Here is a 72,089-nt window from a genome sequence, read left to right on the forward strand (position 1 = left end):
ACTGTAAATCCCTGGGAATTAAGTGTTTTGTAATAAAACTTGCTAAAACAGCATTACAAAATGAACTTACTAACAAATAAATGGAAAGAGAGTGTGTAACATTTGTTTTCTTTATTATAATTTTTTTTAGCAATTTCTAAAAGCTGGAGGAATCTTTCCTCTCCCTCTCGTCGCTCTTTCTTTTCTTTCCTCTCTTTCATCAGGCACTCTATAAGAACACAGGTGTGGTCATCAGCCCCTGCAAAATCAACACAGAATTTAACATTAGTGATGAACCATGGTCAATCTATATTATTAAATTAATAGTAATGTTGGACAAGTTGAGGTAAGTTACACTTGATAACAGTAGCTTGCTTTGTAGCCAACACATATTACATATCAACACTGGTAAAGAAGAAATAAAATCGTTGTAAAATTAAAAAATAAAAGTTGTGTAACCCTCTCATTTAACTGAGAAACAACGTCGTTGTTTAAATAAAACAGTGTTAACTGACAGACATTAGCTCGTTCTGTTCGGCAATAATAATAATGATAAAATTGTCATTTTGCAGCCAATTCACAAACTTGTACCCTCGATTTACATTATTTAAACTTTTAACAAGTCAATCGTTTACTTGTATGATGTTAAACGAATACAATTTAACCACAAATAAACAAAAAGTGTGTTGTAAAGTACTTACACTTGAAAACAGCCGCGTCTCCGTTTTCCGCCATTTTCAAATATAACGACGACAACTCCTCTCCCGTGGCATCATGGGATAGTAAAGTGTCCATCGTATGCGCACTTCAGAATCTCGCCGGATGTAGTAGGTCATCCGGGTACTTCTCGCCTACTGTTTTTCGAATTCTATGATTTCGGACATACTACTCTGCTCGCGTACTGTTTTTCGCATACTATATAGTAGGGAAGTATTCGATTTCGGACGCAGCCCGGTTTATTTTTAGTCTAAACAACATTCAGTTACTATAGTAAATGGTAAAGGAATATGTTTTTCTAGTGTAAACAGCATTTACTATCTAAAAATTGTAAATAGCAGTGCTTGGTGCGAATATTATTATTATTATTATTATTATTTTGATGACACTTTATTTTAAGGTGACATTGTTACGTTACTTGTACTTACTATAGTAATAACAGTAAATTATGCATAATTACAAGCAACTAACCCTAAACCAAACCCTAACTCTATAGTAAGTACATGTAGTTAATTAAGATTACTCGGTACTTTTTTGAGTAAGTACAATAACTACACCTTAAAATAAAGTGTAACCTTTTTTCTGTATCTTTAAATGATCAAGAATTAAAATATTAGAGACCAACATGGGGCTAGTTGTCACATAATGAAATTCAATGTGTGTATTCTCCATTTTTGTATGTTGGCCTCAAACCTTTAGTTCAAAACCTTCTTAAATAATTTGTATTCTTTTTCATTAATTTTGTCCACCATATATTGTTATATTTTGGCTATACCTGCTGGATAAACATGAGAACATGCTAAAACTGATCTGGCGTAGATTGATGGTAAGCGCCATGAACGTATAATGAAGGTGAACTGTTTTCGAGATGTCAGGTCAGGTCAGAGACGGTGATTTTATACAATTAATTCATTCATTCATTAATTATAATGTATGTTGTTAAAAAAAGAACTTTGGTATATGTGATCTGTTAGGTTGTTGTTGTATAATTGTTCTGCTGTTTTAGGCTGTTAAATGGCTGGTTCCCATTGTAACAACATATCCTGCTGTTGGGGAAAGTTGTCACAAAAGGGTCAATGTGTGTTTACTCAACTGTATTTCTATTTCTAGTAAAAAGGTGGAAATGTTCAAAGTTGTTTTTTTCTGCAGTGCAAAAACCCTCAAATTAGTTTAAACTGTAATGTTTTACTGTGACATTGTGTGTGCGGCGACCCTTTCAGTGGCAATAAAGCTGCTTTGGTCTTATTGTCGTCTTTTCATTAACTGGCTTTTGGTGATCAGGATAAATAGGATCAGTTTAATTTTCATAAGCTCTTAATATCTGTTAAACGCTAGCTGAATAATGTAGTTGAAATTAGATCCAGATAATTATCCTTGGATATTAGTCCATTAAGAATCAGATGAAAATGTATTACTGAAAAGGCAGATAAAAAGGCAAATGTTATACAGCTGATAAGATGTGCAAAATGATAAAAAGGAGAGATCAGAGAGAGCAAGATGAATAGAATTGTAAATATCTGTCTACCTATATAGATATATATTTCAGGAGGAAGTCGCAGCGCACAGCATCCACTAAAACTATAATGGGCATTTAAAAACACGAATGAGGGAAATTTATCGCTGGAGGCATTGTGTTCGGCCGGCCGTCGAAGGCAGGTGGTGTGCATCGATGGGTCGATCTCTACCAGTAGACCAGCTGGAAAGGATGCGTTCCTAATGCCTTGATTATTGTATTATTCTCACCTTCATCCACAAATACTTGAGAGCGACCCATCCGAATGTAATCTCTCCCAGGGGAAGCGGTGGCCATGGCTGCTGTTTGATTTTCTGTCATAACTGTGAGGCCTAATGAAAACTAATGTTGGGAGAAGGGAAATGATTTGTTAAAAGTAGCAGGAGCTAAAAATTGAAGAGGGTGGATGGGATATTACAGAGACAACCTGGCTCTCCATTGGCCCCCGGCACTCCTCCTTTTCTGGCTCCTTGGCCATTTATATTTGAATGTTTTGACAACCTTGTAAATTGCAGTATTGATCTATGCCATAGCAAAGAATAGAAATACAAAGTCGTGAGGGACATCCATGAGTGTGAATGCGTATTGATTATTGTAATGAATGATATTACATCAGATGACCTCTGAGATGTGTGGAAGGTTTTAATTTGAGATGCCTATTCATAATGCTGTCAAAAGCCCCAAATGAATACAAGCAAGTGTCATTAAGATTCAAGTGTGCTTCAGTAACTGGGAAAAGAGGGTGTTGAAAATGGACCAGCTGAAAATGGAGTTTATGGGCGTTTGCCTTGATTATGTGTAACGGAGGTCAGCTAGTAAGAGCTGTGCAAGTAAACCTCACTCCCCTGATCTCAAGACTCTCTCTAGTGACTGATGCTAAAGGCTGTGGTCCCTGTGCTCAATAAAAACAATAATGATTATATCAACTTGCGCTCCCCATGGCAGAGACCTGGGTTCGAGGCCCGCGCAGAGCGGGGAGAGTAGGATCTGAGGGGTTACAGATGTACAAGGTTTTTTTTTGCTTCTTTTACCCCCCTTTGTTTTGCCAGAAGTAAGGAATATGTAAAGAATATTGTATAATAAGCCTGTAGTCACAAAATAACCTTGAGAGTTAGTCCAGGGGTCCGTTCTTCGTACGTCGCTAACTCACTTAGCTGGATTTGATTGTTGGCGATTTGGCATGATCTTGGATTGTTTGGTTCTTCAACGCTCATCCTGGACTTGCTGTCATAGCAACATGTGCGCAAACTTAAACCTGCTCGGGAGCAGGCTTATTTCATGTTAACAGGATTAGATCCCGGCTTCATAAACGGAGCTGATAGTGATACGGGAAGTCCAGCGCAGCGCGATAGTGCACTTTCTTTCTGAGATATATATTTTTTCTCGTGATTCGTGAGATTGTCGTTTTTTCGTTTTTTTATGTTTAAAAAACAGTTTTAGGGTTTTTTTTTTTTTTTGTGGCATTCCCAAGCCACTTAAGACCCAATGTTGTAAAGCAGTTTTTTTTTTTTTTTTTTTTTTTTAGGCTATCATAATTTTTTATGAAGATCATACAATCATGACCATGCCGATTACAGATATGTCACTCAGGCTTCACTAACGTGATTTGTACCATAGACTATAGGCTACCATAGACTGCCATCAAGGCCTCAATGAAGGGGATTATGTGAACAGAAAGGGGATTCACAATGTAAATGTGCAGCCCAGTTACTATTGAGATTCTTAATATTCCAGATTAGTAATATTATATCAAATAAAATAAAGGCAGTTGACTAAAATCTTCCATATCACAAATGTGAAAGCAAAATGGCCAGGATCTGTGCATGACTTAAGCATTTTCAGAGATTCACATTTATGCACATTATTTGAAAGTGGTAAGAAAAGTTCCACAATTAAATATCAAGCTCACTGTATTACATACACTTATGCTGATCCTAACAGAACTGCATTTTTTCATAGGTGATTATGACATGTTCCTGCAGACAGGTGTTTTATGACCCCATTCCCTGACCCAAACCAGTTACAGTGCAGCTCTAGCCAGGACAAGGGCACACAATGAAATGAACTTTGGCTAACTAAAGGGAAGATGTCAGTGTCTGAAAAGTCTGAGGGTTGCACACCTGACAGGGCCTGTGACATTGTTGCATGTGCCATATTACACAACACTGCCAAAAAAAAAAAAAAAAACACTTTTCATTAAATGTTTAATAAAAGACAGATATGCTTAGTTCCTTGAGTTTTATTTCAGTTGTTCTTTGTAAAGAAAAGCCAGTGGTCAGGTGTCTGCAACAAGAGATATTAGACACATGCCTCATGCAACAAATAAAAAGGAAAAGTTGGCTATACACTGCCCACCTGTAGGCCTATGTCTCCTCTGTGTGTGCAGACTCTTCTGTAGGCCTTTCTGTAGATGTGGAATCCTGCTACTTATATTGCAGCCATAAAGCATACAAGTATAAATGAAGTAAAGTTATTTATGCACTCGCAGGTAGGCTAGTTCCTCCATATGACAGTTATCTGAGAGGGTTTATTCACTGTCCAGTGCAATGGAAACAAATGGACATTACAAAGTCTTATACTTTCTTTCCTTTGGAAAGTTAGAAAATGTCCACTTACTGCACATATTTCAGCCACCACTTTCTTGGGAACAGATACAAGTGTTGGTGTATTATGTAAAAGTGCACAAAAGAGGAAAACACAATGTCATTACAATGAACTATACACTGGGGAAAAATGTGATCAATAACTCATGGCATAAATAGTTTATCAGTTTTCACTTTCACAAGTCAAAGCAATTCATCATTACTCAAGATTTAACAGTTGAAATGACTATATACAGCCTTAATTTAATGCAGCAAAAATTATTTTACAGTGTAGGCTACTAAGATCTTTTCTATTTTTTTCTCAGCCTTTTTCTTGTTTGCTTTTATAAACAGAACACCGTTTATTTAACAGTGCCTTTTATAAAAGAGACTATAATAACTAAAAATTACCATTAGCCTATGTAGAATATTTTTGTACTTCACTTTTATTTGTTCCCATGTTCTAGTGTGGTGACTGACATTACAATGCACAAAGTAATTATGCAATTATTAAAATACAAAAGTATAGGCCACTTCTAACGGATTTAAATTGTCTGCTACTTTTTGCCAGCCCTCTCTCCTGGCTTTTGCAGACTTTGAGGTGTTCCCTTGCGTTTTGATTAAACATTAAAATTCCGAACAAACTTCGACTATTAGTTCTTGCTCTGCTGAGGAGAAAAACTGAGCCCGCTCTTTGGCCACGCTGATCAGCCAATAGCAGCGTTGCTGATCAATGTTTCTACTATCGATACATATCCCCTTTTAAACCAGCGCATGAACGCGCAATTATCTCAGATAACTCAATCCAGAGATACTAATCATATCCGGCAAGTGTGTTCGAAGAACCGAGTTAGCCAGATCATGATTCGCACGATGATATCATCTTGGATGTGTCATTTGATCTCGGATGTAATAAGCAACGTACGAAGAACGGGCCCCAGGTCAATGTGATCTCATTGTCACATTCACCGCCTTCTTCCTCGTCTGTGTCTGCACTACACTTCCCAGAATCCTCCATCATCACCTTCACCTGCACATCGTCATCATCATCCTCATCACCTGTGTTCACCCATCATCATCTCCTTCACCTGTTGTCTTGTCATTATCTCTGTGTATTTAAGTTCCCCTTGTTTCTCTGTTTACGGCTGGTTATTGTTTGTGCACTAGCACACTGTTTCGAGTTTGTTTGGATTTTGCCTATAGAAATAAATATTGAGTGTTTTGTATTTTCGCCTACCTTCATCTTCTTCAGCCACCCGTTGACGTTACACATGAGTATTCGTATGTATTTTTACATAAAGTGTGGTTCTACCACACATACATTTACTTAAGTTTTCAACAACACTGAAACTTACAATATTGATGTATTGACGGCACTAAAATGTAAATTTACTTATGAACAACTTTACAGAAATGTGTCTGAATACTTATTTATGAATGTTAAAATTATGGCATTATTATTTTGATCCTGTTGTAATCAATTATCATATCAATGACATTGTTTTCAGTCACATTTATTAAACAGAGTTTACTCTTTTTAATATGAAACGTTAACATTTCGCTCTGTTCTGTGTGACTTTCACCTCAAATTTGTTTTGAAGGTTTACAAGACTACATTTTAAAACCTTAAAATGAATCGCATTTCTGTAATTGTTTAACCATTGTTAATCATGTAATTTATTTTGTTTGCAATGCGACATAAAAGGCATTTTCTCAGCATAGTCCTACACTGTGACTGACAATATAACCATAAAATACAGCAATAACGCAAAATAAATTCATTAATTTTATTTGTGCACTTTTCAGAATCCATATGATTGAGGAACATGCCCAAATTCAAGCCTTGATTCAGCAATCTTAGTATCCATTTTCAGCAGCTACTGCAAATATCAAATCCTGCAGTCATTATAAATGTAAAAACTGCTGCCTCAAGAAGCTTTGACATGTTTTACGGTAGTGATATCAAATGCTCATTGATTTGGCTCTCGTCTGCTTTGTCACCGATTGCGACATGTCTTGTCTTGGGTGATGTGTGCCTTCACAGAGTGGATCTGGATAAGATTTTCAGATTTTAACAACTTAAATTTTTCACTGTACCTTATCAAACTAATATGTACAGCCAGAGAGGACAGCAACTGCATCACATCGTCATTTGAAGTACTTTTGGTACTGTTTTTGACATTTTTGCAATACATAAATTATTGTGATTACACATGGCTGCTATGTTTTTTTCTTATTCTGTACATATTTTTAAAAGAAATGGTTATGGCTAGATTTAGAGGTAGGAGTGGGATCAGTGACTCAAAATATCTGGTTAATGCTATATTTTCCTACACATTTTTGTCCATCACATTTTATATGTTCTTTTTATTTTCTCTATAAATGGTTATGTTTGGGTTTGCTGGAAGACTGTCTGGCGCAATTAAATAGCTTTTAAATATATTCACATAAAATTTAAATAAATTCACACAGAAAAAGGTTTTAATAATATTTACAATATTACTGTTGTTATTGTGTTTTTAATCAAAATAAATGCAGCCTTGGTGAGAATAAGAGACTTCTTGCAAAAATCACAGAAAATCGGATAAACCTCAAACTTGTGTGCAGTGGTATATCAAATACACAAATATGTAAACATGAAATATTGAATTGTCAAATATAGGTTTTAGCAGCCATTATACAAAAACATTTCACCACTCATTCATGATTATCCAATAAGAATCCAGGATTCATAATTTTGTATATCATATTGTATTAAATCAGATCTTTTTATTGCTCTGTTGATTTTTATCTGTGCCTTTGTAATGAAAAAGCGGTTAGATATACTGCAGTTGAATGAGAATTTCTACTGTTTACAGTGTGATACAGAAAGATAGATAATATGCTAGAATGTCTTATTGGTAAATTACCTGTGATCCACATCCAGTCTCAGGCATTTCATTTGGATCTGAAAGCGTGAAGCATTCAAACAGAAATAGCTCTAAGCGTCTTTATTTTTCCATCTCAGCAACTCTACGCATATAAATTAATTGTTAAGAAAGACCAGGTCAATGCACAAGCTGCTGAGTGTTTGTCTAAGAACAAATGACAAATTTGGAGAACAATGAGAAGAAAACAAATAGTCATTATTATTATAATAAGAGAGAATTGAGAATAGTGAAAGAGTCAAAGAATGTACAAAAAGTGTCAAGCAACTGCTGCTTATACATTTATCATTTTCAACACTTTGCATTTCTGCATGTTTATTTGTGTATTTAATTAATGGATTTTTTGTTTACCATGTGAAGAGAGTAAATGAGAGTAAGTGGATAGATTGGTACGTGGGCGTTCAACACATTCATAACTAATGGTTTTAGTCACTGATGCATGACCTTTAAAAGAAACTTAACAGTTTATCGCATGGACAGTTTTCCTACTGAAAACATATATCTAGCAAACATACAAGCAAATGCAAGCTGTACGAATGCACAGAAAGAATCTCACTAATTACTATTATTTTTTACAATTTTTTAAAGCCTAATTAGATTTATTTTATCGACCAGAGATACTGTATAGCGATCATTATAACACTTTCAAACATCCTTCCGTCCCAATTATTATTATTATTATCATTTTTTTATTTTCATTTTTTTTAAAGTTGCTGTTTGGATTTAAATAGGCAAATGCTTAGGAGTCTACTTGGATCATTATTGGGATGTGATGGAGTAGACACCTCTGAATGGAAAATCATCACAACATTTCCTTCAAGAGGTGCATACATTTTTGGTCAAGATCTTGTATTGACAATGCAAGAGTCCAGCACTCTGTAAAGTCTCCTCCAGCACATCCCAAAGACTTTCAATTAATTTAAGGTCGGGACTCAGAGGAGCCGATTCATGTGTAAAAATGATTCTTCATGCTCCTCACAACCATTCTTTCACAGTTTGAGCCTGATGAATCTTGACATTGTCATCCTGGAATATGGCCACGATTCCTACATGGTTGTTTAAGAAATTAAAAGCTACACACTCCATCAATTAGGATTAGAAGAACTGTTTTTTTGTTTTGTTTTTTTTGGCCGGGCAATGTATCTAATTGTCCTTACATTTTATGAGGTAATGATTTTTCAAAATGCTCCTATTACATTAAATTAATATTTGTGTAGTGTTCAATGTTGTTATCGATAGAGATACGAGGATTGGGTATTATTTCATCAGCAACTGCATCACTAAACTCATCATCCGCACAAACGTTTTTTGACCAAAGTTCAAAGCCGCACCCACCCGCCATCCGCTGATTGTTTTGCGGTCTATGGATGATGCAATGCTCTGCTGATGCGAGCCGCAAGAAAGCCCTTGTCTGTTCTAGAAAGGATGCAGCAAAGATATTTAATGCTAATGTATGAGGCATAGGCCTCCGCTGAGTTTTATTCTTTTACGATGAGATGCGCTCTAGTTCACAATGCAATGCAAGTTAACGCGGCACGCCGGCGCCTCCATGTCACGGTTATTATATTGTCTGCTATATTTGCTATATTTATTAAATACATGCAATTGGTTGATGAAACATTTATTAAAATTAAGATATTTGTACAAAACGAAATTCGCTTTAAAGAAAGGCTTTCTACAAAGCAAAACTTAATGAAGTGGTAAAAATCATGTCTGACGATTTACAAAACAAAACTTCAAAAAACATCTTATGATCCTATCTTTTATTACAATTGTTTTTGAGCTAAAATGTAATACACATCATATAGGCTATATACACACTGTATATGTTTATTTTATCAAACATGTTTGGGGCCAGTCAAGGGGTAATTAAACTGCACGATCAATTATGTTTATTATTGCAAATGTTTATTGCTAATGTTTATTATTGCAAATGTTTTTCATTTGTTTAATAAATCTCATAATCATGGCACATCACTATATCATAGTCATAGCTTTTATTTCTATCTCAAATGATTGGCGGTAGGTCAGGGGGTACTTGGCAAAGAATCAAATACAGTTGGAAACAATGTAGACCATTAATAACACAGACTGTTAACAATTGTTTTTAATTAGTATTTAAACATTCTCTGATAAAAAAAATAAAAAAAAGTTTGTAAAAAATATTTTAATAACACGGTTTTGGCGGTTATAGAGTTCTAATGACGGTGTTCAACTATAACCGTCGGTCTCACGGTTATATACTAACCGTCACACCCCTAGCCATTACCAGAGCAGGTCGCTTTAGTTTCAAATCAAGTAAGACCACCATGAAGTGCCAGGAACACTGTGACATTTTCTATCATTATTTTTGAGTGAATGGAGAGTGAGTTGTTAGGGTGTTTCACTTGATTACTGGGAGGATGCTAGGTGGTGTGGATAAATCACATATTTAAATGAAGAATGAAAACACTGGATCCTCAATCTCACATATTGAGAATTTGCCTTCATGCTGAACAGTTGCATTTATAACATGTTAGCAGGGATTTTTACAATTAGCATTAAGTACTATGTTTAGGTTTATGTGAAGCATACAAAAGGTCATAAGTTCACAGATATTTTGAGGTCAAGTTACTCAAGTCATTGATGTCACTCAAAAAATGGAACCCAATGAAACCCCACTCCTGTACAGTCACTGGCATAGAGATTTCATTTTAGTTCATTACAAAAGCGTAATGTGTACAGTATTAATGTCTGGAAGAAGAATACAAACTCTGGCCCATCTTTGATTTTTCTTGTAATGCACATGAAGATGGTAAGAGAAAAGTAGATTTTATATATGTGTGTATATATATATATATATATATAGAAATTATTATTGTTATATGATTTTACATGTACAGAGTTTGCATATATGGAAACTCATGCCTGCCTTAGAATTTTTTCTTCATATCTCACAATTGTGCATTTATTTGCAACAACTGCAACATTATATCCAACAATATGACTTGTTTCATATTTTAAAATAGCGATGCACCAAAGGTATTCTTTTTTCCCTGAAACACCGAAACCTAAATTAAAGGTTTCATTTAGCCAAAAACTGCAGAGACTGAAATACTTAAGCAGTGAAGACCAGTTTAGAAGTCAATTACTCTCTTTTACTGCATCCAACAGGGCATTCCTAAATTTGGATGTAAGTTATGGTAGAAATGAGACTGCGCTATCAGTCCTCTCAATGAGGCAAAGGGGGCGATGAGGGGATTAGCATTAGCATAATTAGCATTGTGTAGCGAGAGTTCACTGGCTGTACCCTGTGAGAGTTAATTCAGCGCTAGTTGTGTTGTGCCCCATGCGATCTATCCATTATATGCTAAAAAATGAAATTACAGAGCTCAGTGCCAGTTTTTACAGTATTACATTGGATTGCGCTTCAGTGTGTGCACTGATTGGGCCAAACAGGGGCTTGATGGAAATTCATTCGAGCTAAGAGAAATGGTATCTTCTTCTGAGCTCTTTAGAGACACTAGCCGTCCCATTACTGCTCTTAATTTACTCATGTGTAGTCCTGCTTGCGATTTACAATATGTGAGTCGTTATGTATTCCAGGAACAGTGGAATGTTTGTTTATTGGCCTAAATGTGTTAATATGCGTGTTAGAGAGTGTCAAAGTGAACCTCAGAGGACCTGTGTAGTCTTATCAGACCAAGGCCAGAAGAGTCGGGGTGTTTGTTAACGTGTTAGTTCAAGGACTATTCCCACACATACATGTGCACATCTATTTGCTTTTATACTGCATACTCTGAAACATACACTAAATTTAGTGTGTTCACCACCGGAGGTCCTTGTTTCTCCTAGTAATTTGCTGTGTCTCATTTTGAAGGCTACATGATACATTTAGTCATGGTTTGCTTAACATTCACAGTGTCATTTTTAAAACCAAGCCTAAAGATAAAAAAATAAAAAAATCCATTTATGATGTATTTTGTGTGTCCGTATTTACCGAACATGCAGCAATGCTGTGAGCTAAATGCACTCATTGTAAGTACATACACATAATGTTTTTTTTTCCCAGCTGAGAACTCATGAAGAGCTTATGAAATGTGTATGGGAGTCAAAACAGTGCCAGGAATTCCTCCATCACACACATATGAAGATCTGCTGCAAGGAGACGGTGCCTGAACTGAACTGTAATGGGCAACGAGAAGAACCAGCTTGAGCATTCTGTCCTTTTATGGTCACATGTTGTAACTTCACGTCCTGTTTTTGGTTCATAGATGTCTTTGGTCTGTGTTGCGTTCATATTTCAGTCGAACTTCGCCAGAGTTCGTTTGGAGCGAAACGAGACCCACCTTTTCGGGGGTCTGAGTCCGATTATTTGGTGCGCACTAGTGTTCGGAGGGCACAGTTTACACTTATTTAAATGAACCTCAACCTAACAGTGCAATCACAAGAGAGCTCGTTTTAATCAAATTAAAAGTGTGAACAAACCCATTGAAAGAAAAGGTTCTATTTAGAACTTTCAAGGGTTCTGTCAGGCACATAGTTCATATATAGAACCCTTTAGGGGTTTGCATCATGCGATTATTTTATGGATAATCAGGAGTTTAAATAATTTTGTTTTAAGCAGCTTGTAAACAAACGTTATCATGTAATCTATCATCTAAGAAATTTCTCTTTATAAAGACCCTTTTTGACATAAATTGTTCTTTAAAATTGAGCCATACAGTATATAGAACCCTAAATTGAGTCTATATAGAACCCCATTGAACCTTTTTTCTAGAGTACAGCATTTATCCTGAGATGTGACCTCAAAGGAAGCAAACAGGGAGAAATATGAAACCATTTAATGTAAAACCATGCCAGCCCCAAATTAGATTATTGATATTTTTAAAGTGACTAAACAAACTAAATCATGTTTCTTACCATTGTGAAATTCCATTGAGTTAACACATGTCTCTTGCCATCCTTGTCCATTTGAACCTGTACCTCATTTGATATCTACAGTACCTGGATTGGTATTGAATCTTATTTCACATCTTATGAACTCCTCCATAATCTGAGACTTGATTGCTGCACGCTTTACCTTGTAGACGGGGGAAACCCTATGGCCCAGTAGGAGTAATTGTGGGTTCCAGCTTGTGGTGTGTTGGACCCATCAATGAATTCTGCCAGTAACACACTGACACCTCAAGATTTAGCCTAGGGGCAGGACCGGATGTCTGCACCACTGAGTTCCAGACTGTTGAGAAACCTCACATGGAACCTATTGTAGTCTGGCAGGAAGGCACCCTAATAATAGCACATCCCTGTGTCACACTTTTACAGCCATGTTTTCTCTAATCTATTTTATTAGCCTGTCTTCAGCGACAACAGCTGAAGTTTAATGTCACACGCTAGCATACATACATCCATCTCGCTCTACCTCCTCGCTCTCTTCTTCTCGCTTGCTCTCTTTCTCTGCAAATCCCCAGTGCCCTTTCTTTGACAATCCGATGGCTCTCATACTCACTCTTGAAGGATGATATCCCTAATGTTCATGACAAATTAATCCACTGGGAGAAAGCCTGTGACAGTGAGCCAGCAGTTGGTCATTGCTTTTACTAAATCTGTCATTTCCGATTTGGAGATCCATTTTGTACTGGGTTGCATATATATATACGGGAAAATGGGTAGATAGATCTATCTATCTATCTATCTATCTATCTATCTATCTATCTATCTATCTATCTATCTATCTATCTATCTATCTATATATCTATCTATCTTAGATAGATAGATAGATAGATAGATAGATAGATAGATAGATAGATAGATAGATAGATAGATATATTAGCAGCTGTATAAGTTGGGGAGTGGGAGAATACTGTAGATGCTAACTCAAATATTGCCATTAAATTGCATATGCTCCCAAAGCAGCTAATTGAGTTTGAAATGTTGCAATGCTGTTACAGTAAAAAAAAAAAAAAAAAAACTGTTACAGGGCTGTGAAGGATATTGAACAGAGCATATGGTAATTTAAAACTTCTGCTAATCAATCGAGTTCATTAAAGGGCTTTGCTCACTCGAGTGTCTACTTCACTATTGAAAATAAACCTGCAATAAATGAGGAATGCAACAGAAGTATCAATGACTTCATGTAATATTTAACTAGACCTTTAAAAATTGAATGTATTATTCATTTATTTAAAGGAATAGTTGACCAAACAATTTAAATTCTGTTTTTTTTTTTTTTTTTTGTTTTTTTAACTTTTTTAGTCCCATTTTCCCCCCAAACTTGTATGTATTTTTAAGAGCTGCTTTAAATTTAAATAGTATACACATAATCAGTATACACATAATCATACTTAGTATTGTGATAATGCATTTTATTAAAACCTTAATAATATAGGCTTATCTCAAGAATCTGCTCTGTCTGATTGAATCAGTTCATTTAAAAATGGTCATAACTGCTATTTTCATAAGGTACTTCATTCTCCCCTGTGTGCTAGAAATGCAGTTTATCCCATAAGATGACTCTCCCAAACTAATTTATATAAATTGCATTATTCATAGCCGCAACAAGCACTGAGACACACCTGAAGCATCTCCTTTATTCAAGTTTACCTTGAAGACTTTTGAACAGATTATTTACACATCAACACACAAGCACATGTGCACGCATACACGTAGACATACATACAGAGCTTTTCATTTTGGCTGCATAACAAACCAATTAACTCTTTGACAACAGCAGCTGTTTGAAGAAAATAGACAAATGTTTGCATTTCATCAATAACTTTCTGCTTGATGATGACTCGTGTTTATAAAGATCTACATTTAAATGAAAGATTTGAGAAAAAAAAGTACAATTTATTCTACTACATGGTAAATTTGATATGAAACAATAAAATAAATATTAAAGAATAAAAACAATCAATACATATATACCAATACATATTTACAGTAAGTCCTACATCTAGTGATTTGTTTAACATTTCAGCCCATTCTGTCCAAATGTCATATTTAAACTTGACAGACATTATTTAAGTATTTTATTATTCCCTTGATTGTTTTGTTTGCTGAAAACAATATATGTCCTACAAATGAACAGTTAGCTGTACTTGTAAAATAGCAAATAGCGGAGACATTTTTTTCCACACAACATACTCCAAAACCTAGTTATCATGCATGCTCTGAAGTCTTGATTTGAAGGTTTTTGCAAAAGGTATGCATTTTTTTTAAAAAAAAGTGCGCTATGCATTTTTGTGCTTATTAGAGTATTGTTTTGATAACTTGGTGTTCTAAATCCGTCATTTATTAGCTTCCTTTTCACTTAAGATGTTGCCTTTGTGCTATTAGCAACATGCTAATGCCAGACTCTAATTAATCTGGTTGTTAGTCAATTCTCTTGTGCTTTTCACATATGGAGTGCTATTTTTCAAAAAAATCGGTCATTTGCGAGGTTGTGCATGATTTTATCCTTGATTTTTTGCTCCAACAAAAGCCCCAATACGCAACAATTGCTATGTTTGAATGATCAAAGATGCAATCTGAGAAAAAGCCAATGTGTAGCCAATATTGAGATATTTCAGCCCGTTCTCATACCCAAGACGTCACTTTTTGTCACTTTCAACCATGCTTCAATATCTGACGCTCAAAGCACCCTTTAGCGTCCATATGAGACGCATAACCCTACCACAGACCTAAACCTACCCAACCGAAGCGTCTCATATTGACGCTAAGGGTGCTTTGTGCGTCGGATATTGACGCTTTCGAAAGCGTCAGTTACATGACGCCTAAACCTACCCATAACCGAAGTGTCACATATGGACGTTAAAGGGTGCTTTGAGCATCAGATATTGAAGCATGGTTGAAAGTGAGAAAAAGTGACGTCTTGGGTATGAGAATGTGTTGGATATTTAGCAGGTTAAATATCTGGACCAGTTCACGACCCAAGTCCTGAAAAGTGAAATGTGTTTGGCGATGACAGACAGTTGTCTTGTGTGAAAAGAACAACAATTCAATGACTTTAAAAGTTGTGTAGTGCATGGGCTTCATTAGTTGGTATTAGACAACACGGCAATGCAATAGGATTTGGAACAGAGATCTAGACTATGACGAATCTCCTAAAATCAAGCCTCAATCTGACTGAAGTCATGAAGTCAGCCAACAAACTTCTCAACTTTCCGGCGCTAGTGCTTCTTCTGGTCTGTTTTATTTATTTTTTTTCCTGTGGGAACTGCACAGGACAAACACAATAACAATCAGGGGATAGAAATAAATGAGAGAAATCAATAAAAATGCACTTTGGCTGACAGTTTTCAATGGCAGTACGAGGACTCACCGAAGACCGGCAGCATTTTGTGATCGGGTTGAGTTTTGATTGACAAGTAATGGCCCCGTAGACATTTGCCGCTCACCGCCAGGGGAGGTAATGGACAGGCATCTCACAGGTGTGGGGCAAGAGGGAATAATTAGGCCCAGACGCCTGCGGTGAGCCCCGGCAGAGTGAGTTCGTTAGCAGGGAAAGAACAGGGGAAGTGAGGGAGGGGAAGATAGAGAGCGCTGAGGGCCGGAGAGACTGTGGTAGAGACATTTACGAGGGAAGCTGTGGGGAAGAGGAATCACAAGGGGAGACGGGGCTCCCAGATGATCCAAAATGGCTGCTCATAGCAGCTAGTTGACTGGACTTATGTGGCAATAGAAGTAACTGCAACGAGCAGGAAAAGGAACAGCTCTGCAAGGGATGGCTCTCTCCTCGGGCTGTCAGTCCTTGAAAAATCAGACACCATGTAGGCATATTGCTTGTTTGAGAATTTTGATCTCATTGAAAAAGAATGGAAGAATTATAGGGCCTGTTTACACCTGGTCATTTCATACGTTTTTGCTGATCGGATAGCTATCTAATTTGTTAAAACGGTTCCATTTACACTTCACATCAACGTTCACATTAATGAAAGCAACAGATACACTGCATTGTATTTATCATCAGCTAATTTCAAGATCAAAGAGCGCAATAGGAGAAAGAGCGGCATCAGCACTGGCAAGGTCATTTAGTCTCAAAACTTTTAATGAAGATTGTGTGTTGAGTGTCTGCAACTTATTCTCAGTTTAATTTTCTTCAGTTTGCATGTTGGCTTGGTGAAGAGATGCTCAGCTACTCATCTGTGTTGATGAATATTGCATTAGTGCTGTCATATCTGGCTTTAACATGTTATATAGCCTATAACACACTCTCACACGTTTATTTTTTAACAGTTTGGGAGGAGTAAAATGTACATTTGTGGTTTCAACAACCAGATGCATTTACACTTTCGCCTGGAATGCATCTCAGACCACCTCTTGAAGTGGTTTGAGTGATCAGATTTAAATCCATCTCGAAAGCGATTCGGAGGGCACTTCTGGCTTTTTCACGATCTGAGCTATCCGATCAGAGAAAATGTATGAAGTGACCAATTGCAAACAGGCCCATAAGGCCTACAATATTGTCTCTAGGAATTGAAGTTCAGTATTTGTTTCTGTTTTTATAGAGGCTTCATTTGTTTTCTTCATCTGTGATTCTCAACCTGTTTGACTTCAAGGCCCCCCATTGTCCACACCGATATTTGAAGGCCCTCCAATTGTTTGTGGATTTGTACAATTTTAAATGAATTATTTAAAAAAAAAACATTTTACAACCTGGCAAAAAAAAAAAAAACACACACAAAAAAACATATTCCTTATAAAAATGCCCATGGAGTTTTAAGGAGTTTAATAATAACTCATTAAAGTCTGCATTGCTGACAGTACTCTCATAGTGTTTACATAGAACAATGAATTAGTAATTGCAATTGTTGTGACAGCCGTGTTGCGGCTATCCAACCTGCAGGTATCCAAATATTTTTCGAATGAAGGAAACTACCTGTAGGTGCAAGAATAACTGACATTGCTTTATCATTGAACAGAACACAAAGCTCAAGTCATCTATCTTTAATGTTGATGTGCTCTGAGATTCATACTCTATATAACCGTGTCTCGTTCTCTCCTCCACAGTGTGGTGTAGCCCAGCTGTGAATCCTGTAGATGAGCGTATTTAGGGAATTAGCGTTAGGTAGAGCAGACCTCCATGAGCGTCCTGAAACAGAGGTCCAGGATCAAAGCCGGAGCGTCAAACAGCTGAAAGCCGGGATCCGCCAGGCTTAGAAGCTCATTAGGACTGTTATTATCCGTGCCTGGGAATTAACTACCTGGGAATTTTCATTGAGCCAGATCTTACAAATCCCAAGAATGATTTAGCTCTTAGTCTTTGCTTTCCACACTACAGAAACATGGAACTTTTTTTTTTTTAAATCCTCTTAGCTCTTCCTTTATGCTATACCTGCGCTTCCATTAGCATATTTTCAGTTTTGTCTGTTCACTTAGAGGCTAAAGGATTTGCCTCTTCATCCTGGTGAATGCGAATATTATTTACTGTAGAGAATTGCTTTCCTTTGAATTACTGCAGTTGTTTATATCAACTAGTCAACCAGTCATACCCAACATACCCTTGCCCTTTTCAGTCATTATGGCCGACTTGACCCTTGAACACATGCGGTTTCTGAATAACAGTCCTCTGTAAACTCACAGTGCACAGCTGTTTGAGACCGGTCACTGATGAGCTGATTCGATTCTATTTTTGAGTTCCTCAAGCTCAGGGGTTTACCAATAAAGCATGCTCCATATCTTTCCTGGAAATTTCCTTCCCAAGGTCTGGGGTCAAATACAGTGTGGTGGATTTTATCTCTCCATTAAACAATACTGCATATTTTGCATAAAATGATAGTCAACTTTCATGCCATATGGTTTTCCATGAGTAGATGCATTAACACAAATTCAGAATGATTACTACCTAAGAATAATTACGTTTGGATTTTTTGAAAAACTTAACAGACAAATTCCAATATCCCCAATTATGTTTTCTCAAATTGATTTTTAAATAAAGTTTACACGTATATTGCAATTTTATAATAACAATAATAATAATTCGTAAAATTTTTATAGCTCTTTTCTGGGTACTCAAAAGGCATCAAATGGAAGGGGGAATCTCCTCAACCACCACTAATTTGCAGCATCCACCTGGATGAATCGACGGCAGCCATTGCGCCAGAGCGCGCACCACACACCAATTTACTGGTGGAGAGGAGACAGTGATGAAGCCAATCAGTATATGGGGATGATTAGGAGGCCATGATGGGCAGAGGCCAAGCTGCAAATTTGGTCAGAATGCCAGGGTTACACCCCTACTATTTTTCGAAGGACCTCCAGGGATTTTTTTTTTTCTTTCTTTATGACCACAGAGAGTCAGCACCTCGGTTTAACGTCTCATCCGAAGGATGGTGCTCTGTGACAGTATAGTGTCCCCATCACTATACTGGGGCGTTAGGATGAGCACCCCCTGCTGGACTCACTAACACCTCTTCCAGCAGCAATCTGGTTTTCTCCCTGGATGGAGGTCTCCCATCCAGGTACTAACCAGGCTCAGCCCTGCTTAGCTTCAGTCTTGGGCTACAGGGTGATATGGCTGCTGGTTGTATTTTGAGTATTAGTTTAAACATTTACTATCTCTTTGACAAAAAATATAATTTATTGTGACACACACACACGCACACACACACACACACACACACACACACACACACACACACACACACACACACACACACACACACACACACACACACACACACACACACACACACACACACACACACACACACACACACACACACACACACACACACACACACACACACACACACACACACACACACACACACACACACACACACACACACACACACACACACAGGGCTCTGTGGAATGCTTGATTCTGATTGGTCATCTAGCGGTATGTTATTCCTCGATAACAAACGCTGAAAACAGATCACACATGCTCATCAGGGTTACTGAAGTCAGCAGCACTATACGCTTGCTAGAAACATTTTTTCCTCGTGGAAGTTTTGCGTTTGGTAAGCTAATAAAATATTAAAACTCAGTCAAATCAATATTTTGTGTACAGTTATTTAATACTGTCATCCAGAATCACGGACTCACTCTCTTTTGTTTCGTTCAAACGCAGTTGTTGCCATTTTGTGACGATTTTTGGGATTAGAAGATAACAAACAGGTACGATTTTAAAACAGTTTAATCTCAGATCAATATCTCTTAATCTCATGATTATCATACTGATCACCCTGTCGGGGTTTATTCTGTGATAACAACCGGCTGGACATACATTATCCCTTACATATATAAAACCATTTAATTAGAGATTGTCTCTCAAAGTCCATTCACATTGGTGCTAATTAAAGACCTTTAAAATCTTAAGCTTATGCACTAAATCACAACACTGGCTAGAAGTGACATCATCAACAGTTCCAAGAACAAAGTAGTCATAAACAGTTCTCTCTTTTTCTCAATGTTTATAAGACTTATCTTATAGAGTCAAACATAACATGTCCACCCTGTTGTCAGTTTATACGACAACAGCATTTTGGTGACCTTTTCAAGTTTTGAAAATGCATAGAGTGCAAGAGTGTATATATTTTGAAAATATATTGTTATCGTCTCTGTGTAAACTTCAAAAACGTGAACTTGAATACGTATGTTCAGTCTATAGGCGCATAGTGTTTCTTTACAAAGTGATATTGCCAACTATTGGCCTGGCAGCATAACACAGGGGTTTTTAATATTTTTCGCGGATCTGTGTGAAAGCGGATTGTTTTGACAACATTGTCCACTCTATGCAAAAAATGCAAAGGAAAAACTTTTCAGTTTTTAGTACATCATTGTCATGTAAATGTACTCTTATCCCTCTTATTTTCAGTCCCTTGTCTGGTTAGCGTTTACTTGAGTCCTGTGTTTGTCCGATTATAATAAAGACTGGGCTTCATTAGCTTAAAACCTCCCTGTGTCACAGTTTGTTTTCATTAGTCACATGTTTTCCTTTGTTCAGTTTTCCCACCACTCCTTTGTTACCATGGTCACCATCATTATGAGTTATTTGGTTCAGCTGTGTTTCATTAATCATCCTCATTTGCGTTTGCTATGCAAGTTGGTCCCTCACATCCATTCTCTGTCCGATCACTGTTGTAAATAGTGTGTGTTGCTGCCTGTTCTGCTGTCCTGTATTTTGATCATCATTAAAACCTTCGTGTTGAAAAGATACCTTCATCTTGTTCTGTCTTCCTGCAACCAACCGTGACACCGTTACACAGTGCATTGTAAAAAATGTCACCTACAGGGTGGACAAATTTCCTGGACCATATGTGAAATTTTTGGTCAAGATGAATAGATTATAATAGCCTGAGATTGACCAGTGTGTTTTTCTGATGTACTTTTTCTTCCTCGAATAAGACTAAATAATTGTTGATTTTTTTTTTTTTTTACATTTTTTTGTTGTTGTTTTTATAAAGGCATCATTTGTTTTCTAATCTGTGATTCTCAACCTTTTTGACTTCAAGGCCCCCCCATTGTCCACAACAATATTTGAAGGCCCTCCAATTGTTTGTGGATTTTTACAATTATTTTGATGAATTATAAAAAAAAAAAAATGTTATTGCTATTTTTTAATCAAATTCTAATTAAAATTTTACAACCTGGCCAAACAACAACAACAACAACAACAAAAAAAAATACTGTTTTTGTGGAGTTTTAAGGAGTTTAATAATAACTCCTTAAAATCTACATTGCTGACAGTACTCTCATAGTGTTGACATAGAACAATGAATTAGTAATTGCAATTGTTGTGATAGCTGTGTTGCCACTATCCAACTTGCAGTTATCCAAATATTTTTCAAATGAAGAAAACTAGGCGCAAGAAAAAATGAAATGAGCTTTGTGTTCTGTTCAATTATAAACCAGAAACATAGATCCTTGAAACAGAGGTCCATGATCAAAGCCGGAGCGTCAAACAGCTGAACTACTTAAATTGCTAATCTATTTCAGAATGTGTGAATCACTCGTACGAATTCGTACGAATTGGTTGTGAGATAGCATTGGAATATTTGCTATTCAATGTGATTTAAGTAGTTGAGTGTGTGTCTGAAGTCTGAAGTGGTCACATGCAGGCTAAGAACTGCTAACATTTCTGCCTGATCTGACTCTTATATATGATTTTTGTTGGTGTAATGTAATGTAGTTATTTATTCGGTAACTAAATAATGTTTTTGACTTGAATCAAACCAGTTAATTACTTTTTACGCCTGACACAACTTTTTACAGTGTAATATCTTATGGATAATTTCAGATTTGCATTGTATTTTCTCATGTTTATTTTAATTTAATAGCATACTAATACAAGATTTGTTGTATAATGTAAGCTCCTTATGACACCCTCATTAAAACAAGCTTAAAATGGATCACTGAAATGATAAACTGTTCATTCAGAAATGTCATATTACAATTCAGGGCCTAATAAATAAACATAAATGTATTATAGTATAAATATATTCACATACATAATACAATCCAAGCTGTGACTTTCAGCCACTGTGGCATTACATTTATTTGGAATTTGAATTCTCATTTTCAAAGTTTCATCTTCAAAGAGCAGAGTGCAATAGAATGTCATTTCTAATATTTATAAAACCTAGCACGGTATAGTTGAAATATAAGAAAACAGAACACATTATAACTAAAAGTATTAGGAAAAAGCAATACCCACATCTGACTTTAAATAGAACACAGAATTGATGTAAAAAGAAGGGTGATGACAGAAAAGCATAAAGCAGTAATCGTCCAAAATATTTAAGCTATCAAAGAGCCATTATCATTATGATTAGGATGGGCATTATGCTCCTAAATTTGTCTGTTGCAAAAATAAATGCATTTGTTGGAATGACGCAATAAAATCCTATTTAATATCTCACTCTCACATTAAACTAAACAACATCAGAATCATGAGTTTTTATTAATGCTTTTCTCATCCATTGAAATCCCATTTCATAAAATGCGCTCAGATTGGATTTGCACATTTTTGGGCTATCACTTTTTAATCATCCTCATTTGGATTGTTCATAATTGCCTTAAATGGCTTCCAGAACAACATAACCGAACTATGATAAATATCTGTTATTTTCAGACAGAGCAGGGCCTCCTTACTTGGAAAGATTAATTGGGCTAAAACAGACAAAATAATGGCTTTATACTTCCTCTGCTGCAAGGGGAAATTTAAAAGGAATAGTTTATCCAAAATAAATATTCAGTTTATTATATTATATTATATTATATTATATTATATTATATTATATTATATTATATTATATTATATTATATTATATTATATTATATTCCCCCAGTATCAGCACTAGAACAGTTTCACCGGTTGTATCACTCCGCTTGCAGTGACTGTCATGGTGGTCAAGCAAATCCACCATTTTTTGTTTTTGTTTGTTTTTCAAATACTACTGCTGTTGTGTCACAGTGTGTAGTTTTAAGAGTTTTTTAGCCAAGAATGTTTAGACCTCAAATATGTAACTCATATACAGTAAAAACATAGTGCCTATTTTACAATTTGTTTAGACACTTTCGCAGATGTGAGCTCCAGAACGTCAGCGGCCATTCACCATGAGAACAGCTTCATCTCTGCCAGTCCTTTGGGAATTTGCTACTTACATAGATAGGGGTGAAACATGAGACATAATTCATCTTTGGTCTTATTAATCTATTACTTGGTCCAGATCAACCCATTTGATTCCGAGCTTAAATCATGTAGTGTAGGGCCTACTAGAGCGCTGCTTTTGTACGTTTGTTTGCTTGTGTTTATTTCCTATTGTCTTTCATAATGGCTATTGTTGTTCATTTAAATATTATTGTTAAATAAATATTATTGTATATGAATCATATGCCATATTTGCTATTGAGAAAGGGTCCATTAGTGATTGTGATTTCGATTTCATGTGACAGTTACTTTATTACGCCAAATGACAGCGGCAAAGAATGTCTTTATGAGTGACTGGTTGTAAACAAGGAAGTTGTTTTAGCACTGTCATGGGAAATCTTTGAGGAGGAAAAAGTTATTGCTTTCCACAGCAAACATTCAAACTGATTTTGTGATTAGGAATATAACATTTAACTGAAGAATATCAGCTAGATGCAGGTAATGGACTCGCGTAGTCGATCTCACTCTCATAATAGGGTGACCACCCGTCCCGCGTAGCGCGTGCGCGCACAGCGTTTGGAGCCCAATTCATGCGTCCCGCAAATTGAGACCGTGTCACGCATAATCTATGCTTGCTCAAAAAAAAAGTTGGTCGCTCTATATCCTCGAGCCCCAGGCAGCCAAACGAACATTACTTGACAGTTCAGCACGCTATTGTTGCCACACCCACCCCTCAGTTGAACTGCTGACTAGGTTGTTGTCAACTTTTTCGTTGTTGTCATGACAGCGCACGCACACGCATACCAGACACACTGGGAGGGAACTTTTAGATGCGCGCTTTCCAATTCGAAAAATGGAGACTGAGAGGCACCGCCATCATCAATTAAAAAGAGAAGGTGTGGGTACAAGAAAAACTGGGAAAATGAATATTTGTGGCTGAAAGGTGTTGAGGGGGATACCGAGAGGGCTTTGCAAAACGTCCTTCTCAATCGGACATGGAGGGGAATACGATGTCAATCGTATTTTTTTTTAAATACTTTTTTTTTTAACTGTTCCTGTGGTGTTGAGCAACTACAATTCCTGTTAATCCTATAATTTTCTATTATAATTTATTTAAAGTGAATAAATTGTTAATGAAAAATAAATAAAATTAAATAGTAAATTGTAAGTGGAAGTGCATCTGTCAATTAACTGAATGTTCAAAATCTTTATTTAGAAAAAAATACACATTGGTTGGCCTATTCATGAGCATACATCAGCAATTACACATGTTTAGGGGAATAGGGCATTATTAATATACCATGTAAGGTGGTATGTGCTAGAAATGGTAAACCACTATCGGTGAGTCTGCCCGTGGGGTGGGGGCACCGCCGCGCCAGGTAGTGTCCCACATTGTCCCTCAGAAACATACCACTTGTCCCCCCTTGGGCTTATTAGCAGGTGGTCACCCTATCTCATAATACTCTACTACTCTACATAATAAGCTTCAATGAAGCGACTCAGCGTTACTTCGTTGCTAGTTCTAAATTTACGTTTTAGAATTAGTAACGGAGGCTTGGGCTCAATTGTTAAACTGTCAACTTGACATTTGAATCTGTGGCGGAAGGAAGCAGTTCTGCACAAAAGAGTGTTTTAAAGACACTCTGTTGTTGTTTCTTATTTATTTACTCATGTGTGCCATCGATCTGTTTTATAAACGCAATATCACACTCGCAGCCGTGCAATATGGCTGTATATCAGCACACTGTGATTACCGATGGCCGAATCACAGCCATGGTGAAATACAACCATATCGCACTTCTTACTCATGTGATATAGCTCATATAAAATAATATAATATAATATAATATAATATAATATAATATAATATAATATAATATAATATAATATAATATAATATAATACAATATAATACAATATAATATAATATAATATAATATAATATATTTGTTTTTAACCATTTGTTTTTAATTGTTCATTCCGAGCACAAGACTGTGTTCTATGTGTTCCATGTCTGCCTTGCTCTCCTTGTTAACACGTATCCCAAGGTGCCTGCTCATGCACTGAGATATGATTCAATGTAGCGGTCAGGTCAGGTGATCTCTCTTTAGAGATTTATTGCGCACGGACCAAAAGCACAAAAGGCACAGCCGCTGTGTTACAGCAGCTGGCGTAATTCTGCCTCCTAATAATCACTCTCCAAAAGTCTATACCAACAGTCTATACCCCATTCTAAACCATCTTTTTCCACAATGCTCGGGGAAGTCAGGTTAAATAAAAATAGTTAGATTTAAACAAGAAACAACAACCTTTGATGACTGTCATCGGTATTTATCATTACTGGAGTGTTAAGTTGTACTGAGTATATGTGTGGCCCCGGGGATTGAACAACTGGCAATTTCATTCTCAGAGAGTATTGTTGTTGCTGTTATTTTTACTCAAGATCTTGTTCCTCACACTCACCCAATAGTGAGAGAACTAGATGTACAGCATGCTTTGCATTGCATGCTGTAATGTAGGAGAACATGATTACTTTAAGAACTGTTAACTGAAAGGTTCTTTTGGAAACCAAAATGTTTTTTTTCTATGGCATCACTGTGAAAAAACCCTTTGTGGTTCTATATAGAACCCTAGAACTCTTGACTCAATTATAAAGAACCCTTTATGCCAAAAAGGTTCTATGAGAAATGTCTTAAATTATTGCATAATACTTTTGATTTTTATTTATTTTTTTATTGTAAAAGCTGTTTAACTGACAAAATTAAATTACTATCAAAAATGAATTAAAAAGCGAAGGAAACTAGAAATATATTGTTAAAAACATTGAACACCCAATTGTACTTCTGAAGTAAGTAAGTGTGGGTTATAGTCCCCCTAATTGGCATCCTGTAGGTTCCTGACTATCTCATATGGTGAAATAATTAGGTAGCCTATGTTCTCACTTATATTTCTCTAGAGATGATCTGAGACTTTATTTACAGTGGGGAGAACAAGTATTTGATACACTGACGATTTTGCAGGTTTTCCTACTTACAAAGTATGTCGAGGTCTGCAATTTTTATCATAGGTACTCTTCAACTGTGAGAGACGGAATCTAAAAAATCCAGAAAATCTCATTGTATGATTTTTAAATGATTAATTTGCATTTTATTGCATGACATAAGTATTTGATCACCTACCAACCAGTAAGAATTTCGGCTCTCACAGACCTGCTAGTTTATTCTTTAAGAAGCCCCCCTGTTCTCCACTCATTACCTGAAGTAACTGCACCTGTTTGAACTCGTTACCTGTATAAAAGACACCTGTCCACACACTAAATCAAACAGACTCCAACCTCTCCACAATGGCCAAGACCAGAGAGCTGTGTAAGGACATCAGGGATAAAATTGTAGACCTGCACAAGGCTGGGAAGGGCTACAGGACAATAGGCAAGCAGCTTGGTGAGAAGACAACTGTTGGCGCAATTATTAGAAAATGGAAGAAGTTCAAGATGACGGTCAATATCCCTCGGTCTGGGGCACCATGCAAGATCTCACCTCGTGGGGCATCAATGATCATGAGGAAGGTGAGGGATCAGCCCAGAACTACACGGCAGGACCTGGTCAATGACCTGAAGAGAGCTGGGACCACAGTCTCAAAGAAAACCATTAGTAACACACTAGGATTAAAATCCTGCAGCGCACGCAAGGTCCCCCTGCTCAAGCCAGCGCATGTCCAGGCCCGTCTGAAGTTTGCCAAAGACCATCTGGATGATCCAGAGGAGGAATGGGAGAGAATGAGCTTTTTGGTCTAAACTCCACTCGCCGTGTTTGGAGGAAGAAGAAGGATGAGTACAACCCCAAGAACACCATCCCAACCGTGAAGCATGGAGGTGGAAACATCATTCTTTGGGGATGCTTTTCTGCAAAGGGGACAGGACGACTGCACTGTTTTGAGGGGAGGATGGATGGGGCCATGTATCGCGAGATCTTGGCCAGCAACCTCCTTCCCTCAGTAAGAGCATTGAAGATGGGTCGTGGCTGGGTCTTCCAGCATGACAACGACCCGAAACACACAGCCAGGGCAACTAAGGAGTGGCTCCGTAAGAAGCATCTCAAGGTCCTGGAGTGGCCTAGCCAGTCTCCAGACCTGAACCCAATAGAAAATCTTTGGAGGGAGCTGAAAGTCCGTATTGCCCAGCGACATTGCCCGAAACCAGAAGGATCTGGAGAAGGTCTGTATGGAGGAGTGGGCCAAAATCCCTGCTGCAGTGTGTGCAAACCTGGTCAAGAACTACAGGAAACGTATGATCTCTGTAATTGCAAACAAATGTTTCTGAACCAAATATTAAGCTCTGCCTTTCTGATGTATCAAATACTTATGTCATGCAATACAATGCAAATTAATTACTTAAAAATCATACAATGTGATTTTCTCTATTTTTGTTTTAGATTCCATCACTCACAGTTGAAGAGTACCTATGATAAAAATTACAGACTTCTACATGCTTTGTAAGTGGGAAAACCTGCAAAATCGGCAGTGTATCAAATACTTGTTCTCCCCACTGTATGTTCAAACTCGATCTTTATTACCTTAAAACATCTCTTAATAAACCTTTAATGCACACCAAGAGGGGTCCTGTCCATAAAATGAGGATTTACTTCCTCATGGCAAGTTTCTGTGTAATATAAGCCCGGCTCTCACATTTAGTACCAATCAATGCTGTTATAGCAAAAAGATTAACCCTCCTTTGGCTAACTACTGGCAATGGGCCTATTCCGAGGATGATTGTCAGAGTGTTAAATTATGGTTATTTTATATTCAATCTTGGGTCAGGCTGCCTAATCATTTTACATACTAAGCCAGCAAAAACTCTAGTCTAAAATAAAATATCGAACGCGTTATGTGGTTTTTGAACAAAGTTAATGCATCTTAAAATCACTTCATGCCTTCTAAACGCTGGTTGTAAATCAATAGATTATTTTGTTTTTGTTGTTGTTTTGTTTTAAATAAATTAACTTTTATTCAGCAAAGATCAAAAGTTACAGTAAATAATCCTGAAAAAAATTATAGACAAATGTATCTTGGTTTCCACAAAAATATTTAACAATGCAACTGTAACGGTTGCTGAAAAATTCAGGGATACATTACTTTTAAAATATATTAAAATAGAAAACAGTTATTCTAAATTCTAATAATGTTCCACAGTATTGCTGTTTTTACAGTATTTCTGATCAAATAAATGTAGCCTTGGTAAGCAGAATAGACTTCTTTCAAAAACATTCTTTCAAAAAAATTGTAGAACTTCTTGGCATCAGGCTGTAAAGCTAGTTGCTAGTTTCTTGGAACCATTATAATAAGGTAAAATAGCCATAAAAGAGGACAGTTCTCTGACCTGTATGAATGATCAAAGTAATTTAAAATATTTTTGTCTTTATTTATTTCTGTCACACAGAACCATAAATGTTGTCTTGCATCTCTAAAACAGTGTTTACCCACTATAAATCCTCTGCCAGCCATTGTTAAAAAACAATTATGAAGACAAATTGGGCACTGACAGGACTTTGGGTTGGATATAGACTTGGACCAGGATTAATTGGGGAGATTTTAATACACAACAATAAACCCCCCATTAAACAACAAGGACAGTAGTGTTTCTCGTATGCTCTTTATCATTTTGATGGCAAAGAGAAATAGCCAAAGAAGTTAGTGTGTCCATAATGCATCATTTTGCTGTTAATTAGTCATGTGAAGCTCATTTACAAGTGTTTGAAAGCGACACAATTAGTAGCCAAGCCGAAAATTTTCCATGGCAAGAACTGTGAGGGTAAAAAGGATGGCAGCCGTCTTCTCATGACTGAATGTGAGACTCTGCGTTTGTGTGCATGTTCAAAATTTCAAAAATCTATCTGTTCGTCCATCCATCCATCCATCCTTCCATCCTTCCATCCATCCATGTGTTATACAACATATTATCCAACATTTCTTGTTATGGTGATTGTAGCAATCAGTCAAAACTAAATCACTCCCAGTTTAGAGCAGGCAAAAGTTTTCATCTTGGTGTTAGACTCTTTAAATCAGGGATTTTTAAATTAAAGACTGACATGAAAACTGAAAGAAAAAAGAGTGACATCTGTGAATGTTACATTCAGGCTCTCTGAATAACTACAGCCATGACACTAGTGTTCATTAAATAGAGACTTCAGCTAAAAGCTGTAATTGGTCTGAGGTCTTATGCCACATGCAATTTGCTGTAGAAATTGGTAGAACTTCGAAAGCACATGTTCATATATGAAGGATGTTAAACACCTGAGTAAAATAAAAATCAAGCTCTTTTTTTATTATAAACACACACACACACACACACACACACACACACACACAAACACTCATAGTTTGAAGCATTAGTTGAAGGAGTTTTGAAGGGCGAGTTGATCTTAAAGCTCACAGAACATGAGCTGAGTGGAAATTAAACATTGATTTTTCTCGTTCTAAAAGCAGGTTCCATGTTGCCTCGCAGTTAAGCATAGCATGATGATCGGTGTTACAGTTGTAGTGTTATTGTTAGTGGTTTCTTTATGGAATTTCTTTGGCTGGTGTAATTTCACAGTCCAATATCAAAAGATTTCATTAAAAATGAATTACTCTATGATAGAAAGAGGGAAAGAAAACACTTGTTTTTACAAAAGTAAAGAGAAACATTCTGAAAACGTCTATTCATTTTGCAAATGGTGAAGATCAGTGGTTCTCAACTGGTTTGGTCATGAGACCCAATTTTTCCCATGGTCATTAGGCAGCGATCCATTTTTTTAGCGCAATTTTCCTACGGACAAAATTGCGATTGTTAACTCATGATTTCTGTTCTGTCTGTGCGCACCAATCTTGCACTTCTATCTCATCCTCAACCAGACCACCTAGAGACTTCGGGTTTTCGGCATTATGTTAAGGAAGGTCTAATCTCGGGAACGCACAAAAAAAAAAAAAAAAAAAAAAAAAAAACATAAAAAGATTTACTATCTCTTAGTGTTGTGATCCCATGACGTCAGAAAATTGCGCTAAAACACTCACTGAGTTTTTATTACTTGTTTTTTTAGGAATTGAAAATAATTCCTAAAAAAAAAAAATATATATATATAAATATATATATATATATATATATACAGTATATATATATATATATATATATATATATACAGTATATGTGTGTGTGTGTGTGGCAACAATACTCTTGCCTTTAAAATGTTTCCTTGAGGGACTACCACAACAGAGAGAAGAAAGCTAAACGCTGGTGAACATTAGCAGAGGCGATTCAGCAATATAAATACTGGAATTATAAATACTGGAATTAGCATTAAGCTTACACGCCGCTTCGGTAGACATTGTTTACGCTCTTGTTTCTCAATGACATCACACACGTTGTTAAAGATGGCAAGCAATGATTGGCTGGGAAGCAACGTGTAGTCTGACATGTTTCTTGTCCATGACACAACAAAAATATTGAAATCAAAACCACATAATCTGACACAGTGACTAACCAGACAAAAATATTGTGTAGTCGGCATTACACGTTAAAACAACGTGCCTGACCTATGGTGCATGTTGTCACATTTCACTTCCATTCTTTCGGGGGTAGAGAATGAAAAAAAAAGTATAAACGGTAATAACAAAACAGATTTTAATAAGGAAAAAACATGCTCTGAACCACAAGTGTATTTACACAAACTGAGAAAGTCAAAAAGTGTTAGGCTGTGCCCCACTCTCCCCTACTTTCAGAGTCATATATTTTATATTCCTATGATTCCGACCATGAAGGTGTTTCTTTGCCAGATGAAAGTGTACTAATGCTTATCAGATGGAGGCTCAATTATGCTATACAATACTACCATTTATTCTGCAGGTGTATGATTATGAACAGAGGATTTTCATGTTCATTTTCATTTTCAAAAGCGAGCTAAAGAGGTTTTGTCATCTTATTAATGTACTAAGAACTTTGACTCTTTTAATGCTTTTTAACTTCTCCAAACTGAATGTCTATCACTAAATCTGTATGGTTCTCCAGCTGCCACTATGTTCGTGGGACATTATCCAGTATCGAAATCAGAGTTTATCGAGAACAAGATTACAAATCGGACATATGACTTCAAGTGCCATACTATTGCATTTGTTTTAAAGTAAGCATTCTGAGTTGAGTTGAATTGAATGCAACATCAACAAACATCTTCATTGGAGACTCGGTTAGGTAAGTGTATTGGACAACAAACTTTTGGAAACTTAAAGTATTTAGTTTGCTAATAAAATATGGAGCCTATATGGGTTTCCTGGCAGCCACATCCATTTCCTTTTCCCTTAACATACTATACTGTAGGATTCTTGACAGATTTTTAACTCATGCAGATTTTATAAGTAGCTTTTATCAACTCCTCAGTAAACTGGCGTAGGCCTGCATGCATCACTCAGCTCTGTAGATGTGGAAAGCTTTCTGAAGTTTTCAGGGCTTTCTATAGCATTGACTGATTGGAAATGTCAACAAAGCTTCTGTGAAACATACCATTATTGAATGAATATTTAAATAAATGTGGCAGAGCTGGATTCAGTAGACCCATAGGGAATATCTCAGAGATCACCGTTATCATAAATCATGACACTGAAACGAATAAATACAAATATGAAAAATCCAATTCCTCAAGCAATCAATAAATAGAGCTTTTCCTCATGGCATCGCTTTAGTTCTGGGTTGCTAACAGATACGGTACAATTGAATCCATAGTGAGCTATTATTTATTTGCACTTTTAAAAAATCAAGCATTAGTAAATCTCTTGCAGTGGCAGAACTGAAATTGCTTCTTTACTAAAATACTTCAAAATTGGTAAAAGAAAGTATCTTGGATATATTAGTACATGCTTTTGTTTTATCACCAGTGTTGCCCTGGGGGAAAGAATTCAAGCTCAGACATTATTATGAATACATAATCCATTCCATATTATTATGAATTATGGAGAATTATAAAATGTTAAAAAATGTTACAAGAGTTGATAACTTCAATGGGCTGGGAATCGGTTTGCGTTCTCACCAGCAACCTTGCAGTTGAAAATGGAGTTATGCTGGTTATAAGAAGTAGATGAATGAACACTTTTTTCCTGAAAACAGACTCTGAAAATTATAATTATACAACCATAATTAATAGCTAATGTGGCATAAACTCTTTCAACTTTTGTGAGGAAGTAGAAAAAGAATTGAGATGGTGAGAATTAACATAATTATATGCATCACTTTTCATCACTTCACAACACTTTATGAGAGGTAAAACTCTAACATGTAAGGCAAATTACCCTTTACTTTGATTGATATTTAATTTACTTTATTATAAAAGTAACAACAGTAATGTGTAATTAAAGCTTCTGTCACAGCATAAGTAAATGATAAATGATTAGTTCTTCTAACATGAAAATTCTGCTGTTATTTACTCACACTTAAGTCATTCTAAACTGTATGTTGTTTTTTGGTCACTCAAAGCTTTCATATGGCTTCAGATGTTTTGGAATATAGCACACACCTCATATGGACCACTTTTATAATGATTTGTTTTAGTTTTACAGACATAATCTGTGTGAACTTGACGTATGGAAACAAAGCGGTGTGAAAATGTTTTTTTTTTTTTTACATTTAAAGAATATACAAAAATATTGCCAAAAAGAATTTCGGTTCAGATAAATGTAAAACTTTTTTTTTTTGAGAAACATCTTATATACAGACGTTTTAAATGACATTTTATTGAGTTAGACAAAAGTGCATTATCGAAATCAGAATGAAACATTTGATTCATTCTGATTTAACATAAGTATTATAAAACCCATAAATCATCTCATTGTTTTCCTCCACATGCCACTAAATGTCCTTAACTAAAGACACGACACCCAGAAAGAAGGACAGACAAGTCTAGCAGACTCTCCGTCTCCTTCCAGGGGAAAAAGACAATAAATACCCATCTTTTTAATATTTAATCTGCTAAAAGCTGGGATTTAGGGGGTAAAAGGCTCAGATCTCCAAATTAAAGGCTTCTAGAGGTTGTTTATATGCCGCCCTTGGAGACCAATTCATTTCACGAGACAGAGTCCACTGCAGAGTCCCAACAGGCAGTGCACCGGGGCCCACAGTGGCGTCTCCCTTACTGGAGTGGGATTACAACAAGGTCGGAGTCTGCTCTGTGATTGGATTGAGTGTCAGCGAGAGATCCCAATGCATCACTAATGGATCTGAACAGGGCAGCCAAAGAGGTTCTCCTTGCTCCTGTGAGACGATGGTGGCAAATTGCCTCACCGAGCTGAGAAAAGAGCAGAACGAGAGAGAGAGAGAGAGAGAGAGAGAGAGAGAGAGAGAGAGAGAGAGAGAGAGAGAGAGAGAGAGAGAGAGAGAGAGAGAGAGAGAGAGAGAGAGAGAGAGAGAGAGAGAGAGAGAGAGAAAAGACAAGACAGTGGTGGGGAAGTGAGCATCCAAGAATACACCATATTAGGGTTCTATTTATGTTTTGTGGCCCAATGAATTATGTGTGATAATTTTCCCATTAAAAAAATAAATAATAATAAAAATCTAAACAAATATAAAAAAGGACATTGAGGGTTAAAATAATTAACAATGATTAATGTTGACATGATTCATCTCAAATTTTAATTCACTATATGCAAGGGCTCTTCTAATGTGGTTAGTACTTTTTTTTAATACATACTTTTATTTATTGTTGATGCCTTGTTACAGTAAAGACATTTGTAAAGTTATATTATTTCTACTTCTAATAAATGCTGTTCTTTTGAACTTAAAAGATTTGAAAAAGGCATCATGTTTTACATAAAAATATTGAGCAGCAACAACTGTTTTGAACATTGATAATAATAATATGATATCTATATTAGAATGATTTCTGAAGGATCATGTGACACTGAAGACTTGAGTAGAAATGCAAAAAAAAAAAATCAGCTTTGCATCACAGAAATAAATTACAATTTCTTGAGTTTCTTAAATTTCTTGTATAAGTAACTTGTCAACTACATGTCAACTAACAGTCATTATAGTATCAGTAGACTGTACTAGACCACATGTTAGGTTAACGTTGGGTGTTAGGGTTAGTAGAATAAGTTGTAATGCAGTTGCAAAGTTACTTATAGTCAATAGAATGTCTATTGGGGAGCATCACAATAAAGAGTTAGCAGATGTTAAGCTGACGGACTACTACTCTAGTTAGAATGTATAAAGTGGACCGTGAATAAAGTGTTCATATTATTTTAAATTGTAATAATATTTCACAATAACACTGTTTTTCTGTGTATTTGATAAAATAAAATATCCTGCTCATTAAATAGAGTGTTTGATTCAGGAGTCATATTTAACACTTGATGAGTTTTATATTTACTCTCTGCCACACAAAGACTGTAAATGACTTTCCATTCGGATTGATTTACAAAAAAAAAAAAAAAAAAAAAAAAACCTAACGGTCTTTCTCTATCTTTTACTAGAAATAAAAAAAATTGTGTTGATTGTAATGGACACGTGCCTTTTTTTGTGTAAAAATGACAGAGCAGAATTAATTTGTTTTAATGTCATATTTGGTATTGTTATGTTTCTTCTCTCTGAAGCCAAAGTCCACGCTAATTATCCCTGTTGTCAATTAACAAATAGCGGTGACATCTGTGAGAGCGTCGCCTTATGGGTATGACCCATCTGATACATGTGGAGAACAGCTTTGGGGCTTTTCAACAGCCAGTGACATGAGCGTAAGCTCAGAGGAATTTATGATAAACAGAACGAGCTGTCAATCAAACGCAATCATTGATGCAAACAATACCGCAGGGATCCTGCTCTGCGCCATTATCAGAAAAAATAAAAAATAAAAGTAAGAATCCAAATCCGTTCAACTGGCTCATTTCACTTACAAAACTCTGATTGCGCTATTATGGTACTTGGCTTAGACTGGCAGAACGGCTCTTACCATATGTGATGCCCTTTTACTCTGATGGAACTTTGCCCTGAACAGACCAAACCTACTGAATAGACTCTTGTCGATTTGTTGTATTCCTTTTTATGATCTGATCCGATTTTTGTATATGTAGTCATATTTGTTTGTGCTGTGGTGTTGTCTATGCTCAGTACGGATCATGGGATTAATGCTGAACAGAAAATATATCTTTAATTAAAAAGGACTAAGGAGTTGGCGTAGCAATCAAACTAAATACACAAATACACAATAGCTTTAGTAATTATCCGCCATAGATTGTGTTGAGTACAAAAGCTTACAATATACACTGAATAAAATTATAAACGCAACACTTTTGTTTTTGCCCCCATTTTTCATGAGCTGAACTCAAAGATCTAAGACTTTTTCTATGTACACAAAAGGCCTATTTCTCTCAAATATTGTTCACAAATCTGTGTTAGTGAGCACTTCTCCTTTGCCGAGATAATCCATCCACCTCACAGGTGTGGCATATCAAGATGCTGATTAGACAGCATGATTATTGCACAGGTGTGCCTTAGGCTGGCCACAATAAAAGGTCACTCTAAAACGTGCAGCTTTATCACACAGCACAATGCCACAGATGTTGCAAGTTTTGAAGGAGCGTGCAATTGGCATGCTGACTGCAGGAATGTCCACCAGAGCTGTTGCCCGTGAGTTGAATGTTCATTTCTCTACCATAAGCCGTCTCCAAAGGCGTTTCAGAGAATTTGGCAGTACATCCAACGGGTCTCACAACCGCAGACCACGTCTAACCACACCAGCCCAGGACCTCCACATCCAGCATCTTCACCTCCAAGATAATCTGAGACCAGCCACCCGGACAGCTGCTGCAACAATTGGTTTGCATAACTAAAGAATTTCTGCACAAACTGTCAGAAACCGTCTCAGGGAAGCTCATCTGCATGCTCGTCGTCATCATCGGGGTCTCGACCTGACTGCAGTTCGTCGTCGTAACTGACTTGAAGTGGGCAAATGCTCACATTTGATGGCGTCTGGCACTTTGGAGAGGTGTTCTCTTCACGGATGAATCCCAGTTTTCACTGTAAAGGGCAGATGGCAGACAGCATGTAGGCATTGTGTGGGTGAGCGGTTTGCTGATGTCAACGTTGTGGATCGAGTGGCCAATGGTGGCGGTGGGGTTATGGTATGTACAGAGATACCGTGACAAGATCCTGATGCCCATTGTTGTGCCATTCATCCACGACCATCACCTCATGTTGCAGCATGATAATGCACGGCCTCATGTTGTAAGGATCTGTACACAAATCCTGGAGGCTGAAAACATCCCAGTTCTTGCATGGCCAGCATACTCACTGGACATGTCACCCATTGAGCATGTTTGGGATGCTCTGGATCGGCGTATACACCAGCGTGTTCCAGGTCCTGCCAATATCCAGCAACTTCGCACAGCCATTGAAGAGGAGTGGACCAACATTCCACAGGCCACAGTCAACAACCTGATCAACTCTATGCGAAGGAGATGTGTTGCACTGTGTGAGGCAAATGGTGGTCACACCTGGGTCAAAACATTTATCAATGCATACTGCATATACTTTTCCATAAGCAATGTGTATGAAATAATATATAGTATACAGTGTAACGTATGCTAGTATTTTTTATAGGGTTGTCTCTGTCAACACAAACAGCTCTCTCTCCTGAAAATAGCTAAATTGCTAGCTTTAACAACGAACATGCTACAAAGTTTCACAGTATCAAAGAGAGAGCCGTATCTCTGCTGCTCTTACATTCAAAACATCAAAGTCTTCAGCGAAAGCTGATGTTGGCAGAACTCACAGCGTAAGTGAGGACTACATTACATTAATATTCACGAGTGCTATTTGAATAGGGCAGTTCTTGCTAACAGGGGCATTTCCTTTTATGAAATATATAGAGTTTTTTTTTTTTCCCTAAAGTTCAACATTTTTACTTTGCTCTCACCTGTTACACAGTGAGGGTAAGATGATGCAATGCAAATTTTTTTTTACATCTTTTATTGAGAAAATAAATTCATTGTTCGCTTCAGAAATGTTCTTAGTAAATCTGTTTGAATCTCTTTGCCCTGCTTTTACGTCATACACTGTTGTGTCTGTTTCAATAGCACAAGTGTCTTCAAAGCTTTCAACTTTTGTGTCCTAAAAAAAAAGAAACAAGGAAGAGAAAACAAAATACAAAACAAAAGAAGGTGAGATGAATGTGCAGTCCACGTCATGATCTCCTGGAGGCTTGTGAGTCAAACTCCAGTAATATCAAAACACTTGGCCTTGTTCCCTTGCGTATGAGTGTGTACATGGTGAAATGTGTGAGAAAGAAAGTGTCTTCAAGATCCATATTGTGTCAAGCTCCATTGAGAGTCGCTTCCATCCTCATGCATTACAATGCATTTACAATTTTAAGAAGACAATGATGAATTGGAAGCAAACTATTTGTCCTTAGTGCATTTATCACAAGCTTTATCTCTTTGAACTAAGCCAATATGGTCATGTTAAATGACTTTAATAGCTGCTTCAGTCGCCTCTGTAGGCCAAATCTGAATAGAGCAATCAAGGTGCTTCTTCAGCTTGATGTGACACTAGGAAACGATCCACGCCTCAATAGAAATGACCTGCTGAATACTTGACCTGCTTCTCTTAAAAATTAATTTAAGGTATAATGTTAAGGGGATGTATAATCAGTGTTGGGTAGTTTCTCAAACTGCAAGCTATACTCATCATTTAAAGTTCAGTTAAAGTACAGTCAACTACAGTTCAAAAGAGAGTGTTTTTATTTTAGTCTATCTATCTATCTATCTATCTATCTATCTATCTATCTATCTATCTATCTATCTATCTATCTATCTATCTATCTATCTATCTATCTATCTATCTATCTATCTATCTATCTATCTATCTATCTAACTATCTATTGTCCAGTTTTCAGCCATTTTACTGTTGCTTCCAAGACAAAATCATTCTCATTTCACATTTTCGCTATTTCGACAAACCGTGTCAGACAGCTAAAATACATTATAAATACAATTCATAAAAAAGTAGCAAGGCATAACAACACATCAATGCAGGTTTTCACTCTACTGAAAAATATAGCAAAGTTAGTAAAGCCGTGACTTCTTAAAGGTCCCATTGCATGAAAATTTCACTTTATGAGGTTTTTTAACCTTAATATGAGTTTCCCTATCCTGCCTATGGTCCCCCAGTGGCTAGACGTTTTGATGGGTGTAAACCAAACCCTGGGTATTTTTGAGAAAATGAAATCTCAGACGGGCAAATCTAGAAATCTTCCCCTTGTGTCGTCATAAGGGGAAAGGTTACCTCCTCTTTCTCTTCTTTGCCCACAAAGAGAATTTGGCCCACCCATGAGAAAATAAGCTGCGCGAGCGCGATATTGTTTTTTTCCTCGAGAGACATTGTGGCTTACAAACGAGCGAAGCATGGCAGTTGCTCAGTGTTTGGATGTACAAATGAACACAAAAGTATTTTTTTAGTTCCTTCATCAAGCCTCTGAAGAACCAGTTGGTTATGTGAATTTCTGATGTGTAATTGTTCAAGTTCAGACAGATAATCTTTCTCTCAAAGTCGTTCAATACTGTTTATGCATCAGTAAATCAAGCCAGTGACTAAACGATCAACTTCACGTCGTTTCTCTTAGTAGGATGAAAATAATCTTACTTAAACTGTGATTTATACAGAAAGCGATCAAAGAACAATCCCTTTCCAATCACCCTAGCTGTCAATCACACAGCGCAAGTTTCTCTGGACACTTGCCAAAACTCGTTATGAAATCAACTGTACTTACCTCATGTTTGCATTGGTGAAATCATTAGTGAGAGTGCAGAAACTGTGTTGCGCGATCAACAGGCTGTCATCTGCTCATCACTGCAACCTTTTATGTGATGGGAATAGATCTAAATACTTAAAAAAAACTTCTCACGATTTGTTAATCTCGATAGCTGTAATAGTAAAAACGTATAATAGCTGTAATAGTAAAAGTTTTCGAGAGAGTTCCACATGTAATGCTAAATATTTCATATGCAAGCATGTCAGCCAATCACAGCAGTGGGTGTTTACACTGAAGTCTCACAGCAGACACGCCCCTTCAAACAGAGCGTTCAAATCAGAGGCTAAAATCAGGCTAGGAAATATGCCTTATTTCTAAATTATAACAACTTTTGATCTAAAAAAACATACTAACATTATAAGGGCACCCCAGGAAACATTCTAAAATAATAAAATAATCCATGCAATGGGACCTTTAAGTTATAACCCTGCATTTAATTCATGCATGAAATGTTGACTATAGAGCATCAAATGGCCGTATGCCTCACACTTTTGGGTGAAGGAGGGATTTATAGTCTTTTGTATAGTAAGTGATATTCTGAGCAGATGTTTTCCTTCTACATGGTTCAGCTGGAAGTCACTATTGTTAATTTTTACAAGGCAAATACAACAGTGCAACACCTGGAGTTCCGAAACAGCAGCCCAATTCCCAAAAGAGCCGTGCCAAGTGCAAAACAACAGAATTATGCGTTTGCATGACTTCAGCATCACTGGGGGATTGAACAGTAAACTGTCTATACTTGGAGGGTGGGAGGACTGATGGTTTTGTTAAGGTAGACGTCATGATTTGATTGATTGATTGATTGATTTTGATTTGATATGCAGCATGTAAGCAGCATGTTTCCTGCCATAACTTTTTTATATAGAACAGTCAAATAAGGCCTTGAAACAGCTAATGTTGTGGAGTTTTCTTCGTTCTATTGCTGCTTCTTGAGTATCGTTGATGCATTAAATTTCCTTGGTTGCTTTTGAAGTAAAAAATTGGCTCCCAAATGGCTATTAAATCGATACAGTCAATGCCGTTTCAAACCACACGTACACCTTGTTCATTTCCTAACTGGATCTTGACTGCATAATGACTCACAGGACTACAGATCTCCTCAACTTTGCAGCACCAGCAGCTGAGCGGGCGATACCGCAGCTGCAGCCTTGAGAAGAATTTATGTTTAATGCAGCGTCAGGTAGCTGATTTGTTTTGAAAAGGTGTGAGTAGGAACGCAAAAACGTATCCTCACTTCATGTTCAGACGCTTAAAACTATGGTATAACCCGAGCTGTGCAACTATTTAAAGCTTGAAACCTTGGATGGCAACGATTGCGTGATTATTTTATTCTGCTTTTATACAAAAATACCAAAGCTGTAAATCTTCAGGAATATACCTTAAAAAAAAATCTGGATATTTTCTGCAATTCAGTATTCGTGTTTTTAATATACTGTACATAATAAATGACATATTGATGATGATAAAGGTTAGCAGAATAGTTTAAGAGTTTTGACCATGAGATCTGTGCCGTGTTGAGTGGCTTCTCCCCTCGCTGGAATCTCGGAGAACACAGTGCAAATCAAACAGACAGAGAGCGAAAGGATGGAGGAGACATCCCAGGTGTACCGAGCTGCTGGAAATGTCATTTTAGAAAGAGATGAGGAAGAGACATGATGGAGAGGACGGGTGTGAGATAGAAATACAACACATTGTTATGTAGATAGAAAGAGAACATAAAGACAAAAGGGCTTAGTGTCAAAATATAGTATTAATAATTTTGTTTGTGTGGATGAAAGTCAAATGACCTGTGGGTGATATTTCATACTTGTTGAGCTTGGATGGTTATTAAATTCCACTATAGAGTTTTTACTTTTGTCAAATGTATGACATGGAAGTCATTTATCAATAAACTCCCTGTTAGCTCTTTCTTAGGTTAAGTGTCTCTATAGTTGGATCCAGAACTGTCAAAACATGTGATTAAACAAAGCTCAGCTGTCTTATTTAAGAGAGAGGAAGGTTCTTTTTCTTTTTCTTTTTTTTACAGATAAAGGTTCATCTCATGGATATATTATTAATCATTAAATATTATACCAACCTTATACCTACTGTGTGCTAACATCTATTGAATTCTCCTGAAAGGGTAATGTGGTACAGTTGCAAGCCAGCAGGTAAGTGAGAAAGATGAAGTATACATATTTATGCATATATAAAACAATATGAAAGTGTATGAATGTGGCTGATTTTGTCAGTGTAATCTCAGAGCTGTATGAATCTGTGCGCTGAAGCGTGCAGTCACTGTCTACGCTTCATTAGAGCTTCATTTTACTCGCTTTCTGTTTGGAGCCATCATCCGTGGCCTAAAATCTGTTTATAAACTGGAAAACATGATATGATGTTTGCTGGGCAATAAAATTGACATGAAATTTAGGCAATTCTCAAACATTGACCTAGATAGATGAAAGCTCGCCTATAAAGAAAGACATCTGGACAAACTGTGTTAATTTACCAGCTACATAATCCAATAAACAAACCTAAACAGTCATTAATAATTCCTTATACACTTCAACAAAAATGACATTTTGGTCATGAACAAAAATCGTTGAGTGAGCAATATTTTTGAACAAATTTTTCAAGGCTTTCCCCTGCCTTCTGGACTGACTTTAGCAGAAGCACGTAGTTACACTGACTGGACAAGTTAAGTGTGAATGAAGGTCTGCTGTTTTACAATGGCTGAATTAATGGGAGCATGTCATTTGTTCATTTCAGCATGTAAGGATAAGAACCGGGGGTGAAAAGGGGTGGAAGCAAATGCAATGAATTGAGTGTACTAAAACAGGATTTATAGGTGTCTGCAGAGAATTATGCCCAGTTTATGAATGTGTTAAAATGACCGATGACCATACAATTATATTAATTACAAGGAGCTTATTGGACATGCATATTGTGCAATTTGGGACTTAATAGTTCAACTTAACTAGGAAACACTTTATTCTAAGGTGATACAGTTACACATTACATATACTTAATATAATAACAGTAAACATATCATATATAATGTCTTAACTTTTATCAGTCCAGTAATAGTCCAGTCAAATAATGAGTCAAAAGGAATGTCATGTCATGTCTCATATGGAAGCTTCAACTTTTTTCCACCACAGAATGAATGAATGAATGAATGAATGAGACTTGATCTTTTTTCAGACTTTTTTCCTCAGAATTGCAAAAAATAAAGTTGGAATTGTGTGTTAAAAAGTTGGTATTACCTTTTTTATTCTATGGAAGAAACACGCTTCCACAGTTTTACTTATACGGTTTATCCATTATCAGTAGAAATGAAGTACTCTGTTGTTGTAGCCATGCAAACACAAAATGTGCTCAAGTGTGCACATTACTGCAAACATAGTAAGAGTAGCAGTGAACATGCCTGAATCTGAAGCCCTCATGATGCTTATCATTTCCAGAGAAATGTAAAGCTTGTTGTCCAATGAACGTCATCTTTTGCTTCACTGAAATGCATTTCAGTGACTTCCATGAACATATCAATGCTAAAATATTGCAATGTACAAAACATGATGTTTATAACCCAGAAGAGCGTTGGAAGAGCATGTCACATTTCATTCTTGTCTCTTTACCTTCCTATTCTCTGAATGCCCACCTCTTTTGCGGGGTCTTCAGGAACGGCTGACACCATGCTGATGAACCCAGGCTCTCATCTGCTGACTGTGTGCTTTCCTGATTGCCTCTCTGACTTTGACCCGATCAGGACAACGCAGGCAGAGAAAGCCGGCGTTCAGGGTCACACGACCTCCACTTCTTCTCTCCCCTTGCCTCCAGCTATACAACAAACTCACCCAATCTGCCATTCTAGATCAGAGGTCCTCTCTATCCCCCAACAATCTCCACAGATCCGTCAGCCGAGACCCTTGATCTTAAACCTTGTTTCGACTGTGGTTCCGGCTCACAGGCCTCACCTCTGCTCGAACCCGGATAGGACGGTTTCTCACATTTAATAATGCAGTTCCCCAAGGCGTCTGTTTGTGCTAGATTTTGCACAATGCTGTTTGCCTTAATGAATTAATTAGCAGCATCATTAGCTCTGCAAAACTCAATGGTCTGAATCGTGTCTGACTTAGAAATCAAAAGCAAACATGTAATCAGCGCCCCCTATACTGTAATTACTGTTAGTGTTATTCACTCAAGCAATTGAGAAAACAAACTGAGTGAGAAAGTCAGTGATACACAGAGTAGATAGCATAAATGTTCTTTGCACATACATTCACAGATTAAGCATGATGGTATACCTATACTGCAAAAAAAAAAGGGCACGCTTGTATTCTAAACGAAACAGTTTTGTCTTTCCGATCATTAGTGTCTAAAAATAAATCATTGATTCAGCAATTCGAGTCTCACTAGTATACATAGTTACATACTTACGTAACAATGTAACGAATTTGCATAATGCCAGCCTATGGTTTTCATTGGTTGCCAGTGAACAATGTCTACTTTGACCAGCCCTCAAACACTGTAGTTTGTAGCTGAAGCCAGGAAGAGTTTGGTTTGTGTTGTTGACATGTCGAGAAGGCGCTGTTTTCAGTGCTGCAAATCCACTTGCATGCACTTCCAAAGGATGAGGACTTGAACTGGAATAGAGACAGAAAAAACTACGCCATCGTTACTGTTCATATCACTGTGTCTTAAAGGGATAGTTCACTTTGAAATTAAATTTTGGTATGTTTTAACTTACCTCAAGGGCATCCAAGATGTAGGTGTCTTTGTTTCCGCAGTAGTTTCAATTTTGATATTTTTAGGTCAAACTGTTCTTGTCTGTCAGTCATATAATGCAGGTCTATGGTCACCACCTCAAAGAGCATGCACAGCACAGAGAAGTCCAAATTAAACAATTCCCCATCGTAAGTACACATTGATGGCCTAAGACACGAAACGAGCGGTTTGTGTGAGAAAACGAACAGTATTTATATCGTTTTTACCTTTTGTACACAACCACGTCCAAGTGATCCGAGGGAACGCGCGCTTCTGGCGCTTTCTTCTTCTTCTTGTTTTTTTTTTACGGCGGATTGCAAACAAATATGTGCATTACCGCCACCTATCTCAGAAATGGACCACTGACACTTTCCTATACTTCTTTAACCTATCAACCAACATAAATCCCCCTTATTTACCCGCATAGAGGCTTCATAGAATTTCATCCGGCGCTGCGGACAAATGACCACCCCCCCCCCCCCCCCCATGACAGAAAAAAAAAAAACTAATTTAATTCCGGCGCTTTCCGCCGCTGGCTTGCGCAGACTAAGCCAGAACGCACGCACACGTCACACACCAGGAAGCGCGCGCGCCATCAGATCACTTGGACGTGTTTTTTTTTTTTCTGTCATGGGGGCTGAGAGTGGACAGAGGAGCTGAACACGCAGCGCCGGATGAAATTCTATGAAGCCTCTATGCGGGTATAAGTGGAATTTTTGTTGGTTGATAGGTTAAAGAAGTATAGGAAAGTGTCAATGGTCCATTTCTGAGATAGGTGGCGGTAATGCACATATTTGTTTGCGATCTACCGTAAAACAACAACAAGAAGAAGAAAGCGCCGGAAGAGCGTGCGCCCTCAGATCACTTGGATGTGGTTGTGTACAAAAGGACGATATAAATACTGTTCATTTTCTCACACAAACCGCTCGTTTCGTTTCTTAGGCCATCAATGTGCACTTACGATGGGGAATTGTTTAATTTGGACTTCTCTGTGCTGTGCATGCTCTTTGAGGTGGTGACCATAGACCTGCATTATATGACTGACAGACAAGAACGGTTTGACCTAAAAATATCAAAATTGAAACTACTGCAGAAACAAAGACACCTACATCTTGGATGCCCTTGAGGTAAGCTAAAACATACCAAAATTTAATTTCAAAGTGAACTATCCCTTTAAGCGCTGAGGAACCCTCCGGAGTAAGCAGTAGACCAATCACAACAGACTAGGCTGTCTGACCAATCAGAGCAGAGTAGGCTCTCAGAAAGGAGGGATTTAGAGAGACTGGCAGTGCAATCAAAATCGCATATACTGTCTGAATAGGTTCTACATTTGAATTTGAACTTACTTTGTGACCGTTAAAAAAGTACATTCTAGTATGAATATGTGTAGTATGAATGTAAAACCGACATACTACACATGCCATGTTGTCATTATCATATGACCTACCACCGTCAGTTGCATTGCTTCACTTCCATTTATAAATCCTCTCCTGTGGCCTAATAGGATAGTAAAGTGTTCACTGAATGCACACTTCAGAATCTCACCGGAAGTAATAGGTCAACGGGGGACTTTTCGCCTACTGTTTTTCAAATACAATGTACTTGGAAATACTACTCTGTTGGCGTAGTGTTTTTCGCATACTATATAGTAGGACGCAGCATGAATCTTTGAACGAACCGTTTTCAGAATCTTAGAGAAGAACATTGTCCATGATCTTCATGTTTTATTTATTTATTTATTTTTTCAACTGACATCACACGGCCTAGTGAAAGAGATAAAATGTGCCCAGGTTTTATGCTTGAGCACACCAGCACTGAGAAAGAGCAGAATACCTATCAAATGGCACGAATGTCGACACATGAAGTGGCAAGGATGAAGAACCATTCATTACCATCCAAGGACCCCAGAGAAAGGCAGCACTAACTAATAGCCAGACCTGGGCCAGCCATGAAGAGCAGTGACCCACTTCACACATCCAGTGTATCTAAATACATATTTTTCACACTTGAGCAGCAGTGAGCGGACAATTCCATGCTTAACCTTCACTGTAGAGCCAGAAAGTCAAGAAGGACACAACCCAAATGTAGATATTTTTTAAACATACCATCTATGGTTGCTGCTTTGTTGTGACCATGGGTTGTGTTCAGAATGGAATACTAGCTTGCTTCCTCCACAGTATACGCTGTATATCAACAGTTGTGTGATACATTTTTAAATATTTCTCTTTCATCTAGCTGTTGCTCAATTGCAACAACATATTGTGGTGGCATTTATCATTAGTTCATCTTCAGGTATAAATCAGTAATGTCCTGCTGAAATGAGACAGAGATTGTGTATTTACATATACAAGGATGCAGGCTGATGTTACTGATACGAATTAGCTTCTAACCTGGAACAGACACTGAGAACAAACAGAAGAGCAACTGGAAATGATCTATTTGAGCAAATTGAAGCTGGTATATATGCAAATGACTCTATTTCTGAACACATAAAGAAGTTGATTGAGTTATCCATGACGAATGGGGATGCTCCAATATTGCTATTACAGGCCACTGTCAAAATGTTAACCAGGCTTATTACCAACTTTATTCCCATTCCTCTATTTTCAAATTCATAATTACACTCTGATTAGGTCATAAGGGCCAGATAAATGGAAAAAGAATTGTTAGATATTGGAGGAAGATCACATTTGTGGAACTGCAAGATGAACTTGGAGATGGATTTAATGATATGCTGATAGGTTCTCCTCTCTGGATGAATGATATTTTATGTATTATTATTATTATTATTAATAATAATAATAATAATCATTTTGAGAGGAATAAGTGGAGATGGGTGTCATAAGCATGGTTTCCATATTAGTTTTATGTTTTGCAGTTCTGAATGTAAAAATTGGCAAGAGCTCAACAGAAAAGAGCATAACGATCTGAATAATGTGATCGATTGAATGAAGGAATGGCTGGGTGGTTGACAAAACGAAGAAAACAGTCCACAAAATACACGTCCTATAAAAAAAAAGTATGGTTCACCTAAGTGATTGAGTGCATTAAGTAATGCTTTAGGTCTGTGTATATTTTTATTTTGAAACATTTTGAGAGAAGACAGTATCTCTTAATTGGATTCCCACACATATTGACATTCCAGGATACAAAAGTAACAGTTGTTTTACTCATATTTGAACCAGAAAAGATACAAACATGCTCTGTCACCATTCTGCTGGTATTCACAGAATATATATTAAGCATTATGCGACCCTAGAGAGGACAAGCGTTTTGGAAAATGGATGGATGGATGGACATTTACCATGCCATTCAAAAGAAAATATCCTATACACTGCCAACAAAATTTTCTTACCCAGTGTTTTTGTGTTCTCCAGCATCTCCAACATCATTAAAACAAGATACATTTACTTGAGAAGAAAGTGTCATAAATATTAAGTCTTTTTTTTATGCCTCAAACAAGAACAGATTTGTCAATGGCTTAAGAAAAGTAAACTTGTTTTTTCCTTTGAATTAAGATGATTTTTCCTGACCACTGGCAAATAAGTTCTTCTTGTTTTAAGTATTCACCAGACTAAACTTCATTGGATTTCTTTGAAATCAAGACTTAATATTTTATGTCATTTTACATCCTTCTGCTGTCGGACAGAACTGTAAAAAAACTGTCTCAGCAAAAACTCACACCAAGCATCACTCGACATCAAAGAATTTCTGTGATTGACGTGCCACGCAGAAAGTGTATCAAATGAAATGTTGAGTTTTCAAAATCTCCATCTGTCTAGTTGAAATTGTAGCATATAGTCTTGGCCTGTGCTTTTACTAAACTCCAGAACAGTGAACTATAACTTCTTTGACTTGGGTGTTGTTACTGGCTTCAGACACTTAGCCCAAGGACATAGATTATTTCCCTCTCTCTCTCTCTCTCTCTCTCTCTCTCTCTCTCTCTCTCTCTCTCTCTCTCTCTCTCTCTCTCTCTCTCTAATATTCATAATATACAGTATTATATATAATAATATATTCACTAACATTCCTCCATAGAGACATTTTTAATGTATGGTAACTTCAGACAATCATTTGTTGTCACTCAATAATGTGATTTCCATACACCAGTTGTTCAATCCTTTGCTTTATCTCAATGTGCTTTATCTCGACGTCTCGAGTGACAGTGATGTGAAAAAGATCCTGCTTGAAGCTTAATTCTGAAAATGTGTTTATTGCCACTGTATACTGTTAAAAGACTGTAAAAGCTATGTATGTTTACACTAAGTGTATCACTTCTTCTTGCACTTTTTCTACAATATAGCATCTATATATTTTTTTGCACTTGCATGCTGTTTATTGCTGTATCTATATACAGTATTGCGGAAACAGCATCTACTTTAGCTATATGCCTATCATTTAATTTTCTATTTTTAGGCAACAATTCAAATTAATTTAACATATCTTTGCAATTTGCTTCAAATGTGCTCTACTCTGCTCTGACATTGAGGTATCCTAAAAACAAATTAAAGTCATTAAAGTCTCTCTTCTGCTTGTACCTTGGGTGTTTGATATGACATCAAACAAACAAAAAATTCTCTAAATAAATAAACTCACAAATAACTTGCTTATTGCAGTATTCCAGAGAGTTAAAATCTTGAGAATTCAGCAGCATGCAAACAATAATAATGTGATGTGGTGCACAACTTTACAAAAATGCTAAAAAGGCTTGAGCATCTCTGACCAGCGCTGGAATCTCTGTAGTATTAATTAAGCAAACACACATAAATGCACTCTCACGCTCACACACATTGGTTGCTAATGATTTTGCTAGGGTGGCATTTTTTCAAGCTTTCAAAGTAAACAGGAGGGTATTTGCTTATGCATTGCCATGCTAATGTGTGTAAAATTGAACTAAAAATCTCCTGACATAGCAGAGGGGAGCACAAACATTTTAACATTTACTTATAGGATCTTGTAAATCAATATTAAAATAAATTTGAATTTGAATTAACAGACTCTTTCTGTAGCCTAAAACGTAACGCAAGTGACTGTCTTTATAAGCGAGTCATTGACTCATTGAGTCAACCGATTTGTTCAAAAGCGCTGATTATTTCAGGAACAAAATTGTATTTGTGAATGAGTCATCAAAGCATTCGCACAATCCATTCAAAAGCACCGATTCACTGAACAATTTAAACAAAGTCATCCAAAAAGCGATGAGTCATTCAGAAAATTAAACTAATATATTTAGTAAGTCACTGAATGATTTGTTCAACCGGTTAAGAACCGCTAATTTATTCAGAAACGGTTCATTCTTTCTCAATCGATTCGTTCAAAAACACTGATGCATGCACAACAAGTGACTGCATTTATGAGTGATTCATTAATTGAATCATGAACTTATATTTGTTCAAAACCGCCGACTCATTCAGGAACAACACCTGTGCTTTTTGGAACTATTTCGGAACTATATTGGGTTTCCTGGTGTAAAATGTAAGTTATACAGTTTTGATTTCTTGTTTATTGAACTATATGCTTATTGATTAAAAGCAGTGTAACATAGGCCTAATCGTGCTGAAATGTTACTTGATTTCTTAGAAACTTCCAGTCATAATTTCTATAACGTGACAATTTAGAATATTAACCTTTAACACACCTTTAATTTGAACCAGGACATCATAAATCCATAGCCCAAGAAAGTAGTTCCTCCACACACAAAGGTTTCTTTGAGAGGCAGTTTTTTCCCTAGTTGTTTACATGTTCGTTGTTTACATACTTGAACTATCATGTGACCATGCAATACTGGCTGTTGTGATGTTGCACTGTAAAAAAAAAAAAAAATATATATATATATCTTTGCAATTTAGTTATTTCAACTTATTATTTGTTTTGTGTGTGTGTGTGTCATAGACTGTAAAAAAATATGGACGTAGTGTCCGTGACGTCACCCGTAGGTTTCTGAAGAGCATTTTTGAAGCCTAAAGTGGGCGGAGCCGGCCGTCGCCATCTTGGCCTTGCGTCACTCCCGGATAACAGAAAATAGGCAAACAGGCGGGGCGTGAGTGGAGCTGAGGAGCCTGGCCTGGCTATCTGAAATCACCTAGCTCGACGTGATCGAGTTAGCTGATGATGTAAAGCCAATTAAACGTTCCTATTTTTGCCCTTCGAAATATTATAATAGTTAAAAGACATGGCTACAAGTGAGACTGTGTATTACTTCGAGAGTGTTTGTGTGTGACAGTGATTTATGTGCATACATGTCAGTCACTCTTTCATGGTCCGTCAGCGCGGCATTGCTCAAGTTCGTAGAGAGCTTATTCAGTCCATTTTAAATTCTGATTTTGGCCGTCTCTCAAATGGGTTAAACCATAGATATATTGCCTTTGAAGTGCAAGTAAATGTGCTAGAAAATCCGCGCTCATGTGCATTTATTGCATGGACGGAGAAAGCGCCGACGCCTGCATGATTTCATCTGACGGTACATAAGCATATTATAATCCATCTGTTCCGTGAGAGCAGAACGAACGAGCATTTATTGACGTTTTAAATTTGAAAACCCCAAAAAGCAACGAAATTGTCAGACATCCATTAGTGCATATTCACAGAGGAAAACAACTGAAATAAAGCGCTGGTTGTTCTCTCAAACGATACTCGACGTAATCCAAAGACGTGGGCTTTGTACCCAAGTATTAAATTGTATGAAATAATCCCGAAAAAAAGCACAAACACTGCAGAGATGGCAAGTTCAGCAGCTAACATTGCTGAGGTGAAGTGACGACGGCTAGTAACAGCAGACAAACGGCTAGCACTGACAGCGGCAATCCATCTGTCACTCAAGTGGCCACTGGCCACACCCTTAAATTTAAATATTAATCAACTAAACGGACGAGTTATAAAATAATTCACCCCCCTCACAGTTGTTATGAAGGGCAAAATTAGCTGTATAGACCAAAGCCACATAGAGATCCAGGCTGTAAACATATTTTTTTCTGCTGTAAAGTTGGTAATTTTAACATGAGGGAGATACAGATTTGACTCACTTCTGCAGCCAGGCCAAGCGGCCAGTCAATGAATTGCAGTTTAACTCACTTCCGTGTTGGTTTCAAGAGAGAGACGGGGAGGTTGCCGCTTGGTGTGTGTGTGTAGAGATAACTAGATTGTCCAGACAACAAGCAATTTTAAGTTTTCTTGTTCTCAACTAGACTGAAAGTTGAATGAACAAGTAAAATTGTTATTTTAACTCAAAAATGTATGTTTAAACAACTGCAGATTTTCTGTTGAAGTAACAAGTATAATTGTTATTGTTGAAACAACTGCACAAAATTTTCTGCAGGTTTTACTTCAATTATACTCTAATGCTTTAATGGTAGTAAACTAAACTTAATTTACTGTGTAAACTAAACTTAGTAAACTAAACTTAAGTTGTTATCTATCTGTCTGGCAGACTGCATGGTCTTAAAACCTAAACTTCAAGCTTTTAAAACCGCTTCAAACAAGATATTACATTTATTTCAAACTTTCTGCTCAGGTTTACTCAAGCCAATGTCAATGGTTGTCTTGTAGTTATCACTAACTGTGGTATTAATAACAGTGTATTTTATTTTAGTGTGTAGGCCTACATTAAAAACATTGTTATTTATAATTATGAGCACAGATTAATTAAATAACACAAAAAATGTGTCTAGCTGCTTCATTTTTTATTCCTGGTCAGATTCAATCAATCATGGGTGGATCTGAACGATTCATGAAAATGTGATGAATTTTTTTTTTTTTTCTGAGAATTTTCGAGCCAGCGGAAACCGGATGATTTACCACCTTACACGTGTCTTCAGAAGAATAGAGAGTATGTGTATTCTCACACAAAAGTGCACAAAAAGTATTCTTGTCGTTTGATAAACTTAAGGTTGAGCCATTGTAGTCACTTAGACTATTTTAACAATGTTTTTACTAACTTTTCTGGACCGGCAGAATGAAATTGCCTAGAAGCATATGAAGGAGTGATCCAGCTCTCAGATTTCATCAAAAATATCTTAATTTGTGTTCCGAAGATGAACGAAAGTCTTACGGGGTTGGAACAACATGAGGGTGAGTAATTACTGACTGGGTGAACTAACCCTTTAATGCTTTTCAGAGTTTCTTTTTGAAAGGAATGTTGTGAACAGGATATTTAATTTGTTGGTATGTTGTGGGAGTGGCATTTTAGAATGTTTAGTTTAATTGATGAATTTGTTGAAGCTTGAGAGCATAAATAATTGATAACTTAGTTGATATTAAAATGGCATTTAAGCCAATTCATAGGTCTTTAAAGTAACACTAAGTAACTTTTGCTCTCGGGCTCCCCCTACAGTTGGGAAACAGTATTGTCTTCTACTACTGTCGTAAAATCTGTCATGGTTACATGGTTAACACGTGCATTTGTTGACAAGCCGTTACCTGAACTCTGCAGAAGGAGTTCTCACGTCTTGGGTAGACTGCCTGCATTGCGTGTAAAATGTCTTCAACCCAGGTACAGTGGCATATATTTCAGCATGTCAAATGAATATAATTTCATGGGTTTTATTTTTTTCAAGCGCCAAAAGATCGCGTAGCTCACGTTTACAAGCCAGCGTCATTATAGTGGCCTATTGGCTATTGTTTTACAGAATTCTAATTAAATTCAATGTTTGTGTGGGAGGTAATAGCCATATATCTTCAACATTATAATATCAAGCTACCATAGATGAATCTGCAAAGTTGAAAAATCGATTTGCATTATAGCCTGAGGCAAGACACTTTCACCAGAAAAATAAATAAACAAACATGACTATCAGCCTGCAGTCATTAAGCTAGTTAGCCTAAAAGATGATTTTGTCCGTCTAATCATGCATTATTTACTTGCAAGAATGTAGCCCCTACCAAACTTGGACACGCCGTTTAGACATAGGCTTACTTCTGACCTTTTTTTTTTTTTGTCCGTTGCTGCTTTGGCCATGGGGCTGTTTACACCTGGACACTTCATGCATTTTCTCAGATCGGATAGCTATCTGATTTATCTAAACGATTCCATTTACACCTGGTCACATAAATGTGTTTTTGCGAAACGGATTTAAATCCGATCTTCAATTCCCGCGCTATATACATATTTATTGGAGTGCACGTCACCGAAAGCAACAGATACGAGCTGCATTTTATTGATCATCAGCTAAATTTTCTAAATCAAAGACCGTAATAAGAGAGAGCGGCAACAGCCCTGGTAAGATCATTTCATTTCTTTACTTTTATGATGATTGTGTGTTAAGCGTCTGTGACTTACTTTCACTTTGATTTGCGATAGTTTGCACGTTGGCTTGATAAATAGATGCTCAGCTGCTCATCTGCGGTGATTCCAGTAGCGTCGTCATATCTGGCTATCACATTACATACATATAGCCTATAACGCGTTTATTTTTTTATTTTTTTTAGCATTTTTGGGAGGAGTACAATTTACATATGTGGTTTCAACAACCAGATGCATTTACACTTGTCCAGTTTCGTCTGGTGTGCGGCCCAGACCTCCTCCTGAAGTGGCGATCGGTTTCAAATCCGTCTCGAATGCGTTTCGGAGGGCATTTACAACTGGTCTTTTCACGATCGGATAGCTATCCGAATTGAGAAAACGCATGAAGTGGCCAGGTGTAATCAGCCCCCAAAACATACGCACGAAAGCCGGAAAACAAACGCTGGTTGGCCTCTCCCGTCCAAATTTGAGGAAGTGATGGGGGAAGTGACGTATGCCGTAAAGCAGTCGAATTTTGTAGTTCTTTTTGTGCTTGGGTAACTACCCGAACCCCGAAGTTACATAGTGCCAGTAAAAGCGATACAGACCCCGTCAGGCTATGGCAGACGTGTCATTCAACCTATTGTAAGTCGATGTACCATCACAAGGGTTTTGGAAATATATTATGAAGGTCGAAAAGTTACATAGTGTTGCTTTAATGTGTTTAACAATGTTTTAATGGTTTCTTTTGGAACAAAGGGTGTTTCCATATTGAATGCTGTGGGGTGATCATGTTTAATGTTCTGTAATAGATTAATCCACAAGACATGCATTGAGACAGGTGTAAAACACCTTTCCATGAGGTTGTTTTCTGGTGTTTTTAGGAGTTCATTGCAATAAATGTTGTATTAAAAATTGTATCAGTGATCGCTAATTTGCCATCAATTTTTGTTTAAATCAAATGTATTTTACAAATGAATGTTCTAGTAGTAATTAATTATTTGGTTCTGCTGCTGGATTGAAAGTTTCAAAACACCACTTTAGTTGGCTGAACTTATTGGATGTAGTTTAGAAAACGTAACTTTAGTTGGCTGAACTTATTGGATGTAGTTTAGAAAATGTAACTTTAGTTGGCTGAACTTAAATTCGATGTTTACGTAACTAAATTAAACTTTATAACTTGTCAGGTAAACCTTTCCAAATTTGTCAGGTACACTTTTCCAAATAAGTTAGTTTAACTAAAAAAAAAACATGCAAAAAGATAACAGAAAATGAGTTAAGTCAACAAAAGATTTTTTTACAGTGTGGTTAATATTAATTAGCCTGAAGTCAATGTTTCACCAGCCCGGTCTCACCCCAAAACGTCACATACTGACGCGTCTTGACCATGGGCAATATACAACGGCAATATACGACGAAAAGGGTACCCCTAAAACGTCCATATGAGACGAAGACATAAGCGCACCAGCAGCGCCTCTTAGCGGTACCCTAACGCATACCTAAACCTACCCATAACCCGAATAGTCACATACGGACGTTTTAGGGGTACCCTTTTCGTTGTATATTGCCGTTTGGTCAAGACGCGTCAGTATGTGAAGTTTGGGGGTGAGACTGTGTTGGTTTCACAAAACCACTTTTTCTAAGAGATAGATATGGAAATTGAGTGCATATCAATATTCAATATTCAGTATTTCAGTATTCTTTTTTATGAGCAAAACTCGTTTGCAAAACATTTAACTTTAAAAAAGTGAAAAAAAAAAAAAAAAAAAAAGCTTAAAAAGTGGTTTCAAGAAGCGACTACAGTGTCAGTATTCTCTTTCTACTGGACTGAAAGCATTTCTCCTAAATGTAGAAACATTAACGTTACTGATTGAGTGACTGACTGACCAAGAAACATTTATTTAATTTAATTTCTGTCATAGCAAAGCAACTTGTGAGAAAGTGCATGTATTGTGTTCTTGTGATTGCCTCAGCAGGTGGATAATGAATTTGTTTACATCTTTTTTGTTACAACAGAAACTCATTTTTCACCCCTAGAATTTGTCTGGGCTACAACACACCAGCTATAGCAAGCTTAACTTCATATCCAGAGAAAGGTACAGTTTTCTTGATATATAGCTTTGTAATGTTTTGTATGACATCTGAAACTAGCTGTTGTTCCAAACCTGTCTGACAGAAATTGTGAAGATGGGAATTTTTCAGGCGGGCTTCTAAATTGACAGATTGTTTGTGAGGCCCTCAGTCCATAACAATAAAAATATTGCAATGATATTGCAGAAAGAGGTGTATTAATTATATTTGATGCTGCGCAGAATGGCCTCTCGCTATGAAAGGCAAGATTTATTGTTTTACCAATAGGTCAATAGCCTATTCACATCAAGGAACAGTGAGTCTGGGCAAGCTGTTACTCGAAATAGTCTAATTCATCATAATTAAGAGAGGCTTTACAAATCCGAGGAATAGCATTGAAAGTTCTATTGAACATTACATTGAGCTATTCACATTGGCTGCCACTGGGTTAATACTTAATAAAGTAGGACAGGTTTGTTACTGTGCCGATTTTGGCAGCAGTTTTCCAACTTTTAAACCATCAGAAAGCATTATATCTTTGATTTTTGGCTCTTGTATAAGACCAGTGATGGTTTTCATACACGATGCTTTGAGCCAGTCTGCTTCAGATTCAGTTAGTAAATTAGTGCCAGATGAAAAATCGTATAATAAGGCATTTTTTGTTCTGGCTTTTGAAATTTTGTCTGTCTAGTAGCTTCAAACCTCTGCCGTTCAAGCATAGATTCATTGCAGTCGTGCTACGTGTTTCCAGTTCTGGTCAGCCACACTGGTTGGCAGTGATCGTATGACAAAGACAACAAAACCTCTGTAATGCGGTTGAGAATTAGACATGGCATTTAGAAAATTGTAGTTAATGGGTCCACACTCAAGGTGTAATACACATCGCCAGTTTGTTAGACATTGGAGGATGAGAAATGTCTCATTTAAAGGGGTGGTATAATGCCCTTTTCACAAGATGTAAAATAAGTATTTGATATCCCCAGAGTGTGTATGTGAAGTTTTAGCTCAGAATACCCAATATTTTTTTATATAGCATGTTAAAATTGTCAATTTTTGTGTCTGTTCCTTTAAATGCAAATGAGCTGCTGCTCCCAGCACAGGGGGCAGAGCTTCAACAGTTTGTACTCACACAGACATGCACTGAAAATGTCAAAAACTTTTAGCCTTTTATGTTCAAACCGGATTCAGACAATGATGGAGAAACTCAACAGAATGCAAGAATGCAGAATGCAACAGGACGTTTGAATTTATGTAGCTTATGTGTAGTTATCTTCTAGTCATTGATTAGCATATTCTGTGATGTCACTAGTCCCTACTACCAGCCATTTGTTGTAGTCCTTAAAAGTGATTTATTTAAAAGCAAATATCTCCCATTGCTTTGAACTTTGAGCATTGCAACTTTACAGATGTTGTTTATGCTCAAACAGCAACATTACACACTAACTAAAGTTAAATAAGTGAAATCATAATCAACCACCCCTTTAAAGAGCAGAGTTCAGCTATGAATGTCTCACTTCAACTGGGTGCCGATATACACATGACAGCAAACATAAACAAAAACAGGCTCTGCCTGCGAATTGCCATGTTTTGAATGTAAAGTGATCTCAGAAGTATCTCTAGAAGTGCCGTTACATCGAGGTGTTTGGCCAATCAGAGCCTGCTGGGCTTTTTGGAAGGAGGGGCTTTGTACTCAATCACAGCATTTCAGACGGACTGGGAATAGAGGTACTGTAATAATGTTCAGAATGTAAAGAAAAATATATTTTCTGAACATTAAAACATGTTACCCTATTCTATTACACACGATAAACTAAATAATGAACTTTTATAATAGCATAATATGACCCCTTTAAGCTAGTTGCATTCGGATATGCCTCCATTCCAATTTTCACTTTTCGTCCTGTCCTACGTGTTTCTTTTCTTGTTCGATAAACCGTTATACTCAGAAAAACAACACAGTAGTAGTAAAGTCAGTTGAAACTTTTGATTTATTATGACTTTAACACCCTTTTAGAGGCCTTTTATTTTGTAAATGCATTTTCGATTGCTGTGCATGGCTGTTAAGATGCAGGTTTAGAGACAGCTCTTAGGTTTAGGTGTACGAATGAAATGTTTTTTTGTTTTTTTTACATGGGCTAGATTAACACCTCTAAATCTTTATTAGAAGTTTTAACCGGATTAATGGAGCTGTGTGTTCTTAGGGTCTGTTGTGCTTTCATCAAACACATCCTAAAACTATCATATATTTTTCATAACACACATTTAAAATATTATAAATCTTATCTGATTTACTAAGTTCAGTCAGCTTTTCTGAAAAAAAAAAAAAATTAATAAAAATGCTATACTAATCACTAGCCTGCGGCTGCTAGTTGACACGCGGCTCTGTAAACAGACTGTGATTAGACAGACTGTGATCGTATGCTGTTTAATCTGTCAGTACTGATCACTGTCAGATTGATTCATTTACGATTGGACGTATGTGTGATTTTACCATTGAAATTACATGTACACAGGCAAGCAAGCAGTCAAAATATTGCTTTCCTACAGCACAGATATGAAGTTTCTTTGACTACTAAGACATCCAAAAAGAGTAATATGTCGCCAGAGGCTACTCTGATGCCTGGCAGCTCTCCGACATTTCAATAGCTCAAATTGTAACTAGTTTACCTTATTTCCCCCTCACATATATTTTCTCCCTTATTTGTTAACGCCCTCCTTCAGCACCATTTAAGACCTGATCTCACTATTTTAGATCTGACAGTCTCACTTCAAAGGTACATTTTTATGTTGTGGTATAATATCAAAAACACATGATTCATCATCCTATCATTCCATCTTCATTGCAGAATATAAATAGTCAAATGGAAAGTATACAACAAGTAATTTCTTTGAAAATATCATAATTTTTCTGTAATTTGTTTGTTGGACTCAGCTGATTGTGAATTCTGCCAAAGTTCTGACTGATGCAGCTGAAAGCAGAGTTGGCAGACATCTGAAGTCCTGCTTTATAATTTACACCACACAAGCTAACAAATATGTTTATGTGGGCATGCTGATGCAACAGGAGCCAATTTGAGAGAAAACAAAGACGTTGTGGTATAAGAAATACAGATTTTAAATAAAATAAAAATTATGGGAAAAAATGTACATACATTAATGCAGTGGGAATAATCATCAAGTTTAACACACGAGGCGTTTAGAACTTGTTAATGCCAATAACATAAAAATATGTTGCTCCCCCTAAATAGACCACTTTTCTAAATATCCGAATCACGTTTACAGAAAATAGTGGCATACAACTATGAGCAAGCTTAAGAAAACTAACAAACAAAACCTATTGTTGAAAAGTACAATACCGTTCAAAAGTTTTGGGTCGGTAAGATTGTAAAAATGTTTTTCAAAGAAGTTAAGTATGCTCACATTTACATTTACTTGATAAAAAAAGTGTTTTGTTTTTAATATATATTAAAATATAATTTATTCCTGTCTTCAGTGTCATATGATCCTTCAGAAATCACTCTAACATGCTGATTTGCTTCTCAATAAACATGTTGTTGTGTTGTGCTATTTCAAAAGAGCAAAACATTTTTTCTTAATATAAATATGTTGTGAGTAACATTATAAATGCATTTACCAGTCAAAGTGTTAATAAAAAAAATAAAAAAATAAAAAAAACCTTTCTATTGATGCATGGTTTGTTAAGATAGGACAATATTTGTCCGAGATACAACTATTTGAAAATCTGGAATCTGAGGATGCAAAAGAAAAAAAAAATCGAAACATTGAGAAAATCGCCTTTAAAGTTGTCAATTTATGCTGTAATTTTTTTTATGCGCAATTGTGCTGCATTCACTCACAAACATAAATGTTTTATATATTTACGGTAGGAAATTTACTAAATATCTTCATGGAACATGACCTTTACTTAATATCCTAATGATTTTTGGCATAAAAGATAAATCGATAAATTTGACCCACACAATGTATTGTTGGCTAATGCCACAAATATACCCGTGCGACTGGTTTTGTAATCCAGGGTCACATATGCTTATTTGGTTTAATAGCTTACTATTGAAATACATTTTGTATTTTATTATTATTATTATTATTATTATTTTGTTCTTTACATTTTATTCTACCTATTAGAACCACTTTGTGGACCACACTTTAAAAAACCCTGACAGATAAGCAGGTGAAATGGCTAAAGTGGACTTAAAGGTCTTAAACGTTAAGCAGAGCTGTAAATGTGCAGCTTGAGATTGGGTTATTTACTGTGCAATAGTGGTCATATGAGGAGAATGGAAGATGTCATTTGAGATCTTGCTAGGCCGATTTTCTTCAGCCACCTTCAGCCACCATCTCTGTGGGACTCCGGGTCGAATCTGTTGGACCGTATCTCAACAAGTGAGACAGCATGTCTGATGAGATTGCATGTATTGGCATCCCCCTGTCTTATTTCCCCATGAAGTACAGAAGGTCACTCCTACTGTATACACCTAAAGGGACCTGGAAAATAGAGTTAGCTCTGGTCATCTTGGACAATAGCATCCACCCCATGTCTGTAGACTGGTTGAGCTGACACCACTTAACACAAATTGAAAACCAAACCCCTTTATTCCTCCCCCTTTCCCTCAGAGTGATTGCAGACCCATCCGGAAGCTTCTACAGATTGTATTTCTCAGACATATACTTGGAAATCAGGTGTGGAGATTGTACACAGGAGCAACAGTAATGCTTACAAGTAGCTCAGAAACACTCTTCTGCAGCTGAACAAATTGTGGTCTCCAGGTTAGATGTTGTTAATCTGTCAGAAGTGTCCACCTACGCTGTCCTTTTCTTGTCTTGGGTTGTATTAAAGGTCTCATACAGTCCACCTTTTCCAAATTTAGTTTCCAGCAGTAGAAGATGTGTGACTCATAGATGAACCATATATGGGGTACAAGGAATGATGGAGAACAGGGTCAGGTCTTGGCAATGTAGTTTTCACATTTCACATACTTCACACTGCCTGTCCTACATGGTCCTCCTGTAGGCAAACTTACCCCCATCACCCTCAGCTACCTCTATTTGTGTCTTAGTTCCTCGTTATCGTGTGCCCTTAAGGCACCTCTTCCTCTCATTCAGAAGCGCTTCCAGGTCACAGGTTGCCCCAGGCGTTTAAACCCCAGCTGATCATCCCTTCACTGCTCTCTGTGGTCACTGACTGCTTGCACGAAGGTGAATAAGGTTGTTGGGAGGTGAAGCCATCCTTGACTCCCATACAGCATGTTCTGCAGCCAGTATATGGCAAATCTAAAGTGTTATTGCACCAGGAAGGCCACTTAATGAGCCGATGGTGGTTAAAATAGAGTTTGTATGTGCAACCTGTTGTGAGTGACATGACACGTCGAAAGTGTATCAGCAGTGGGAGTGACATTTACCACTGTGAGAGTAACATTCGAAAACTTCGGCGTGCGCAATATTGCTGCAGGCTAGGCTCAATGGCAGCTCACTGTCTGGTGTGAGTAGTTGTTCTTTGGCTGTTTTTACCTCTCTTTTTCCACTGTTCTTATTAGGAAACCCTCAACGATATCAGTATCAGCGGGAATACTCTCGCCGACCAAGGCTCACTGGAAAAATGTACTGTACCTGTGGTGACATTTGTGCAAAATTATATTACATTGCTTTATTCATATTTTGCTGCATTTCAAAGTGAAATGTCTCGTGAGAGGTGCTAAAAGCGCATTCAGTTTTCTAAACTGATCAATGTGAACGTGGTGATGTTTTATAATGGTTGTTGTATACCTATCACAGCAGTTCGGAAATGAAATGTCCGGTGAGTGGCACTAAAAGGTTAATGCTCTCTCATTTGAAAATAATCTACCACCGGCTACACTTTATTTCGATGGTCCACTTTAGACATTCTTATAACTATAAGTAGCGTTGCATCTACATGTCGACTAACTTTCATTAGTAGACTGGTAGGGTTAGGTTTAGAATAGTTGAATGTAGTTGAAAAGTTACTTATAGTCAGTATAATGTCTGTTGAGGAGCATCACAATAAAGAGTTTGCAGATATTAAGCAGACAGTCTACTACTACTAATATGAAAGTTAGTAGGTGCAACGTTACTTATAGTAGAACATCTAAAGTGGACCATCAAAATACCACCTACCCTAAACCTGTCCGATAGAGTTAACAAAAGTAAATGTTTGAAACGCATTTACTGAAGCAACCAAGCAATCATGCACTATGTTAGACGTGTTTTGAGGTCATAACACATAGTATTGCAAGGAAACGTGTGTAGGGGGCACTATTATGCATCTACTGAATGAGTACAGTATCTCCAGATCAAAACACAGGCAAAGAAGAATCAGAAACAAGCAATCTCATTTGTAAGCAGATGCATATGAAAAATATGCAATCATCAGCAACAATAAACAGCATACAAATCAAACTCGGCCTAATGTTACCGAGTGAAATGTCAGCTCAGGAAGTGGTTAGGACTGTGCAAGCTTTGAGGGTGTTGAAGGACTCGATCTACTCATCCATGTTTTGATCATCGTACTTAATCTGATCCAGACATGATTTATGATTTTCTCAGCTTTTTGCTCAAAATGTTGCTTTTTTATGAAACTTACCCACATTCAAGTGTTGCTAAATAAAAGAATGCATGAAGCTAGAATAAAACATGTTTTGTTTAAAAGCAGAGGGTCTGTTATTTCTTTTGATATATTGCATGTTCAGATATTCATACAATAAAATATTCTAGGGGCCATGAAATGTTTGTGCAAATAACTAAAAACACAGACGGTGGCTGGCAACTTTTTTGAAAGAAACGCTGGCGGGGATAGAGTTAATCAGTAATCTGCCCCTGTAATACTAATTTTTGTTGTTGGTGTTTTATTGCCACTGGTGTTCGAATGGAACCTGCAGTGAATTGCATGTATAGGTACGTCTTGGGAGTTTTGCAAAAATGTTGGCAGAGGCATGTTTTTCCAATAAGCCTATTGTAGCACTCGCAGTACTCCCACTGGTTCCTCATTAGAATCATTAGCTCCTCTATCTTTTTGGCAAGGGATCTAACATTTCTGACCATGAGAGAGGTTGTAAAGGTTGTAGTGCCTTTGAATTGTGGTTATGACATTAACAATGTGAACATTATGCACTTATTATGAAATACAGTATTTCTTAATATGAGGGTCTGGAGCAATGCCAGAATGAACTTTCTGCCATTGGCAGTTTTTCAAATTTGAGTTATTATGAAGTTGTTGTTGTAATGGCATTCCATTTTGGCTAAATCTCTCTTAAGTTAAACTGCTATATCACATCACCTTTTTGTCTTGAAAGAAAGACTGATCCTTTACCCACAACATCAATATGGATGAACTGTGTGTAACAAATGCAAACAGAAGGGTGAATGATTCAATCTCCTGCCATGTCCTCTGTGTCCTCCCAAGGAGGAGAAGAGCTTTGTGAAGATAATCACTTAAAATAAAATTAACCATCCTTTGCTCAGCTGCTTGTTGCTTAGTAACTTTATACCATCTGGGATACATATATTTCCAACAAGGGAGTGAAGGAGAGAGAAAGAAAGAGAGAGAGCTCAGAGAGACTATCATGTGCATGTATTAATTATCTGTTTTATACACTATTTAAGCAGAGAATGAAATGCCTTTCCCATTAGATTAATTTTCCCTCCTGCCCTTCCACATTGTGCTAGGAACAGTGGCATACTGCATTTCTTTTGGCCCATTGTCTAGGAACCATGAGATAAGGCTTCTTCCACATGCAGTGATGTCATGCATGAAAGTTTGTGGCAAGATAAATAGTGCTGGGTTTGACAAGAGATAGTACAGTCCACTGATGAAAAAATAAATAAAAATGAATGGGAAATATTGTAACACAATATTTGTCCGCTGGAAGAAGGGACATTTTCAGCTATACAATCCTGTCTTTAATCTACAGAGACACCTAGCAAGCCATTCATAGGTTAATTTCTCAAAAATCAAAGTGTAAAATCTATGGAGCTTTCACCGTTTTATTGTCCATTTTGAAAGCAGTCACCATTTTTGCAATTCTGTGTGATGCCGGTAAGGGTGCAGAAATAACACTTGACTTTTAATTGTATAGTTATTTTTTATACAGTTATCTATTATTCTTGACTCAAACCGTGTCTCAACATCATGAACACAATGCTAAAAGATAGAGGTTCTAAAGCAGGGGTGCCCAATCCTGCTCCTGCCGATCGACTGTCCTGCACAGTTCATCTCCAACCCTAATCAAACACACCTGAAGCAACCAATTAGCGTCTTCAGGATCGCTTGAAAATTAAAGGCAGGTGTGTTTGATTAGGGTTGGAGATGAACTGTGCAGGACAGTCGATCGGCAGGAGCAGGATCGGGCACCCCTGTTCTAAAGCAATCAGTAAACATTTAACAGTGACATAAATCAGTGCTTTTCAAATGGTTTTGCTTCAGGATGGAAATATGGGACACATTCTCCAGTTTATTTTTGTCTTCCAGCGACGTATGATTATATGCAGCACGGTTGAGAACCACTGATGTAAATAACAAGTGTTATTCTCCTCACGGAAAATTAATTACACATAGGATTTTTTTTTTTTTTTTTTTTTTTTTTTGTAAAGATACCATCTAAAAGAATTTTAATTCTTAAGTAATGTCCATAATTATTTTCTTATGTTCTCTCATTTTAATGCTCAGGTTTTTTGTCCTTTGAAGAGCGTGATCATTCAATTCAAATCGAGACATTTGAAAAAAGAATCAGTTTTTTTTTACAAGCATCTTACTGCACACATCTGTCATAAAGACATTGATACATTCTTGCATATAGTGCTGTCACTAAAAAAAAACAAAAAAAAACAATGCATATTAATCAAACTTAATAGTCATAGCTTTAGGGCCCACCTATGAGAGTTTATGATGAGGGATCGACAGAGTCGGCAATGGGACCATACTGAATACCCCTTCTGATGAAGTGATGAATTATGTCATAATTCTCTCAACGCATGCCGTTCCAAACCTACACTACCATTTAAAAAAAAAAAATTAATACTTTTATTCAGCAAGAGCATATTAATTAGGTTACCCCCCCCCCCCCTCCGCCCCCCGCCCCCCCTTTCTTTTTAAAGGAGTGGTATAATGCCCTTTTCACAAGATGTAAAATAAGTTTCTGATGTCCCCAGAGTGTGTATGTGAAGTTTTAGCTCAAAATACCTCACAGATATTTGTATATATAATGTTAAAATTGTCACTTTTTGAGGGTGAGCAAAAACGCAACGTTTTGTGTCTGTCCCTTTAAATGCAAATGAGCTGCTGCTCCCGTCACAGAGGGCGGAGCTTCAAGAGCTCGTGTGTGTGTGTGTGTGTGTGTGTGTGTGTGTGTGTGTGTTAGCAACTCTGATTACCTCACACAGACACACACTGAAAATTTCAAAAAACTTTTCGCTTTTTTATGTTCAAACCGGAGTCAGACAATGATGGAGAGACTCAAGAAGAAGTGACAACATGTAGAATGCAACAGGACATTTCTGAATGGTTAGTTGATGAATTTATATTGCTGATGTGGAGTTAACTATCTTCTAGTCATTGATTAGCATATTCTGTCATGATAATCTATAAATCGTGTTCCGGGGGCGGGGTTTATGGAAATTCAAGGGTGGGTGATGTCACTAACCCGGAAGGAATGTCGTGTATACCAGCCATTTGTTGTAGTCTTTAAAAAACGATTTCTTTAAAAGCAAATATCTTTCATTGCTTTTAACTTACTTTGCAGATGTTGTTTATGCTCAAACACATTACACACTAACTAAAGTTAGAAAAGTGAAATCATAATCAACCACCCCTTTAATGTTCTATTCATCAGTGAATCCTGAAAAAAAGTATCACCTTTTCATCACAAAAAAACATTAAGCAGCACAACTGTTTTCAATATTGATAACAAGATGTTTCTTGATTTAAATAAGACACGTTTCTTGATCTTAAAATACAGTACAGGTCAAAAGTTTGGAAACATTACTAATTTTAATGTTTTTGAAAGAAGTTTCTTCTGCTCATCAAGCCTGCATTTATTTGATCAAAATACAGAACAAATGTAATATTGTGATATATTACAATTTGAAATAATTGGTTTTCAATTTATTATACTTTAAATTATAATTTATTTCTGTGATGCAAAGCTGAATTTTCAGGATCATTACTCCAGTCTATCACATGATCCTTTAGAAATCATTCTAATATGATGATTCACTATCAAAGTTGGAAACAGTTCTGCTGCTTAATATTTTTTCATAACCTGTGATACTTTTTTAGGATACTTTGATGAATAAAAAGTAAAAAAAAAAAAAAAAGCAAATGTTTAAAAAATAGAAATCTTTTGTAACAACAATATACACTACTGGTCAGTAATTTGGGGTCAGTATTTATTTATTTATTTTTATTTTTAAATAAATCAATACTTTTATTCAGCAAGGATGTGTTAAATTGATAAAAAGTGATAGTAAAGAAGATTTATATTATTAGAAAATATTTTTTTATTTAGAATAAATGCAGTTCTTTTTAACCTTTTATTCATCAAATATATTAGGCAGCAGAACTGTTTCCAACACTCATAATAAATCAGAATATTAGAATGATTTCTAAAGGATCATGTGATAGACTGGATGTCACATGTGACACTGAAGACTGGAGCAATGATGCTGAAAATTCAGCTTTGCATCACAGGAATAAATTCTTTTTTAAAGTATATTCAAATAGAAAACTATTATTTTAAGTTGTAATAATATTTCACAATATTACTGTTTTTTTTTTCTGTATTTTTGATCAAATAAATGCAGCCTTGATAAGCATTAAAGACTTCTTTCAAAAATATAAAAAAAAAAAACGTAATGTTTCCAAACTTTTGACCTGTACTGTATATTAAAATACGAAACAGAATTTTATGTTGTAGTAACATTTCACAATATTACGGTTGTACTGTATTTTTGATCAAATAATTGCTGCTTTGGAGAGCATGAGACTTTAAAAAAAACATCTTATCTTCCAAACATTTGAATGTAGTGTATAAGACTTTCTTTCTTCGGAACACAAATAAAGATAAACTGAAGAATGTTGGTAACCAAACAGATTATTATATATATATTCCATATGAAATTCCAAATGCACCCTTAAGTAATTCATCCTTGTGTCGACACTGGTCTGAGAACGCTGTGGCTTCACAAACAAATCCAATTTGCTGTATTCCCACTTGATTTCAAACTGACCCGGCTGTTTCCACAACCTCACAGCTCATCTTAAGCATCCCTATCCATCAGACTCTCAGTCAAAGCTCTCTCTAGTGTCTAAACACCCTAAGGGTGTGCAAGACAACAGAGAGGGAAATCGCTTAAATTAGTAGTGAGTGACGGATCAAGAAGTCTTGACCTGATTCTTTTTCATCACACCAGTTTCTCCTCTGAGCTCAGTCACAAATGTGACCTCAGGGGGCTAACTAGACTTGTGACTTGTGTCCACCCACTAATCCGACACAATTTACAGCATCCGTTTCAAAAGAAGTCAAACTTTTGATAAATGGGTGGATGTACAGATCATTTATGTTGACATTTTAAGTGCGTTGGTAGTATCTGTCAAAAATGAACTTACCAGAGACTATCTGCCAGAAAAGCTGACACCAGATATCTGCAACGGACACCCGTATGGAATTAAAACACGACTTTCTCATTTATCACACCCATAAAATGTACATGAAGGGCTGTCGGATTGAATTGATATTTTCCACTGGCCGATATTTTTATTTTGCCCTACTTGGCTTTCTCTAGTGCAATTTGTTGCATTATTAATTGACTGAAACATTTGTGTTCACTGCCATCTTTCTGGCTGACATGCCCACTTTGTCACACAGAACTCAGGAAGTCTGGATAATGGGACAAGCGGATACAGACACACACACACACACGGTAAATGGTTGAGCGAATCCGAAAACAAACACACTCGGCTCGGTTTGATATCCCACTGTCCGGCGCTCTGCCACAGTCTCTCCTGCTAATCAGTGCAGGAATATGTGGCGCATGGGTGTCAGGTGATTTATTTGCTCCTTCTAAGGTGCCGCTGAAATGGCTCATAAAAATGACTTCACAAACTGATTTCGGACCAGTTTTTACTCTCACAAGAAGGTTAGTCCAGGATATTTTTAGTCGAAGGAGTCAGGAATTGATTTTGTGTCGTGCACCGAGAGTTTGGGCCACTTTCAGAATCAGAACTAGAGGTATTGTGTTTGGCAAGTATAATTATATGCTCCTCTTTATTTGGTTAAAGGATTAAAGAAATAGTTCACTCAATATTAAAATGCCATCACGTCACTCCAGACTTGTATTACTTTCTTTCTTTTTTTTTCTCTTTTTTTTCATGGAACCAAAAAGCTGGTGCTTTGCAATAATGTTTTACTCATGATTTCACATAATTTTGTAATCTACAGAATAATTTAAATAATAAATGGATTCAAACTAAATATATCTAAATATATAGCACCTGCATAAATGCATACCACCTGATCCTTCACAAATCATTATAATATGCTGATTTGTTGCTCAAAAAAACACTCTGTATTCATTTTTGATCAATTTAATGCATCCTTGCTGAATAAAAGTATTCATCTCTTTCTTTAAAAAACATTCATATATATTAGTTTTACTATCCTCTTCCTTCCATTCCCATTAAGATGTGGCCAATTCAACTCAAATTCACACTCATGAGTAGAAAAGAAGTTAAAATGATTCAGATTTTCCCAACCGTGGCATTTAGAAGTGTAGACTTGTTATTCACATAATAACATTAGACTATAGTATACAGATATAAAATTAGGAACAGTGTAATATATGGAACCGAAGTAGTTGGGCAGGACTGGAGGGGCGCAACTGACAGACGGTTTGATGCTTGATTGAGAATTTAAGAATTTGCTACTAGAGGTGTGTATGTGTGTGACAGGTGGTGTGTGAAGAGCAGTACTTGTTCAGAACCATCAAAAGTTGTCTGTAGAAACCAACCAAGACAATCTGACCACGTATGATTTTGTCTGCAAGCTCGATACTTTGCTGTAGTTAGCCGTAGGCATACGCAATGAGAAGATTTAAGCCACAGTGGATGTATATAAATATATAATATTGGCAATATTATAAATTATATAATGGCAACATGGTTTAGAGTTTAGAATCCACTTTTGTCTGTTCATCTGTCCAAGTTCACTTATTCAGCAACATGACCATTGTATTGCCTTTAAAGCTGTGTTGGACTGATTTATATTTTGAAAAGCACTATACAAATTCGTTCGAATGCATGAATATTTACGATTCTATTCTGGACAGATCAACATTCTCCGAGAGACTATTTTGAATATTTAAGATTTTTATGTTGAGCACAGGTATTATAACTGCCAACCTGAAAATTCACAATTCATTTTCCAGGAATCAAAATTAGACACATTTTGTAGCCATACTACATAATGAGACCTTAAAGTAGTTGAATTGTTCTGACCTTTGCTGGGAGAAAGACTGGACCAATTAAAACCCTAATGTGTTGTTAATTGTATTATATATTAATGGCCTTACTCATATAGAACGGTCAGTTTTGATATGCATAATGAGACTATTCACATGGCAATCTACCTTTCAACGAGCGAAAAGTATTGAACAGTGTATGTCATTAATCCATACCACCTTTTATAGAAATCTGAGTCATTGTTGCTGTACATGGCGCAGCCTCTCTCTCCGTTTTGACATGCACAATGACGCCGAGTTTTGCCGCTAAAACCCATTAGGGCACTCACCGTCGTAAAACTTGCATGATCCTGTAAATATTTTAGCAATGCTAGTTTGAATTTCTGCTTGTGAAGGAGAAAGGGGAAAAAAGGTTAGGTACTGGTAAGCAAGTGTTAGTGCTCTAAAAGGTGCAGATGTGATAGGACCTAACATTATTAAAGCCGAAGAACATCATCCTCAGAGGCCTTGTTATTCAATTCTCTGCTCACTTCAAAAACTCCCTGAATGAATCCATTTTTTAACACGGAGAGAAGATAATCCGATGTCAACGTTGAAATATTTAGAGCTGCTCACCTCTGTATTTGCATGGAATAGGAGTCCATGTCTTCCCAAGTGGTGTTGTAAGCTAAATTTGCTTTAGAAGTGGAGATGTGTTGGAGAAGCATGTTGTCCTCAGCGAAATATGTTACAATCCCTGCCCACATGTTACTCGGATTCAATTTACAAGGATGTATGCATGTCCTTCATGATGCATTTAACATGAGCCATGAGCCATTTCCCCCCTACACTTTTATAAAAGTGATGGTAGTAAAATAATTTTTATCACAATAACTTTTGTCTCGCTGGTTTCTTTTAAAACACATAATTGTTACCAAGGATACACATGGTTATAACTGAGAAGACTTTTTGCTTCTAGGGGCAAACAGGCTGACAGTATGAAGTCAAAGTTTAAAGTGAAGGGAGAATGAACAGAAATTTGGTATGAAATGATAGGGAAAGAAGGGGGGAGAGAGGCGATGAGAAACAGACAAAGGGCAAATCCAATCCGTCTCTGGTGGGATATTTCCTGCCCAAGGTGAAATGCATCAAGTGTCCTAAGCAGTTAATTGATAAGAACATTCTATCTTTAACTGAGGACAAAGCTGTGCTCCTGGGATCGAAACCATTCAATGCTGTAGAGATGCTGCAATTTGCCTTGTTAAATCAGGCAAGGTTTTTTTTTTATGTCTCTTATGACTATAACTATATTAGCACCCACACCAGTGGATGATAACTCACGGTTTATTCTAAGCGCGTGCTGCAGTTTTGACGTCTGCCGCTTTAAATGATTGAGCTCTTTAAAGCAGGTTGGAATCTGATTGGCTATCAACGTTTTTTATCATTCATCAGCTGAAAAAAAAAAAATCTTTCTAAATATGATTCCAACAAAATTGTTCCTCTGTGTTGCTATAGTTGTGATGTGAACACTATTCTCTATAGAATGTGATTGATTTATTATTACAACTTTATAGTTCTCGTTATATTTGTCATCCTTGATGTGAACAGGCCTTTAACCAGTTGACAAAATCTTGCTATATGTACAAGTGCACTTTAATGTCTCTTAATGCAACAAATACATCATTGTTCAAATTCCAACCATACATTGTTGCTAAACCCCATAGCAACTCTTAATTAAAAAAGTTTTTCAAAGGATTTTTTTTTTTTTTTTTGAATAAACAACTCCTTTTGTGAGCAAATTGTGAACTTTTTGGCAAGGCGTAACAAATTAGTGAAACAAAAAAAGAAAGAAAAACAACCGTGCATTTGAGCTGCAAAATAAGGAGCAAATAGACATGAGGCATTAGTCAGAAACATAGAACCAACAGGTTTCATTTTGTTTTATTTTGCATACATAAGAATGGAATGCATTGATAGCAATAACAAATGTTTCCTAAAAAAATAATTCTGTATCATATTGACTGTATTGTTACCATACTTTATTGGTTAGATGGTTGGCAGATGTTTGTCACTGTGTGCAAATCATGCATTTTCTTCCAAGTCCACATGTACAATTTGAGACGAGTCCACTCGTTTTGCCAACTTTATAACTTGTATTGAATATTCATTCTAAAAAATTACGTTTTATAAACTTATATAATTTGCAAAACAGTCCTTTACACCTGACTTGGCCAACAACCAGATATGTCTCATTTGCTTTGACATTAACCCAAACTTTTAATTTGATTAAAAGGGAATCAGGTGTTTGATGCATATCAAAATGCTGACTCTCTGTTACTTCGTACTTTGTCTGACCCCTACCCTAAGTGCAGGTGGACATCGCTTCTTCACCAGAAGTTGACACTCTCAGACATCTCATTCAAAGATAAAACAATACCTGTTCTTTTTAAGCACTAGGTTTGAACTCTCTACACGCAGGAATCCCCCCCAACAAGTTTGATATGCTTTGACAACCCACTCATTGTGTGTGAGGAGTTACAAAATGAGACAAGGCAGCCAAGAAGGTTTTCGCTGCACTTAGTGTACCATCTTCCAAATCCATTTTATACACTTCACACAACGTTCATGTCCTCTAATGGAATTGATGTCTGAAGGCAGGGTGTCCTTATACGTTTTGGCCACTTCCATTTGTCAGGCTATGCAAAGAAAGCAGGCAGACACGTTCTGTAATGGCCGATGCATGTACTCGTCAGTGTGATCAGCGTGACTTGGGCAGAACGGCTCCCGATCATGAACTGTTACATTCTCCGTCAACAACAGTTAGAGAGAAACAATGTCTCACAATAATGGAACCAAATGGAAACAAGAGAGTCAATGCATTGCCTCTTTAATTTTTTAAGCTCTTATGAAAGAACGCTGTGACTGCAGACGCAGCAGCAAATGATCAACATCCAAAGGGTCCATGGAGCTTTTAAGGATTCAAGCCTGAGCGTTGAGAGTTGCTAAAGTAATGTTTTGCAAATCAAGAAGAAAAAGTCTTATTTGTATCAGTAATGTCTCACTGTTTCATTGTGCCGCTTAGGGACAGGTAACAAGAGGGCAGACAGCTGAGCTGAGAAATGCTTTCACTCCAATGGTTCATGAACACTACACAATTTGCAGGCCTGCAGTATAACGTGCAGATCTAGTACACATGAAAGGAAGCACTTTATAGGGAACTGCTTCCAATTAATTGAAAGCATTTTGAAAAGTTAGCTACAGTACATAATGTAAATTAGGTACAAAAGATCACATTACATTTTTATTTTATTTTATTGATTGTGGAAAAAAATGGGAAAAAGAGAGAGAAACTTGATTTAAAAAATAAATAAATTATATATATATATATATATATATATATATATATATATATAATATCAGACATCAGCTCTATTATATATATATATATATATATATGTATATATATATATATATATATA

The sequence above is a fragment of the Squalius cephalus genome (genome assembly GCF_949319135.1).
Source record: "Squalius cephalus genome assembly, chromosome: 10".
NCBI lineage: Eukaryota > Metazoa > Chordata > Actinopteri > Cypriniformes > Leuciscidae > Squalius > Squalius cephalus.